Raw genomic sequence first — 72,089 nt, 5'->3', positions numbered from 1 at the left:
CATTCTCCATTTCCATTCTCCATTCTCTATTTCCATTCTCCATTCTCCATTTTCATTCTCCATTCTCCATTTCCATTCTCAATTTTATGCAAAAGGTTTTGAATTTATAGTAAATTAAGCTGCCACCTGATTTATTCCCTGTTTTAGATGGCACCAATCAGAATCTGGGATTGATTATGGTGTTTTTTTATTGTATGAGAAATTTAGAGCTGTTAAGGAAGGACCTTTAATGTTCAGAATATTACATAATATTGAGAACAACAAACACCCTGAATTTTGCTTTGAAACATCTAATTGTCCATGAAATTTAGTAGAGCTAATTAGTATCTGAACAAAGCCTCATTTCTGTCAGACAAATGTCAATGATTTAGTTAGTAGTTGATCTGAATATGAAAGAGACACAAGACTGCAATCTCTAGACAGTAAGATCATAAAGTCAGTCTAGTAACCAGGGCTGGTATGACATTTGTAAGATAAGATATCAATACTTATCTTCCCAACCTCTGAGAAAATAATCTATACTAAGACCACTTTAATAAGCTTAACTTACATATTGCAGGAGTGTTAGGCTTTAGTATATTATTTCTGTATTCTTGAAATATAAGGCTTTTGTTAAGAACTTAAACATTTAGAATTGATAAACTTTCATTTTGCAAGAATTAGTGGCAGATCCAGTATTTTTGAAGGGGTAATGGCCTTAAACTGAAGATATTTTTTTTTTTTTATAATTTTATGCTGAAGATTTATATATTTCTAAATAAAGGGGGTGTATCCTCCCTGAATCCATCACTGGGGCAGTGGTGTTATATATGCAAATTTTGTTCAGTAGGAATAGAAATTTGAGTACGAAAGAATTTTAAAGCTTCTTTTGAACATTTAACTTGTATACTGTATATTATTTCTCGTGTTGTAGGAATATAAAAGCATTTGTTGAGAAAATTAATACTTTTGGAATTTTGATTTCTTCCAAACACTTAATTTTTATTCTGAATGTGTCAATTGCCTTCTAACTTCTAAGGCTATACTAGTACTAATCTCTGACTTTTTGCATACTTATCTATAATACTGATCAAATCTTTTTTCAATATTTGTGTTAAGCTGTAAGAGTTCATAGATTAATCATTACCATGGAAAATAATCTCTTTGTTTTGCGAATCACCAGGTGAAAATTGATCATTTTATTATTTTACCTAAAGACAACATACAATTGGTTATTAATTATCACCTGTAATTTGTACCTATTTTTCACATATTAAGATTAATTGATGTATGACAGGTGTTTCAATAGTTGTTATGACAACAGATTACTTTATGCACCATCCCACCTGTTCAGGTATGAGAGTGTAAACACATTGGTAATTGTTCATTGTTATTCTGACTATCTGATGTTGGTTCTAATTATGTGGCTGATTGATTGAGCTCCCAAGGGAACCCATATATAGAATATATCAAGTGTAGAGAAAATTCTTTTACAAATCAAATGAAGAATATTTGCAATACATAGATGAATGGACCACTGATATTTCAGAGAACTATTTATTAATCAGCGGGAGTTTCTCACTGCATTGCAGACCCATTTATGGCCTTCGGCTGTTGTCGGCTCTATGGTCGGGTTGTTGTCTCTTTGGCAATCCCCATTTCCTATCTCAATTTAATTAATGTTCAGGAAATTGAATGACCGTTTGAACTTTGAATGAAACAATCTCAAAAGCTTGAAAACCAATAATTGTATAATCATGCTTATTCAACAATTCTCTGGTATCAGTCTCTATAAGTAGTTATTTTCAATACACAGATATTTTCCATTGTGTGTGTATTGATTATTTTTGAAATATTTAAATCCTCCCACAACTGACCTAAATAAATATTTATTTTGATTTTTAAATGTAATTACGTACATTGTCATGCTTAAAGTTTTACCCTGTAGCAATTTATATTTTATAGTGCTGTTATCTGAGTTTAGTGTCCGTACTATTGTTACAACAGATCAGTTGTATAGGATAATCCTATGAATTTGAATTGAATTTAAATATTTCAATGGCTAATGTTTATTATTTTCGAAATAAATCTTTGAAAAAATAAAGAAAAGTGAAACAAGATTTAAATGGATTATTGCTTTAAATGTTCCCTTTAATACTATAACTAGTAGAAATTAAGAGCAGATTTAAATTTTCGACCATAAGATCACTGGAAAATTATTTTTCCTCAATATCTTGTTTACCTTTATTGTTAATTCATAGAAAATTTCATTACATGTAAACAGGTATCCATGCTGTGACCACAAAATCATCCCCCAGCATGCCTTAATAAGATTGTATGACAGTGAATTTCATTTACAGCATGCTCAATGTGGAGCATGTTGTACCCCGTGACATTTGTGAAAATAAACAGTCTACATGTACACAAGTTCATACAGTCTTTTTAAAAATAAATATTCCTGAATTTCATTTCACAACAAAATGACACTTTACAGCTTGAAACACTTGTTTGTTGAGAAAAAAGTAGTTAAAAAAGGGTGAAAAAAAACTGATATAGTAAGTTTACAACTTCAATGACGACTAATTAAGAGTCAAAGTTTAAAAGTCAGTCTATAAATAAGACAATAACATATTAACCAGGGATTAGATTAAAATCCTTCCTGCATGTAACCATTGATGTGTTTTCTTTAGTCTTTAAATTTCAAATCACGAAGTCTTACATGAGTTATCTAACAGAAATTCAATACAATATCGTGTTGACGCAAATATTTCTCTTTCCATTTTTAATTAAAGGAAGATTAATGCCAATATCAATTACAGTTGTTTTTCTGATAATATTTTCAATGATTGTATGATCAATAGAAGACAGCAACACAAATTTCTAAGCAATGATTATTAAGAATAGACAAACAGGAAAATTATTTTTTAGGTTCTTAAGCACTCTCAAAATTCCCTTCAAGAACTCACTCCAATGATTGGTCTTTTTATTGTGCAATAGAACAATGTTCCTGGTTATTGACCCCATGATGTCATCAAAACAACGCTTCATGTTATTCAAAGCGTATAAAGTGTGGTGGATAGTGAAATCCTGATGTACTGATTCTTCAGTTTAAACATATTTAATTGTGCTGATTCTTTTCTGCATTATGTTAGAGACTAGTATAAAGTAAAGAAATGTGGTATGATTGCTAATGAGACAACTTTCCACCAAAAATCAAAAGAAGTGGATGTTAGCAAACCACATGGTCTCCATATAGTTGGGTTTAAAAGGCTTTATTGAGACACTAATCTTAAATTTATCATTAACCATTTTATGAATATATACCATACTTATAGTAAAAATCATCTATAAGACTAATAACTTTCGTTTGTAATAGTTGTTATGAAAATACTTATTAGAAAAATATCAAACCCTAAGTTGAAAAAGACAAACCAAAACAACTTCTTTGGTTGCAAGTCTCAAGAATGCATTATTATTCAGTATTTCTATTGGGCTTCAAGATTTATGTTCTGTCTGTTGTTTGTAAAAGTTACATTTTTGCTTTGGCATGATGTAATGATATAATGACAAAAATGAATGGTTTCTATTCATGTGTTGTTGTTTCAAAATCACAAAATTGATATTCCTGAAACTAAAAAGTCGTTATTAAGGGAAATATCCGAAGTAGTTTACACATCTATTGGCTATTTTTGTATTGCCTGTTAAATAAGCTTAGCAATCAATATATTTTGTATAGATGCCTATTGGTTTGAATTCATTCTAGCACATAAAGATTTGAATTATTGCAAATATCTGTCTTGAAGGATGTTGGGATCGTAGACATTTGTTTTATTTATAGATGAATATTTTATTGTAACTATATTTATAGTTGTATAGAAATTGACTGCACAGCCATAACTTGACAAGGTCTATATGTTGATTTCATTTATTTATTGCAGATTGAATAAAAATATAAAAGCTGCTAGTGAAGTAGACTACCCAGCCTATGGGGTTACTGGACCAACAAAAGAGAGATTAGGGTCCGGTCCAGGAGATAGAAAACTAGCACAGAGTGCTCAGATGTATCATTATCAACATCAAAAACAGCAGATGATAGCCATGGAAAAGTAAGATAAAGGGACATTAGCTATGAATTTAACCCAACAATTTATTTTTTAAATTTCATCCAAACATTTATAAAAGGGGATTAAAGACATAATATGTTCCTATTCACATACACACTTATAAACATGTATTTGACACTCGATGCACCCTAACACACGATCATTCAAAAACATCAAAAACAAAATCAACAGATGAGAGCAATGGAAAAGTAAGACATTATTAGAAATTCAAATAAAACAAAAAAGGATCAAGAGATGATAGATTGCAAAAGAAAAGTAAGTCGGGTGTAAAAGTATAAAGTATGTTGAATTAAGGGGGTACACAACACCTAAGGGAGTTAACTTTTAGAAAATCAGCTGAGCATTTTAATCACATATTAGTACTTAGGAGAAATCAGGCCTTTCATTGATCAAAATTAGTTTTTGTCTTACTGCTATATATAGCCATCCAAATAATTCCTGTAAATTGTGCGATTCAAATTTTTTTATTTTTGCAATCAGTTCAAAATAAATATTTTGTCAAAACTTTATGAAAATTAAACGAGCCAAATATATTTTAGTCAAAGTGTGGGGTACCCCTTCAAGAAAAGGGTTTTGAAATGAGGCCCATTGATTCAAGAGTAAAATGGTGATTTATTTTACATGACAATATATTTTGTTTGGCCTAAGTATGCTTGCAAATGTAAAACACTGATGATCAAGCAATCAGCAAATCACATGATAATAAATACATGAAATATAGACAAAGAAACTTGGTAAATTTAAAAAAAAAACTTTTAACTGTATTTAACACGTAAAAATAATTGAGAGTAGCGCCTTTCAGAATCATTGATTTTATTATCTTCAGACAAGATAATTATGTTTTACTTTTCTCACTTCAATCCAAAGTGCCTTAGGGATAATAGTAAAGTGCCAAGGAGTGTCTTCATAATAAAGTTATAAAAATAAACCAATTATTATTCCCAATACATGAAATATTAAACCTAGATTTTCATACAAAAGATGAAATATAAAGCACAGAAGTGGGTAGTAGGTACATAGCAAGCATACATAGCTTATATGTATACTAAGATTTGTTAAACAATGGAAGCATAGTATTGGCAAAGAAATCCCTTGATCAAGAATTCTATTTTATTGTATGTGATAGGTCTATTGGGAAATCAAAGAAACTGCGGATTAATGATATAATAAGATACACATATTACGATCATGTAAAAAATAGTATATCAACTACATGTATATATGTATTTTGCAAAATCGCTGTTCGATAGCACAAACTTAGCTATCTATAATTCTTATGCTTTAATTCTTCAACAAACAAAGAAAGCCTTGGGTAATCAAATTATATGCAGACACATATACTTCACTTTAATACCTTTTATTCATATGTCTGACATGATCAAAACTCAACAAGTAAAAAGGTGCAGGAGTTCAATATGAAGACATGAAAAGTAATACAGTCAGCTTTGAAGATGAAAATCAAAATAGTTTACCTTTCTCATTATAACCCAAGTAATTTATTATATAAATTCTAATTATAACAGAGCCAATGGTGAAATGAAACATGATGCATCTGAAGATGAGTCTGAAGAAGAGAACGAGGAAGGAGATTATACTGTGTATGAATGTCCCGGTCTGGCACCGGTAAGTTACTCATAGATGTACATGTAGGGTGAGAGAGGGCAAACTAGATATGTAAGGAGTGGAACCTGTAAGAAAAAAATGTGTTGACAATATTTGTTGCTGTACAGCAGTGATATTCTAGATACATAATCATAAAAAAAGTAACTTATAAATAAATTAATATTACTGTTTTTGAAACCTGATCTACAAGGATTTACAGAAAAAAATAAGAAGGTTTAAGCTATTATTATTATGATCATAGAGGAACATGATATAAACCCATATTTTCATTATTACAAATGGATAAGTGTAATTACATGAACATGTTCAATAAAATGGAATTAAAGATTAGAGCAGATCACATGAATCCTCATTGGGAGACCTGATGACGTGTATTGTCATGCGATGGGTATCTTCGTGACATTTGATCACAGATATTGTCATGGAATAGGTATCATTGTCAGATCATATGTATTTGCATGTGATTTGCCACAAATCCTGGCAGCCATTTTAAAATATCTATAGACTTCTAAGGATCTTTGTGTGTGGGCCTAAAAAATGAAGAATTCTACAATCAAGTGATTTTAACAAAAATATTAAGAATTTGGACACTCAAAGTAATGAAGATTAATCCTTTGTTGCTTAATAAATGGCAATGACAATATTGAAAGAATGACAAGTACAAGTTGTCTGGTAAAAAAAACTTATGCCAGTTTAGAATATTAAAATTTACATGCCAAGGGAGATAACTTAACTTTTTTATTTTTCAGACTGGAGAAATGGAGGTTAGAAATCCTCTCTTTAATGAAGAAACTCCAGTTTCTAAAGGTCCCACAGAAGACAAAAAAGACACACAGTAATTTGGTATTGGGAACAAAAGCTGCGTTCTTTAGAAGCTTTTCAGAAATTTTGTTTATTTATCTTCTTCTCTGAAGAGTTCTGTTTTTAGTATCTATGTTGTTTCTGTTGATTTTTAAAGTGCTCTGTGATCATATGTATTTATTGTTTTGTTTTTTATATAGAGATAAATAATTTACAAAATGCTTTTTGTTACTAAAACAAATGGTTGGAAATTTAAATTTATGACAATTTTTCTAGCATCATGTAATAAATTTTGAATTATAAAATTAAAAAAGAACCCAGGTTGTGAGATAGTTTACAGACCGGGAGCTGGTCTTCCTTTGAAAAATAATTTGTCAAAGAATTTCAATACATTCCTTCGATATTTATTTTACTATTATTAACATTCCCTTTATGTAATAACATTATTTATTCTTGTTAGTAATACAGAAACAGTTAACTAATGTAACAATTTATGGTGATTTCTGAATATGATTTTATACTGCCAATTGAATTTATGATTTCAAAATTTAATGCATTTATTGATGACAAAAATGAGAAAAGAAATCCTTATTTTATGATCTCTAATTTAGAATCAGAAATCCAAAACATTCTATTTATTTGTCAATTCATAATAGTTAAAAGCTTTAACAAGAAATTTTCTTTTGTTATTTACAATGTGAATACTACATTGTTATCACTATATATTTAGTCTGTAAGATATGAAATATATATTTACATTAAAAGAAATTATCCTGCTAACAAATGTAGAGATCTGTGGAAAAGAATCTATTTCGTAAAATGTCAGTTTACACTTTTTTCGTGCACTGATTTCAAATAGAACAGTTTTACATTTAATTTGTTTATAAATCGAAAATCTCATGTTTTCATTAATATTATTCATTTTTTCAAGTTTAATTAAGTATAATAATAAAAAACTATTGCTGCTCTGGTTGAATGAGCACTGTTATTCAGGGGAGTTTTTAATCTCAAATTTTAAATTTCTACATCTGTTTTTATGTCAATTTTTTAATTATTATGTCATGTTTATAGTCAAAATTATCATGGTTCTCTGTAATTCCAAGATCTGAGAATCTTGAATGTACTGGAAAAAAATGTATAAATCTAATTAACATCTTGAGATCATGTTATAAGTTAAAAATATTAGGTTGGCCATTATTCAGTACTCCTGACAAAATAATTAATTTTATGTAAATTTTTTGATAATTTGTAATAGTATACAATTTTTGTAAACAATAAGATGGTGTAATCAGATATTGGTATGTGCAATATTATTAAAGTTTATTAATAATTTAAAATGTTGAACTACTTTCAATCAATTTTCTACAGTCAAAAAAATATTTAACAAAAAAAATCATGTTAAGCTAATTCAGTTTTGTAAATATACTGACTATTACTGCCAAAAGAATTGTAAAAAATCAGAAGTTTCATGTTTTCTTGAGGAAAAGAACATATTTTTTTGTCGAAAACAGTTGTTTTATAATGCTTTACACAAATTTCTGGATTTCTTTTTGTTACTGGTAAATTCATTTTGTGTTTGTCAATAAAGAAGAAATGGACACATTCATTGTGGTATTATAAAGGATAACAGCTAAAAATTATATTGTAAACTGTTGTCATGTTTGACACAGAAAATATTTATGACATATACATGTAATTTAAGGTTGTGGGAAATAGGTTGTAATGTTAAAGGTCAAAGTGTCATGAGGTCAAGGATTACTGTGGATACTGACATTTAAAATGATCATAAAAGTTGAAAAAAATTCTCTTTTACCTATCAGTTATCAAAATATGATTGTATCTTCAGGAAAATGTCAATATGGTAATATACTGCTTCCATGGTAACATCAGCAAAGGTATGTGACCTTGACCTTGACCTCATGGTTCTGAATAGATTGAACCAATAGATCATTCCATTGTAACAGTAGTACAGTGTTCATTTAGTGCAATAAATTGCAGTTGTTAAGTTTGGATGCCTTTTATCAGCTGTCACATTTATATTCATCTCTGGGAATTTGTTGTGATATCGTTTGAGCAGCTATATTTTTACTTTCTTTTTCATCAGAATTATATGCATATTTAGGATTTTGATTGGTCAGTATGCCAACCTATGCAAATTTTTGAGTGTCTTTTTAAGGGCTATCATCTTTAATGTATACAGTTCTTGTTTTATTTAGAATTTCACCAAATTCTTATGTTTATTCAGGGAAATACAAATCAATGGATAACATGCTATAAAGTTGACAAAAGAATTACAAATCTGTCGATAACTATAATTATTTAAAGATGATAAAGAATAAGATAAAATATAAACTCAAAAAATGATATATTTTCTACTTTAACCTTGTTTCACTTGCAAATTCTCAGAGATGAATAGTTGCATAGTACAGGGGATATATCATGATATATTATGATTAGAGGGGAGATCTCATGATAAAATTTCATATCCATGTTACCTATATACGTAACAACAAGGAGAAATTATCTGTATGGACACATTGGTTATTTAATATAAAATCTCATCAGATAAAATAGTTCTCCTTGTTGTAATGTTTTAACTGTTGTTTAGATCTGCATGTTACACAAAAGTTTTGTTTCATTTGTATTAAACATTTATTAGAGCTTTTAATGTCATGAGATAGCAAAATTATGTAACATTTTTCACTTTACTGTATAAACCAAAAACCATTTCTACTTGTTTATTTTTTGTCTTTCAATCAATTATGGCAATTTGTTTATGTACATGTATTGCTATTCTTGAATAACTTGACTGTAAAAAAGACTTAACAGTTTTAAAGAAAATTAAACTTTTGCAATTGAAAATAGAAAGGTCTACAATATTCTCAGGTAGTGTAAGCATTTATTCTTCTATTTTTACCCAGAAAGTTCCTTAAAATAAATTGAGCCTTATGAGATTTAGATATATAACCAAAGAGCTTGCTTGGAATGGAATTCAACTAAAGCAAAAATAGTAATACATGATATATAGATGATCTGCACAAAAAACATTTTAAGTTTTTCACATCTGGAATGTTAATTTTATATATTTATTAAACATGAAGGATTCTTATATCTTTCTTATAGGTCTTTTTTTTTTTTTGGCATTTTTTCAATTTGATAGAATTTTGTCTCATTGATTTGAACTTTTTCACTTTATATTTCTAAATTTATATATTTATATTAAGTCTTTATCAAGTTTGTAGGAGAAAAAAAATATATAAAATAAACTATGTACACTTGTTCAAATTACAGATATATATGTTAAAACTGTTTTACAGATATAACACAAACACATGAAATAAAACTTTTGTTCATCACAAATCTGTTTTTGTTCTTTGACTTTGGCATAATTCTTGTCAACCTTGAAAAACAGAAATTTGGCAGGTGCTATTGACTCCAATTTTAATTAACTAAGATTGTCATTTTTTTTGCCAGAGTTTGATAGGTCTCTCTTTGTAGTCTCGACTTCCTCCATCAAAAAAGGATATAAAGCGTATTAATTATTTAATACTCAAAAAGAATAAATTTCATTAGAATAATACTGACATCAAATTCACCCACTTGGAACATATGTATACAGGTTACTGTTAATTAACTTTTAATTCAATATACAGAAATATTGTCAATAGACAAAACGGCCATAACACAAGTCCACTGACCTCCAAAGTATGGTATAAATTATGTTTTTTAATGTGCTGCACCCACATTGAAAGTACACAAACAGAAAAATAACTACATTTGTACATCAAAGGAATTATAAAAATCATCAGTATAAATGTATGAAAAAACAAGAATATCTGCAACAAAGCTCATATAATGATGCCTAACATAAAAGTACTGGTAAAGTGATTTTCTCGGAGAAGGCTGAAAAATAATTAAGATTAAAAAAAATATCAGTGTTGTGTGCCGAAATTACCAAGTCCATGTCAAATCCAAAAGTGTGACAGGATATCTAAGAGACAGACGCTCCAACCACTATATAAAGTTAATTTCATGAGCAAGTGGTATAAAAATCACATTTACGAATTTACATTACAAAGATAAAGGGCAAAAAATTATTTCTGAAAGAAACTATGCGGCAGTCTTTAAACATGCACAACTAATGTGGCAAGATAAACCTAGATTTATGCAACACACATTCATATATCATAGAGGTCAAAGATATGGTGGTCTGTGGATCACAAAAAGACCTGGTGGGCTGTGGATCACAAATCCTTCAATCACAAATCAAAATCAAAATCTACTTCTACAATATACTCTGACAGGATATTTCTACAGTAATTTTAGCTGTATTAAATCGTTTAATATGGAAGTTTTTCATCTATTCCAGCTAATATTTGCAATTTCGAACTCATATTTCATATACTGCAGACCTTTGATTTTACCATTGAGTGGTCATAAGTAGTTCCCCTTAAACTGACCTAGTCACAAACTTACACATGTTTAGTTTGCAAAAGTTTCCATATCAATGAACTAATAATTATAATCTCATTTACATTGTGACATGCAAATGCTTTTACAGCAACATCCCAAATACTTGTGGTCAATCTTAAAACTGAACTAAACAAACTTTAACATAAAAAACTATGCAAAAGTTTTAAGGTCAATAGATCACGACTCAGGAGGTGGGGGGGCTTACCAGGAATGGTTATCTGAAACTAACTTAATTACAAGCTAACATGAAGAGTTCAGACTATTATCAGATATGCCTCATATCTGGAAGAATTTTTGCCCTTCTATTTGACATTGACAATTTTTGAATTATTAGTTGTCCATTATTTGCATGACTAGCTGTTTCCTGAAATTTATTTCATATGTATGGCTCCAAAACTGAAGGTCTTCACATAATTACCAGTTTAAGATTTTTTGTCGAGCCTGTGACTTTTGTCGCAGAAAGCTGGACATAGGGATAGTGATCTGGTGGCAGCGTTGGCTAACATCTTAATGCTTAATATTATAGAAGGTGGAAGACCTGGATGTTTCATACTTTGTATATAGATGCCTCATACTGCAAAGTTTCAGTCGGTCACATGTCCTTGACCTCATTTTCATGGTTCAGTGACTACTTTAAAAAGTTAAGATTTTTTATAATGTTAAATTCTCTCTTATTATAAGTTATAGGATAAGTATATTTGATATGTGCGTACCTTGCAAGGTCCTCATGTCCATCAGACAGTTTTCACTTGACCTCGACCTCATTTCATGGATAAGAGAACAAGGTTAAGTTTTGATGGTCAAGTCCATATCTTGGATACTATAAGCAATAGGTCTAGTATATTCAGTGTATGGAAGCACTGTAAGGTTTACATGTCCAACTGGCAGGTGTCATCTGACTTTCATTTTTAGGTGGTTTAGGTGGTTATAGTTAAGATTTTTTGTGTTTTGGTCTGTTTTTCTTATACTGTGTGCAATAAGTCTACTATATTTGGTGTATAGAATGATTGTAAGGTGTACATGTCTAGCTGGCATGTGTGATCTGACCCGGATCTAATTTTCATGGTTCAGTGGTCAAAGTTAAATTTTTGAGTTTTGGTCTTTTTTTCTAATACTGTATGCAATAGGTCAACTATATTTGGTGCATGAAAATGTTTTATGATATGTATGTCAGTCGTGCAGGTTTTATTTGTTGTTGACCTCATTTTCATGGTTTATTGCTCAGTGTTAGGTTTAAGTGTTTTGGTCTGTTTTTCTTAAATTATATATAATAAGCAATAGGCCAACTATTATATTTGTTGTATGTAAGAATTGTTAACTGTACATGTCAGCCTGGCATGGGTCATATGACCTTGACCTCATTTTCATAGTTCATTGGTCAATGTTTAGTTTTCTTGGTTTATGTTTAATAAGTTTATGTGACAGTTTTAATAAAGCTTTATATATAAAGAACTATCAACATAATATCAAAGATTATTAAAGAAGGCATGACATTTTAGCATGTGCACTCTTGATACATTTCATCTTAAATTTTATTATAATTTAATGGATGTACATAAAAGGTAAAGCATATCTGCTTATTAATTTCCTACGGACTAAGACGAGAGGACTTTAGGTTTGCACTCTGTCTGTCTGTCTGTCCTTCAGTTCTGCAAATCAGTTTTGCACACTTTTTTTCTTTGTGCTTGAAGATCTTGATTTGATATTTGGTATAGTGTTTCATCATGACAAGTTGCAGATTCATTTGGAATTTTGTTCTGGTCTGATGATTTTGTGCAGAGTTATGGTCCTTGGAATAAGAAAATTCACTCAAATATCAGTTTTCAACACTTTTTTTGTCATGCTTGAATATTTTGATTTGATATTTGTAATATAGTTTATACCATAACAAATTATAGATCAAGTTAGAATTTTGTTCAAATAGAATGAGTTTTTAATTCGTAGGGGTCTATGTATTGCCATGCAATACTAACAGAATGCTTGTTATAAAAAAAATACAGGAGGATTAAAAGTTTTACCTTTTGTAGATATTACCCTCTACAGTTCTAGAATGTAAATAATCCTTTAGATGTCTTTTAAGTTATTTTGTTATTGTGTGGCTGTCTTATTCCTGTGCACACTTCTTTAGCTTTTCAACAGTTATAAAATACAAAACAAGTACTTGTTCTTGGGTACTCTGCTTTAAACAATGAACATACTGTAAATTCAGAAATTGATGCGTGCATTTATTATTGCGATTTTGTCATTTTAGACTGAAATGCGATTTTAATTTTTATGATTTTGAGAAAAATCCTGTTAAATTCATATAAAATATTTCAAAATGCGAGTTTAAATTATTGCTTCTACAACTCAGTCGCATTTTTCACAATAATAAAAACCTTGTATTAATTTCTGAATTTACAGTATATAATTGTCCTATCTTGTAAACTTTATAAGATTGAAAACAACTAATTTGTTCCTTTTATGTGACTTTAATGTAAGCTTATGATATACATGAAGAATGTAAGATAAATGCAATATTCCTTTGCTGCCTCTTTCAATACTATCATACATTCATCTACTAACACAACACTGTAAAATATTATCATAAAACTCTACTCATACATTTGGAATTTTAAAAAAGTTTTTAAAATTGAAAAAAAAAATGTTTCACTCTTACATTACAGGTGAATGGAAATTAAAATTTTCCTCTCTTAATTTCAAAACAGATTTAAAGGACAGACCACCAAAAATCAAAACATTTGTATTATTTATTTTATGTAACGTATCTATCCAATAATGGTGACATATCGACTAGAACATGATCAGGTGAACTCAAATATTCATAACAAAAAATTATACAAATTACGTTTTAATGTGTTGTTTGTTTCCCCTCAATAAAGATAAATAAATAAATAGAAAATAAATATATTAATCATAAAAAGAACTAATATTAAATTAAGTTAAAATATTATAGATTCATATATAGAGACCAATTTTTTTGATTTGAGAAAAAAAGTTTTCATCATTACAGGACGGATATATATAGTTTTAGACAAGTTACTTTTCTCTTTTCATAGGCTTCGAACAATTATTTTTTTCTGATAAAATAAAATATCAGCTGTATAATCTCTGTTTATTTTAAATGGAATAATTCAGAATTCAGCTTCATAAAAGTTGTGAAGTCTCAGTGTTTTTGTAAATAAATGATGCCTGAACCAATCAAAGAGTTTATAACAGATTACAATAATGCAACTGACCAATCAGTGAATCTGTAACAGATTTACATTATGTAATACCACTTCTGAATTAATATTTATAGAAATAGAAACATTTCACCAGCAGATCTACATATCATGAACACAAATATATAAATTAATTTATGAAACTACTATTCTACCACATACTAATAACAAGATAAAACTCCATGCAAGATATAACCCTTAATGTTTTTCTCTCCATAAAATAAATGTTTTACCACAAAATTTGGGTGAATCTTTTATGAAGTTGTACTTGATAAACAGCACTGATAAACAATGGAATGTTAATTAAGTTGTATACAAATGGAAGCAGATACTGAATAAAAATTACAGCAATACATATCATGCACATGTTTACACAGCATAGTATGAAGAACACAAACTTAGTTGTCTTATTTCCTGAGACAGTATCATTAACATTAAGATACAATGTTTTTGTTCAATGATAATATTATATAATTATTAATTACTTTTTAAAGCTTAGATGGTTTTTAAAATTGTGACTTATATTTCTAATCATCTAATGTTCATGCATGATAAGACATTCAAGTGGTGTCAAGACCGTGAATATACCAAAATACAATTGTTCAAAAATAAACAAGTCAAATTTTTTTTAAAATGAAAAAAAAAACAAAACTTGTAGACTAGACAGTTTGTAAAAACATGTCTATGAGACTACACACAAGAGGGACTGTTTTATTTCAAAAAATAAAAAAATAATCATTAATGTTTAACCAAATTTACAGATAAACAGACAAGAGAATGGATTGAGATACAGACAGATCGATACCATAATTGCAGTATACAACATGAAAAAAAAATTCTGGACACTGAATTAATGATAATAACAAATTTGAACAAATGATGATATAGAATTTGGTTTACATGAACATTGTTGACATAGCCATTATTTTCTTTAAGATAAGGTTAATATTAAAACAGTTAAAAATTACACAAATAACACATAAAATAAATATTCGATGTCGGTGTTAAACTACCAGCATTTTAATAACTAATAAAACTGTCATTAAAAGCATTGTTCACATGGCGTCTTTAAAAGGGTTTCATGTCCTATTTTGTTACAAACCTGGGACTATTATACTAGTTCCAGTTCAAACTGCTTGCTGTTTACATAAATGATGAGCTTGAGTATTAGCATCATTGCAGATAAAGCTGTGAAACTAACTAAAAACAGTTTTCTATAAAATGTTCATAGATAAAATTGTTTAATCTAAATCTTCCTTTGTCTTGTCTAGTCACAGCCAGATATTTCATAGCAATTCTTCCAATCTGTCCATTATTGAGTGGTATTTGATATTCTGTTGAGCCCTGATCTCACCAGAACTAACAGTCTAGGTATATTTTAGCACTTTTGTATCACTGTACAGAACAGACTCCGCTAGATTTCTGGTCTTTCTTTGTTGTCTCCTCAGGTATGAAGCTCCTTCTCTTGGCAGCTGAAATATGCAGTTTTAAAGTCAATATCTTGTAAGACAAATTTGGATTTCTAAGATTAAGAATTATTATAATTATTAATGAATATCTTTGAACATATAAATTGACTTTGGTGTAATCAATATTTTTCAATAAGTATAATTAGCTTTTTTTGTGCCTTTTTCCTTTGATCTTTTTTGTGATAATTTTTCATATCATTCTACTTGAGATGGAAAATTATCGCTAGAAACTAAGGATGCATGTGGTGTTGCTAATGAAATTGACATGATATTGACAAAGTTGTCATAGGTAAAATAGCGATAAACAGATTATAATTGGTCATCTCAACTTGATTGCTTTTCTTGCTTTCACTGTACAGACTCAAGTGAGAAAAGCAATCTCTTTGAGATGATCAACAATAATCTATAATTCCATTGTTCAATTTTTATATGCATATCATGTTTTCAAAATGGTCAACACAATAAATTTGTATATACTGCAGCTGTGCTATTTGAGCATTCAAATTGCATTGACTGTATATTTATATGTCATATACAGTCCATGACCGTATATCACCTTGTTTATGACATTGACAATGGGTTTCCGCAGAGTTTTATTTATGACGTCAATAAAACATACAGGTTCACGGAAATTTTACGTCGTTCGCACCAAATAAAAAAATGATGATTTTTACCCTAAAAACTTCATTTAGAACACTTATAAGAGTTGCAGTATATAAAGTATAACCATACATTGTCACAAAATATCAATCGGTTATTTGTACTCGGCTCGAAACAGGTAGAAATGCTCAGCACAGCCTGGCTTTCTACCTGTTTCTAAGCCTGGTACAAATAACATTGATATTTCGAGACAATGTATGGTTATTCTATATATATGGTTTTAAAATAGACAGGAGAAAAAAATAATTTTCCTTTTTGCCGTTAAAGATCTTGTAAATTATATTTTTCAAAATGTCTAAGTATGATTAAATGCATAAACATTCTTCTCCAATTTATAAGACCTAAAAATCTTAAAACTGAACTTTTATTAATTGTGAAATAGGAATTAAACCATCTTTGCTAGCCACTAGTAAGGATCCACTCCCAAATGAAATAAAGTTTCAGATGACATTAAATACCTTCGACATAAACTTCTCTGTCAAACTGTCCTGCTGCCATTTGTATTCCATCCCTTCCAGCTTTCAGTATGACATCATATAATCCATACACTGGACGGTGGTCAGATTTCTTTACATTCATTACTGCATCATAGTGTGTACATGATATTCCATTCTTTTTCTTAGAATGAAATAAAACTCTGTCCTGAAAATATTAAGAACAATTAATTCATGTCGGTTCTTGATAAAGAAAGAATCAGATTATTATTTACAATCATCAAATGTAAACAGTGAATTTATTTCTTATTAAGTTAAATTAAGTAAAACCAGTGTACTAAGTTTCAAGTTGATTGGACTTCAGCTTCATCAAAAACCACCTTGACCAAAAACTTTAACCTGAAGCGGGACGAACAGACTCACGGATGAACAAATGGATGGACGAAAGGGAGGCACAGACCAGAAAACATAATGCCCCTCTACTATCGTAGGTGGATCATAAAAAACATTCTATATTATTAGCACATAATCGATAAAATATAGAAAACTCAATTTGTATGTAAAAAGTAAAATCCCTAAAATATAGAACTCAAAGAAAAATTTAAAATGGAAAGTCCCTTATTAAATGGCAAAGACAAGAGCTCAAACATATCAAACTAATGGATGACAACTGTCATATTCCTGACTTGGCAATGGCATTTTCTTATAAATTTAGAAAAAGGAAGATTAAACCTGGTTTTATAGCTAAGTAAAGATCTCACTTGCATGACAGTCTCACAAAATTCTATTATATTGAAAACAATGTGTGTACAAAATAAACAGACATAATAAGTTACCATTTTGCATCATACTGTAATTATCTCCCTTGCCTCTGCAAATATTTTCAAATCTTTTTATTGATTCTATTCATATAGAGTTAATTCCCTTGTCATAATATTTTTATCATGATCTAAATAATTTTATTGTTAAAAGCTGATGTATTATTTTAAGGATTAATTCGATTTGAAACTAAAATATATGTTCATTGGACATTATAATCTTAATTTGGGATATATATTAGATAGATCAATTAATAATTAATGTGTGCACTAAGTTTTAAGTTGGTGTGATTACAACTTCAAGGTGCCAAACAGGTTATCATATTCCCATGTTCAATGAACCATGATATTTGTCAAAACCCTGAATTTGGCATATATATTAACATCGTAATGAACAAAAATACTAGGTTTCAAGTTGATGTGGAAACAACTTCCAAGGTAAACCAAAACTTTAACCTGGTATCTCCACCTTCTATAGTACCCAGAGGATTATAATTTCTAATTAATCATACCAGAAGTTAACCTTGGGTTTATACTTACTGTATATGAAGGAATTCTAAGTTTTGCTGAGGTATCATAATTATCTGTCTCTAAATCAAATTTATAGGTAGGTTTAAAATTAATTCTCCCTTCTTGGTATCCTTGAAACACTTTTTCTGAAAGACACAAACAAATAACACCTTTAAAACCATATAAAACACTTTATTCAAAAAATATAATACAGTGACTAATCACACCTCTGCCACTACAATTTTATTAAAACAGCAAAATCTTTAAAAAATATTTTTAATAAACGACAAAAAATATTCTGTAACTAATGACTTGGGTTTTATTTTACAACAGGGCAATATGAAAATTCACATTGAATATTTTTATGTTTTTTGAGGTTCCCATTGATATCATTAAAATCTTTAACATAAAATATTTTTGAAGAATATTCCAAAATATTTGTAGTGCCATTTTATCACATATAAATCATAACATACCATATAATGAGGATGCATTTATTTTCATGAGTACCGAAATCCATGGAATGAGGTAAATTGTATTTCATAAATTTTTGCTGACTTTATCCAGCTTTCACAATGACTTAGTTTCCCCAAATTCTTACCTTGAAGTAAGCAGTTAAGTAATTCATCCGTGTGTAATAAATCTTCAAAGTTAGGATGATCTTGTTCAACAATGGCCTTGACAATGTCTTCTACTGTACGGCGACCTTTATCAATACGGAAATTCAAATCACCTAACCAAAACACACTGTCAAAATTTGCTGAAATATCACCTAAAATAGAAATGAATATCATCTTTGATTACTATTGTATGTTTATTAAATACTTTAGTTCTGAGAAAGTCTGTTTAACCGTGTCCGTTTTAATTTTCCACACACACTTAGGTAGCACTCCACAGTTAGGTGTGTAGTTTCGCATTTTGGCCCCTGTGGATTTTTTAAATATGAGAGCTAGTGTGCAATAGAATTCATTTTTGGATAGCTGAGTATTAAAATAGCCTTTGTATTGGGTTTATATGAACATCAAGGTTATGTAATGTATGTAATATAGGCTGTTTTCTGTATGACAGTCCGTATTTGCATGTCCATACCATACATTGGTCCGGCAATAATGGTAATGTTTTTTTCCAACTTTTTATCGCACGAACTTTGTGATTGGATTTTACGAAAAAATGAGGCGAAAGACACCCATTTTTTATTTGATCATTAGGAAGATTTAAGGAAACAGTTTCTAAAAAGGTATCACTCAAAGGCATTGAAATTCTAGTTTGATCCAAATTTTGGGGGGATATTTGACATGTTCACCCCCCTTTTTGCAATATTTTATGGTAAATAAATGCTGAATGTTGCCATGGATACACATTAAAGGAATTAATTTTCACCCTTTTAACTTTGGAAAATTGAATCTATGGAAGATACTGATTACATACATATGCACATGTACAACACAAACAGTTAGGTTAATGTATTAGAAATCCAGGAATAGGAGATGATAAAACATTTTGGGGCTCATTTTTAATCTTATTTTCTAACTGTGGAGTGCTACCTTATGTCACATGAAATTTTATGCCGTGCATGAATAAATCAACATATGGACCATGTCATTTAACGGTAGGTTTTCATTTGGATGAGGAAGTCAAATAGAACAGTGTGTGTTACTTTTTTTTGTATGGAAATCTGGTTTACTCACAAATTTGTCTTGTAAAAATCTAGGCATGTGCAGAGAAAATTTCACATGATACAATATTATTTTTCATTCAAAAGTCTGAAAGATACTGAGTTATTTTAACCACAACATTAAAATGAAAATACTTAAAAAAGTATTACCCAAAATGCATTCGATTCTAAAAGGTTTTATTTGAAATTGTTAGTTCATAATTTCATGGCCTCTTAGTTAATTTTATCATATGCATGTGTTTATATTTAATTTCAAAAACAGTTATTTTGATACTTTTCATACATGAAGTTTATCAAATTGTGATACAGATTTCTTTAAATCAATTTCTTAATAAAAGACAATACCAGTATACATGTACATTTGACAGTATTTACCTTGTTGAGTGGGATTCTTTGGAAGTTTTAGCGTAGAATTTATTCGTTGAAAGTCACTAACTCTATCTTTCAACTTTCCATCATCGGCTGAAAATATCAATATATATATTTGTATTTGTTAAGTTATAATGAGTATTTTTTTTTTGTGAGAGAATTTTTCACTCAAGTGCGTTTAAGTCACATGAACAGTATCCCAATAGCATTGATCTCATAACAATGTGGGTTTGTTCCTTTTTGCAATGTTTTAAAAGGTTGATATTTTTTGTGTACAAAAATATAAATCTGAACCATGCAAACTTTGTGTATTTATTTAATACTTTTATTGACTTTTTTATCCCAACATTTCTTATGTTTGAATATTGCCAGTAAAGGTTAGAAACCATTGCTATAAGAAACATAGGCATTATATAGGGACCAAAATTTGAAACAATGTTTTGTTCAATTTTTTCAACAAAAAAGAAGTATACTTCCAACCCATTTAACCTTCATAATCCAAGATGGAGGAACTATTTGCATCAACATTGCAAGCTTATTCTTTGTGTTTGATTCCCTAAATAATTTTGATGGTTTCATTCTTTAAGGAAAACCATAAATTTAAAAGTTCAACAATACTAAGACTTTTTTTGTAGCCTTAAAACAAATATCAATGAAAAAATAAGTATTCTACACAGGCCAATAAAATTGGAATCCATGAAAATAAATGAATCCACAGTTATGACTATTATTGCATAGCAACTTAATATTTCCCACAGAAAGTAACCAAAAGTTAGTATGCAATAAATTCCAATATTGCACTAATGCAATAAATCTTCAAAATTTATGATGTCAAAAAAAACAAAATCTTAGTTTAAACCAATTTTTACCTTCAAATATTGTATTGCTATACAATAAAAGGGTTATTGCATGAATATTGGGGAATATTGGGACAATATAATACAATTTTCATATTACAAATTTTGCATTTCTGTTAACAATACTCACAAGTAAAATGACAATTAAGAAAAACAAAGGAAGTTCCAAAAAATGAAAATGCTATAGCAACAGCTCCCTTGGTCTTCACCATGGTAACAGCCCTAGTTGTTACTTGATCTTCGTCCGGCACTGAAAAGACAAAAAAGAAATCCTGACATTGGTACACAAGAGAAACCATGACATTGATACATAAAAGAAACCATGACATTGATACATAGAAGAAACCATGACATTAATACATAAAAGAAACCATGACATTTGTACATAAAAGAAACCATGACACTAACAAAACTACTCATTTTCACCATCGTTAACATTTTTGTTGCAACTCTGCATCTTGCTATATACAAAATAAAAAAAAATATATTAGACTACACAAATGTGGTGGTGACACTTTAGTCAATATATATTTTAAAAGCAACCAACAATGTTTTTTCCGTGGTTTAAACACCAAAGAGACTACCGGTACTAAATTTTGCTAACATAATTGGTGTTAAATATTGTACATATGATAATATCAGACAGTTTAGTAGTGTGTCTTTTTATGTTGTAATATTACGCTACTGTCTCAGGTTAGGGTGAAGGTTTTCGCCTATTAAAATGTTTAAACCTGCTAAATTTCAATGTACCAGTCCTATTAAGTCAGGAACCTATTGTTCAGTGGTTGTCATCATAGGTGTGGTTCATAGGTGTTTCTTGCTTGTTATGAAGATTAACTGCTAAATTTTAATACATTTTTACTTGGTTGGAGAGTTTTCTCATTGGCACTCATGCCACATCTTCTTTTTAATTTGTTTGAGTCAGCAATAATATTTACTTTGTGTTAACAAATGTTTCATCTGACTGTTATAATAAAATGATGTAAGCAATGAGTGACAAATACAAGAGAATGGATGGATACAATTTTTTTCAAGGTTTCTAAATAAGCTTCTATATCCATTTCAATGCTTTGCACCAATAATGGTGTTAACAACTTCATAATCCTGAGAATCTTCGTACTATTCCAATTTTTGAAGTTTTCTTCTTAAAAATTTAAAAAACAGGGTGACAAATTTCAATTTCATGCCCAAATCGACATGTTTATCTACATGTATATAGCTTACCAGAACAAAACCAAATAAGATCTCTGCGTAAAAATATGGCAAGATGAAGGGCACCGTGGGTGGCAGAGTGGAATAAGACATGTGACATTCCTAATGTAGCCTGGATCTGAATCTCCCATTCCTTTCTAAAATAATAATAACAAAATAATTATTTTACCTTTTAGTCTTTTTCTGGTAATATCCATTTGACGTGGCCGGGTAATCATACATGTATCCCGTCATTATGTTATTGTGCATTGTTTTCATATTCTTGGCTTTCCTTTTTGCTTATGTGCTTTATCTATGTGCCTTTTTGTTTTCCTTGTTGACATATTTGTTTGTTTTTTAATTTAAACACAATGTTGATTGCTGTTCCCCTATTTTTGGCATTTTTACCTATGATGTCCGTTTGTTTTGTTCACACATCATTGTAAATATAATGTAATTTTATGCGACTGACATACAAGTGAGAGGTGCAGCAAGCTATAAAACCAGGTTTAATCCATCACTTTCTGCATAAGTAAATGTCTGTAACAAGTCAGGAATATGACAGCTGTTAAATATATGATATTATCACAATTCTATGAAACTTGCCTTTGATAGTTTCCTTTCTCAGCGAAGTTGAGTGATATTAAAAAATATAGCTAAAAAAAGGGGGCATGTGGCCTTGCTAATGAAATTGACGTCGTCATAGGTAATATAGCGATAAACAGATCATCTTTGGTAATCTCAATTTCTATTGCAAGAAAATCAATCTCGTTGAGATAAATCTATAAATGTCTTTTAAGAATTATGTTTCACTCTGAAAATTATGAAATACTTCCAGTTGTATAATGAATAGTTGGCTGGATAATGGAAATCAAAGGGATAAGAGTGTCATAAATGTATGGGTTTGAAACCATACCAATGCCATTAAATAATATATAATGTTAAGCTCATAAAACGTTCCTATTCTTTTAGAATTTAAACCCAATTGCTTTCATATGGATGTTACTTACTTATGCATACTATTTTCCTGAGTACCTATAACATACATGTCTTGTACATATTCACTAGCTTCTGGTAAAACAAAATCTTGTAAAGATGTACTGCATTCCTGTAATGTAAAATATGATATACGTAATCCTGGAACATATTTATGAGTTTCTGATTTGGTATAAACCAATAAACATACAGTGTACATTTATTGATATTGATATTAAATTGCTATACGATGATGACTAATGTACCCATGTTTTGACGGCAGCAGTCCTTTTGCGCCAATTACTGTTTTTCAGGGGTATCATTTGCGCCAAATTTTATTTTACAAATGTATCATTTGCGCCACTAATCGGAACACATTTGCGCCAATTTACCTGTACCCATTTCAATCAAAAGTATCATATGATCGGAGATATTTCACCATGATGATGAGCATCTGGAGAGAAATGACGTGAAATGCAGTAGACAGTCCATGTACAGAGACAGAAGAAAACTTATTGCTTTGCTGAATATTTTATACACGATATGCCAAAAGAGAAGAAAATATACGCGTCTGCTGATAATGTTTTACACACATACATTGATCATGACACAGTGATTTGCTCCCACCATCCGTATGGGCTGAAACTCTATATATACCGCAATATGTACTAGTAATGGAGCAGAAGCATTCCACGGAGAATTATTGTGAACTGTTTTATGCATTTCATCCTTCAATGATTGTCTTTTTGGACAATAAAGTGAAGTTACAAGCTACTACATACATTAAATTAGGAAGTACCCATGCAGCATCAGTAAGAAGAAAGAATGTTTCAGAAAAGGAAACATTTGCCATGTAAAATGCCAGTTCCAAGTCCGAATAAAGGTGGAGGGAAGTCATATTTCTTCTTATTGGCGCAATCATATGTTTTATTTCTGGCGCAAATGATACCATGTAATTTTAAAACTGGTGGCGCAAACGTAGCATTGGTGAAAAAAAGTTGTGGCGCAAAAGGACGCATTTTTGGCGCAAACAGATCTCTCCCGTTTTGACTATTTGTTTATTGTGTCTGTTTGTTTAGCGCATCAATGTAAATAAAAGGAATTTGATGAGACTGTCATTATAAAGTGAGAGGGTTAGCGCTATAGAACCAGGTTTAATCCACCATTTTCTACATTTGAAAATGCATGTACAAGTCAGGAATATGACAGCTCTCGTCCATTCGTTTTTGATGCGTTTTGTTATTTGATTTTGCCATGTGATTATGGACTTTCCAAATTGATTTTCCTCTAAGTTCAGTATTTTTGTGATTTTACTTTTTACATAATGTACAATGTATCTGTTGGGTTCTAAAAGTACTGTAAATTCAGAAATTATAGCGAGGTTTTTATTATTGCGAAAAATGCGACTGAGTTGTAAACGCAATAATTTAAACTCGCATTTTGAAATATTTTATATGAATTTAACAGGATTTTTCTTAAAATCGTAAAAAAAAAAATCGCATTTAAGTCTAAAATGACAAAATCGCAATAATAAATGAACGCAATAATTTCTGAATTTACAGTATAATAAGAATACAATTGCAGGATCTCCTTAGTTTCCTGCATAGCAAATAATGACAATACCTAAAGTTGAAAAATAAATTTCAAACCACAATATCTGAGATACAAATGTAGATGTATAAACACTGTTCATTTCTCTTTCAGATTGTAAAAAATGTTGTTTTTTTTATAAATTATACAGTACACATAATAATGATCATGTACCATAATCTTACCTTCAGTTCCCCCATATTCCAACATCCTACCCAAATCTTTAATCTTTTATCAGGAAAGTATCTTTCTAATTCTTCAGAACTCAGCAATACTGAAGATACTGAAGCATTGCCTCCTGTCCCACTCCTGAAATAAAACAATACTGTAATAAAACCATACTGTACAGAATTTGAAGTACATTGTGTAGTCAGTAATAATAAAGTCAAAGATATCTCCAGCAAGTCCAAAACCAGGCATAAGGGAGGATTCTTGGATTATACTTAATACTGTCAATGTCTGCTCATTTTAAATTGTTTGGGGTTTTTTCTTGTGGTTTTGGGTAGCTGCCACACTGACTCTTCCAATACATTGTACATGTATAACCATTTTTCTATATTGACACTAAAATATACACTCTTAATCAGATATACAAGTGTGCTCATCATCATACATATGTGTTTTTATTGTGTAAAATGAAACATAAAGTCTTACCATCTGGCACTGGAAGTTAGAATGGGATTCATTCTGGTCTGAATTTAAACAAGACACATAATTTCCACAACTAATTATGAATTATTCCTTTCACAGAACACAAGCATTTTCAACATTTAAGAATTACCGTAATCAATTTTCCTTATCCTGCATCTCATGGTGGAATCATATATTGTAACATTCTATGTTGAAGTCATGTCCATATTTTAATTTCATAAGATCAGTCTGGTTTTTAACCTTTGGTGTACATGTCCGGTGTTATGTTACCATGTCAAAGTGAAAAGATATATATTTCGAAAGCTCAACTTGTGTAAATTAAATCTGACACATACATGAAAAGAAAATTTACAAGTTAAAAAAAAATCTTTTCAAAATTGTAAAATTGATAACAAAAACATAAAAGAAGAATAGATATATCCAAATTAGTGATATATTGTGTCATTGATTTTATATTATGTCCACAGCATTTAGGTTTAAACCAACTAATTATAACTTTTTAAAAGCTTATCTTTAAGTCTTATCTTGAACCCATATATATATATTTAAATACAATACCTATATGGCTATATCATGTTTACTGTGAACTTTACCTGCCTTATTTATTGATTTTATGTACACATAACAGTACATGTATACTGCAGTATATATAATAACATAAATAATTTTGGTAGCAGTGCATTCTAAACAACTCTGATTTCAGGTTCTTTTATTCAACTCTCATCGTTACCACAAAAATTTTGACATATTTTTTATATTTGAACGACAAAAAAATAAGGGAAACCAGTCAATTTTATTTTACTCAAATTTTTATTTAAATAAAACTAGAGCCAAATTTTTTAAAAATCTATAAAAAAATCAAACTAAATATCACATTGAGTGAATAAAGGGCTGCACTTTAGCACATGATACGCCCATTGGTCTTTTAACTTGTCTTTTAATGAATATATATGATCAACTAGAAATAGTGTGAGCCCTGTCAAATACCCCCCCCCCAAATAATAAATAAAAATGCACAAAAAAATTGGCACTATATATTATAGTACAAACGTATGACATTCATGGAACCTATTTTTTACAAGAAATTTAACCTATTTTTTACAAGAAATTTAATGTTTTAAATTGAACTACAGATTTTACAATTTTATGTTTTCATCAGATTTTATTAAGTATTATTTGTTACATCAATAGATATAAACAATTCACCAAAGTTTCATGGACATTGGTGAAAGCCTTTTTGAGTTATTGTCCGAAGTGTTGAAAATCCCCCCTTTTTTATGAATAAAGCCCCATAAATCCAAAACTTAAAATCTGAAATTAAAAAAAACTGAAAGGGAGCTTACGTCAATAGATATAAACAGTTTCATGGAAATTGGTGAAAGTGTTTTTGAGTTATTGTCCGAAGTGTGGACGACGGACAGACGGACAACGGTATACCATAATAAGCCCCGTCCCGGGCGTATAAAAATGTACATACATGACATAACAACTCACCACAAATAAATAAAAACAAGAGGCTCTCAAAAGCCTGAATCGCTCACCTTAATTTTTTTGGTTAAATCTCTCATCAATGATTATTTTGGCTTTTCAATTTATTCAAATGTTCTTTGAATCGTCCTATTTTCTCCTATGTTCTATTTTAGCCATAGGAGCTATGTTTCTTGACATACAAGGAGATAAAATATAAAATTTATACTAGATACTCTGAAACTCATTTAGCCTAAGTTTGGCTGAAATTGATACAGCAGTTTCAAAGGAGAAGATTTTTTAAAGAAAGTCAACATGATGAACAAATTGTGAAAAAACAGTTTATCTGTACCTATAATAATATATATTCAAGATAATAACCAAAAACTGCAAAATTTCTTTAAAATCATCAATTCAGGGGCATTATACCTGAAAAAACAGTTACCCAATTAGGCTGAAAATTTCAGGACAGGTAGACCTTGACCTAATAAATACTTTAACTTCTGTCTTATTTGCTCTAAATGATATATATATTGAGATATAAGCCAAAAACTGCATTTTACCCTGTGTTCTATTTTTAGCCATGACGGCCATGTTTTTTGACGAAATAGAAATTAAACACAAACTTTATTTTATACACCCTACTGATCATTCAGTTCAAGTTTGGTTGAATTTGGTTGAGTAGTTTTAGAGGAGAAGATTTTTTAAAGTTAGCAAATATGATGAACAAATTGTGAAAAATTGTCATTAAAGGACAATAACCCCTTAAGAGGTCAATTGACAATTTTGGTCATATTAACTTATTTGTAGATCTTACTTTGCCGATCATTTTTGCTGTTAACAGTTTATCTTTATCTATAATAATATTCAAAATAATGACCAAAAACTGCAAAATTTCCTTAAAATTACCAATTAAGTGGCAGCAACCCAACAATTCATCTGAGAATTTCAGGGCTGATAGATCTTGACGTAATGAAATTTTTTCCCCCATGTCAGATTGCTCTAAATGCTTTCGTTTTGAGATATAAGCCAAAAACTGCATTTGACCCCTATGTTCTATTTTAAGTAACGGTGGCCATGTTTTTTGACGGATCAAAAATCGAAGCACAAACTTTGTGCAGGATAATCTAAGGAACAATCATGCTAAGTTTCATCCAAATCCATTCAGTAGTTTCAGAGGAGAAAATGTTTGAAAAATTGTTAACGACGACAGACGACGACGATGGACTCCAAGTGATGATAAAAGCTCACATTTCCTTTTAGGAAAGGTGAGCTAAAAAAAGGGAGAATGTCATGGCCACTGATGGTACCCCCTTTTGCATATCACATTATAAAGGGACATAACTACAGATTAGTAAAAGTGACGCAACAAAAAATGAAACTTGATCTGTGGTTGGTGCACAAGTTTTGTAACATTTACAAATTTTTGTATCTGGGGCAAACTAAACATAGAGAATTAAAACCAATTTTGCAATTGGGATATATGAATGGACAAGTGAACATGTAGGTTAACACTTAAAACATTCCCCTTCGCCTAGCAATGGGGGCATATAAAATCAACAGATTTCTAAATTTTTAAAAATGTACTTGAAACATGAATTATTTACCATGTTTACTAGCATCTGACTGCTGGCACTGAAGTTTATTAAAATTTGAGGAATGGAAGTAACTATTTGTTAGCAAAATGCCCTGTTTTGAACTGAAATTTTGTTACAAAAATGTCATAAAGATGCATGTATCCAGAGATAGTTCAAATTTACAGAGCACTATCTCAAACAAACAATAACATTATTACGGAATTAAATTAATAATTCATTGTTTTACCCGCAATTCTACAAATGTGAATGGAGTATTTGAGAAGAACACAGCACAGTGTTCTCCCCAGGCCCTTAAAGGACCACGGGCGCGCGATGTATAATTTTTTACCGCGGTGGTATCGTTCTTGCCGCGATGTATAATTTTTCTCCGTGGTGCTAAAGTTTTCGGTAAAAAAATCGTATTAAAATCGGTAAAGTTTCAGATAACTTCAACTTTCAGTGAGGGTTAAAATTTTACATGAAAATTGACCAGTTCTAACCAGTTTAATCCAGTATTGACAGGTAGATTGTTTACACCACGTGATCGATTTACCTGTTGAGGTTAACCTTGTTGATGATTTGATTAAATCGATGTACATGATTCTCTTGTGTTTTAATTAATTAAGAGATCATAATTTTAATATCAGACTTGTAATAGGGAACAAGCAGACATTTGTTAATGAACTCTATTACGCCAGTCTTTAGTCAAAATAATTTGTCTGTTAGAAATTAATTGTAGAGTTACTTCCCCTGATTTTGCTTATTACAAATAAATGCTCCTCACATATAATTTCTTGTTGAAAATTAAAATAAAGTATAAATTGAATGCAAAATTATATTAGAATGTTACATTAAGGATAAAAACTTTCTTAGAAAATACCAACAAAAATGTTTTGCAAATTATTTTAGAGAATCATACCTTTATTGATACACAGACATTTTATATTAAATTGGTAGTTTTTCCAATACAATAATGGTAGACAAACTTTAACCCTGAATGTAATAGAATCACTTTTACATGTGAACAAAGTACTTAAACTATAAAATAAATGTAAGAAATAAATAATAAGCATGAGAAAATAAATAATATTTTTTGATGCTAAAAGAAAGGAAATTAGTTTATAATTTACTGAAGGTTCTGTATAAAAAATTAATCTTGTTCAAAGTTCATTGTTATGGTCAAATTTAACATGGGGAATGTGTAGTGTAACTACAAGTATTGGGACAAAATGGCTTGATCAAAACATAAGAAGTGACTTTAGTTTAAAGACTAATTGTGCTTTCTTTTCTTTTTCAAAGATATTAAAGTATACAAACTGTTTTATTGATTTACTTTTTCTACCAATAATGTTCTGACCCAAAGTCTATATAACACAGTACCACAGTTAACGTTACAAAACAAAGGCAAAAAGGTCATGAAAAAAATAAGCGACGCAACGCGACACAAAATATTGTAAAATTCATTTCGTCACGCGTTACCCTGGTGCTATCCTAAAATCCTGGGGAGAACACTGCAGCATGTGCTTCTTTATGTAACATTAATACTTTAGAATAACCTACCTCGCTCTAGCTTCCTTTATAGATATAGGTGCAATGATAGCTGATGATGTAGATGAACGATTTGATACAGTGTCAAAGCTTGTTTTGTCTATTCTTTTAAAGGAAGCATCGGCTTTATACATTGTCCGTAATGATCTGGAAGATATATCACCAGGGAGCGGAGGTGGATGAGTCTTTGGTGAGACGGGAGGCAGTTTTCCAAATGTTAATGAATCATTATCATTCTGTAACACATGTTTGTAGTTTTCTGTAATTTGAGCAATGTCAACATCTGATCCCATCTTACTATCTCTGCCTGGACTCATTTGAACATCGTTTTGATATTTCAGGTCAGATTTAGAACCTGTTTTTGAGTCTTCTACAAAGACATCATCAGTAGACATTGTTTCAGCCATATCTTCCTGTTTTTTAGACTTAGAACTATTAGCTTCTTCCCCGGAAGAATGTGTCTCTCTGTTACGCTTTTCACCTTTTGATAAAAATTTAGAATGGCTCCTCCCAGATTTAGGTGTCTCTGGAGGTTTTGGCACAAATGGACTATTTTTCAAAGATTCAAGAGATCCTGAACGTTGATTAGCAACTTTTAAAGCTCTAAATCGTCTCACAGTTGCGTCTGATGGAGCCTTATTACTTATAATATCTTCATCATCTACTTTTTTATCTTTTTCATCACTATCTGTGTCTATGTCCATATAATTAGGAGGAGAGATATCTGATGCATCACTTGAAACCTTATAATTTCTTGGTTTAGGTAAAGGTGTTTTATCTAAAGAAGCAGTTTTTACTGACGAAGCATTATTATTAGTCTGATTATCTCCCTTTGGTGTTATAAGTAATGTTGAGTTATCTAGTTTATCTTTAACAGTTTCCTTTGTAGTATCAGTATTTAAATTTTGTAACAAATTGTCTTTTACTTCATCTTTTAATTGTGAAGGTTGATCTCCCTTTTTCAAATTAGAAATTTCAATATCTTTCTTATCTGCCCCTAATTTCAATTTATCTCCCTTTGTATCTAGGTTGATATTTTCAGCTTGAACATTTTTATCTGGCAATATTTTACTAGTGTTTGATCGTAATGATGCTGCTGATCCAAATTCACTCCCAGATTCTGATATTCTTCTTTTTTCAGTAAGTTTTGCAATAGCACTTTTCTTTTTTATTTTCTTTGATTTGCTGGCTGGAGGTTTTGTTTCTGTTTTCTCCTTTTCTATGACATCATGGCTTTCCATGGTACATTCTTTTTGCCATATCAACTTCTGGTAGCATTTGTCACAAACATCATCTAAAATACATTTTTTTTAAAGTTAAAATTTAGAACTGTTTATTCATACATTGTCATATAAATGTACATGTAGCTCATCAAATTTTAATTGTCTTGAATGTGCACGACATATTTGTCACTGGTCATTATCAAGCCAAACCAATATTTTGGCCAGGGTTTTTAATTCGTTGGTTTCAAGATCTGTTGAAACCTATTTTTCGATTTGCAGAATAAAAATAGACCTTTCATGCTTTTTTATGACTGCTGACACTAACAAATTACCTTATTCCTGAAATATAAATTCATTACAATGAGTTTAAATCCCTTTTTTTATAATTCTGTAAAATGTATCATCTCATAGTTGAAATGGACCTGTCCAAACGTGTAAGATGCCATTTATTAAAGTAATAGATATTCACAAACCAATTTAGAATTGTTATGTTCCATTGAGAATTAAAAAAAATCGTCAATTTGGATATATCAAAAACTGGAATGCATGACAAGTTGCAACGCATGAAACCTATATATTTGTCTTATATAAGTGGATGAGTCTATTGTGTTTTTGAAAAGCATATTTTCTTAAATGTTTTTGCAATTTTTTTTATTACTTCTCGTGTGTGAAGATCATTAGACATTATAAATGTTATTCACCAAGTTTCCTGAAATTGATAAAAAGCTACATGTACTTGGATCTGTTTTTTCTTTCTTTTTTAAATGATTTAATTTGTCTTTGTTTGTAAACATACATCAAGTAACCCCCGTTTGCTGAAATTGTTTGATGATAGCATGCATTTTATGTTTATAACAGCTTAGCAATAATATTTCATGGAACTAGAATTTAAGAAATGATGACAAAATAGCATACCAAACATAGTGTTAGTAAGTGGAAATACATTTTTCTGTCTAGAAAGATATTTTTTCACCTCTTTTATTTACACTACAGCTCAGGTGGATTTTGCTTTGTCCACCCGTCCACAGTGGGAGTGGGCACCGGGTGGGCAAAATTTCTAGCGTGTCCACTCTGCCCAACCATAGGAGTGGGCATGCAATTTCTTTTGTTAATAAAAAGACTGGCAAGTATGTATACAGTCAATTGATAAAAGGAGATACATGTAGGCATTTGTAATCACTATTTCTACAAAAAACGAAAATATAGCCAGGGTTGGCTGGTGGAAAAGCAAAATCCACCCGAGCTGTTGTGTACCTACCTGACTTTTTCATGTAAAAATCTGTAAACCAACAAATTAAAAAAAAAAACACTGGCCTCATCAATCAAAATTTAAGGACTTCTGTTCAATGGTCAGAATCTCAATATTAGTTAAAAAAAAGTATGTTTTTTTGGTTGTTTAGCTATAGAAATTGTCTATGGTCATGATGGTGCATTGAAGTTGTCTGTAAGTTTGTTTATTGGTTTATTTAGTTTTTTTACTTTTTGATTGACTGCTTATGATAACATCTGTATAAGACTGTGTTTTAATCAGTGTTCTTATAATTTATCTATGTCAGTTCAAACCATTTAGCATGTACACTGATTCACGTTCCCGGTTGAAAATTTCAGAAACTAAATTTTCAGCTCTCCCTTGACACCATTTGTGAGTATAGTCTTGAGAAAGGATAATAGTTCATAAGAAGGGGACAATAAATGACTGACCCGTGTTAAGAGAGAGCCATGTCTCTTGCACGTAAAAGACACCCTTGTAGATTTCAAAAAAGAGTACGCTAAAGCAATACATGGCAGTACTCGCACCCGCAAAGTGGAAAGCCAAAAAAAACTTGTTTCCCAATCCACTATAACTAAATATGTTTAAACTAAACTCCTGGAGTTATGATATCTGATGCAGCTCTTCTTTGCAGTTGTTCCAGGCTATTTATACAGGTATTTGCAAATGTGGTTGGATCCCAAACTCTGCAACAATATTCTCATTTTTGGTCTAAAATAGTTTGGTAAGCATTTTTTTTTATTAACTGTGTTAACAGTGTTTGCCTGATGAATGATAAAGATCAATTTGCTTTGGATGTTAGTGTTATAAATTATTGTACATATAATTATAGAACTTTCATTGTTCTATTTGCATGATTTGAGATAAGAAGAAAGCGAAATGCCTAGATATTTTAAATAATTTTATACTTTTTTTTTTTAATTGTCTGAGTTTATATGGGGACGAAGTCCCCAATTACGGTAGAAAAATTAATAAAAAAAAAAAAAAAAAAAGATGTGATTTATTTACTGTTCAGTGTTGATATTTTCAATGGGATTATGCTAATGTAAACTACCACTATCACCCATTCTCAGAGTATACGCCTCATATCTACTTACTTGTATTGACAGAAAAACTGTTACAGCAGTGATTATCAGTTTGTGCATATAAAAGTTGTGTGTGACATTTGGTTAACACATCCATGTTTACATTTCTAATTTCTTTACTTACTGCATATCAAATTCATGCATTATTGTAATATAACATAGATAGTGTATCATCTAAACAACTTAAGTTGTTATGCGGATGTATGATTAATGAAGAAACCACAGTTAATCATTTATTCTTGATTATTATTTACCCCGCATAAACCATAGCAACTGTATAAATTCAGAATCAGCATCTGAGATTTGTATATGCCTCTACATATTCTGAGTACTTGACAGAGAAAACGTTTATTGGCAGAGGATATAAGAGAGCTTATAATATCATATACAAGTTGCATTAATGTGATAAACACGGTTATTTACCGGCGTGTGTATTTGTTTATATCAGTAGCCACCATCTTGGAATGCAATTCATAGTGCGCAGCCTCAGTAATATTTGTAAGAAACTTGGAATCTCTGTTGCGTTTGCTGGTCAGGTAAATGTCCATTCTGTCAAGCGTTTTCTAGATGAATGTCGTACAAAATTAATATTAAAAGAAAAGAAATTATATTGCATATAAGATATAATCTTATCGTTAAAAGTGAAAATACTGCAAAATTTGTATATTTCCTAATTAAATACGTAGATTTTTAATGTTGCAAATCATAACAAAACATTTACGATGCTGTTCTATTCACTCCCTCTTATATTTATTTTGAGATAATTACATTTTAATTAATCTTTTGGACTTCTGATAATAAAAAATCTTAAGAAAAGGAAACGATAAAATCATTGCGGAATTAACTTTGTATTTGAAATCTGGAATTGACGAATGATATATCAATTTAGGAAAATAAACAAAATGTAACAGCCAAGTGGGATGGTCATGCCAACAATAATTGTTTGAAAATGGAGGAAAGGGCACATGTGTCAGGAGACTGCAGCAACTTTTTTCTATTGGATGTATGGAAAAACGGAAGTTATTGATAAACTGCTTGTTATTTTATTTCAATTAAGGTTTGCCCTGGTAATGAATGAAAGGAAATGTCATGACAAGATAGAAGTCATATTTTAATTAAACTTTTAAAACTGTGCGTTGAGTAACCATGAACTCAGCAAGAGGAGCAAAATCCCCTTCAAATCATGATCTCAATATATTTTTGGATAGACAGATACAAAATAAATTATTGGAAATTGATGATCAGTTGTGGCTGACTGATTACATGGTTGAATCAAAAGGAAACACTGAATTAAAGGTGCCAAAAACTATTAAAGTGTCTAGGAATGAGGATGTGACAGGATGGTTTAGCAGTTCAAAATGTGTACTACGCAAACTGGAAAAGGAAAAGCCAACTCCACAACCTTTAACTTACTCATGGAGGGAACAAACACGATTAAAAAACTTGATTCAAAACAGTTTTGTGTTCAAACATTATCCTTACCATCAATCATATATTGAACAATATAGGGAAGAAAATTCTCAGTTAAGTGGAATTAAAACAGTAACCCAAAAAGAATCCAATGAACCCCGGAAAATAGCAGTTCAAAATACTGCAACAATAACAAGTGCACAAAACAATATCACTGCATCAGGAAATAACTATTCTCAGAATTCTGGTCAGAATATATGCAGCCATTGCAATCAACCATATACTGTATCAACATCACAGCCTCTCATAACTGCAGCCTTTAGTTACACACGTAGAGAAAATACCTCCCTCTCAAATGGTGCTTGTAAATGTTCTCAATCTAATTTTAACCCCATTCCTCATTCAACAAGTTCTCATACTTGCACTAAACACAACCATCACCAACACAAAGATGTGGCTAGTTTAGCCTATAAGTATAAACTTTCCAAGGAAGCATTGATGCACAATATTGCATGGAAATCAGAATCTGACAATTCAAGTGAGCATGAAAAAGACCCATTTAAAACACCTAGAGTAGCATCTGGGAAAAGATCAGCTGGAAAAGCACCTACCAAAGTCACAGTGCCATCTCTACCAAATGGTCACAATAAAAACATTCAAACAGTTACTGTGTAAGTATAAATACATCAAATACATTGAATCTTGCTAGTAAAAATAGACAGATTGTACACATGAAAGACCATCATGGGTAGTAAAAGTTGTTAAAAACCACCCTCATTCATCAGAAAACTGTTTCATCTTTGGTAGGACAGAAAAACATTGTATTCATGTACATGTATATCATGTACATGCATATTGTCAAGTCTTTACAAAACTGTTATTTTTGCCATGCAAGATATATTATAGCAATTGGCCCCAAAATAAGTTATACATGTACAATGCATTTGTATTTTTACAGGTTGTTACATTGTACCCTTAAATAAACATGTATTAAAAAACTTGTTCCTGGCCCGTCTACATTTGAACTCCCCTGTCAAATTCAAAATGACAATAGAGCTTGATATATTAATTGTGAAACAGACATGAGCTATAATTATACGTTTTTGTACATGTGTATATGCACATGTAACACCACACACGCTTTCTTTAAACATGTTTTTAAAAGTAAAATTTGTTCACAAAGTTACAATTCACAATTATTGTGTAATATGAATAAATGCAGCATATATCATGATATATATTGATTCCATGAATTCTATCAATAATTAACCTCAAATTTTCAGTTACAAATTAATGTATATATATATTTGAGCATGTTGAGAAAAAAGAAAAGAAAAAGATAACATTGCCTTTTTAGAAACAAATTGCATCATGCTATATATAATTAAGATGTACATGCACATATATTTTGTACATTGAAAATGATGTTTTTGTCACTTTTACTTAACATGAATTTTTAAATTCTGAATTTATGTTTGAAGAACTTGCCAAGGTACACAAGTACATTGTAATATTGCATTACAAAATGTATGTATGTGACTATGAGAAAATATAAATTAGTTTTTGAACAACTATTGATTTCAAAAATGATTATTTGGTTTTTGCATTTCATGTTTTTATTATATCATTGTGCAATTTAACATATATATAATATTCTTAAGGAAGAATTCAGATAATACTTTTTCATATAGATTTCGATCAGAACTATTTAACAATTGGTAAAAGAAGTGTATTGGAAAAATTTTAGATTGTCATTCAATTCTTAAATCTACAATTTTGAATTTTGAAAGCCTTTACAATTTTATTTTCACCTTTAAAGATTCTCAAATTTCTAAAATAGCATGCATTCAATAAAAGAAAGGTAAACATGTTAAAGAAAATTGACAAGTTTATCCATTTAAAAAGTAAAATTTGATGTGGATATCTGATAAAAAGCAAGAATGACCCTCTGTCAGATGTCATTGTTAAAAATTACAGAATAGATTTATTTGCTTTTTTAAATATGGTTAATTTGATGCCCCTGAAAATCTTACAAAGCATATACATAGATTAAAAGTTCTTTATCTAAAATATTCTTGTACACAATTATATAAAGTTTAGAAACATTAAGCATGTTAAGACTTAAAGTTTCAGATCCCTATACTATAAATAACATGTACAATTTACATGTATATATATATTTGCCTGTTATCCTGATTCATAGAACAATATAACGAATAACTACATTTTGTACATTGTATTCTATTTTTTTTTAAATATAGATACAGGTGCTTTATTACTATTTGTTTTAAAACTAGTTTGTTAAAAGATCATGAAGATTAGAAAATTTGTTGTTATTTTCTTGCAAAGATGAAATGAAAATTTTCCCGCTCTCAAAATTATCCAAAAGCTTCATACATCATTGTTGTACATTTTTCATACAAAATGAAGAAAATAAATGAAAAATATGATTATTTGGAATAAAGGCATGGTTGTTTTTAATCCAGATTATATATGATTCACTGTACATGTATATATGCGCTATAAATCGTACATTGTAAATTAATAAAGCATTATGTTCAGTAAATGACAAGCGTTTAAATAATTTTCACCTTGATCTATTTTTGATTTGACAGTAAGAGTCTATTTTTCATCTATTTAATCAAATTCTCACACAAAAGAATCAATAAGCAAATAAGAGGATTAAAAGCTTACTTCAGAATGCTTACAGTTTTGTGAGAATAAGAGTAGTTGAAAACTTTTTGTGACATTCTAAGTGCACTTATAAAAACCCTTACGTTTACATGTAACACCAGGGCGAAACCTTTCAATTGATAAATATATATATTTTAAATTTATTCAAAGAGACTCTTCAGGTGCAAATAATATTTTGATTAATTTATTACATTTAAAAAGCTAGAGATATAAACATGATAAAATATAAATCACATACATATAATTACATACATGACATACATTGATGTATGTAGAACTAAAAATTATCATGATTATAGAGCAAACATAAATGTCTTAACTCTGTATAATTTTCAACATTAACACATAAATGAACATTTGTAAGTCATGACAACGTGTATCCAAAGTTTTAGCATTTACTAGAATTCCATGCATGCATTTGTACTTATTCACACAGAATATTTACATGTACATGTACATGTTGTCTGGTAAATTGAAAATAGATGTAGACAAATGGTAGTCAGTAGATCTACAATTGTACATGTATATATATATTTAAGTTATTAAAATTGAGAATGGAAATGGGGAATGTGTCAAAGAGACAACAACCCGACCATAAAAAAACAACAGCAGAAGGTCACCAACAGGTCTTCAATGTAGCAAGAAATTTCCGAACCCGGAGGCGTCCTTCAGCTGGCCCCTAAAGTTAATATTTGGAATAGGACAAAGATTAATGATGCCCTTATATGTTCGTTGCAAAAATTAGATTTGCAAAGGAGAAGGTCCTGTAATTACAGATTTTGGACACTTTTTAAAAACTTACATGTAAGTCACTAAGTGTCTATTTCATTTGATTCAATTAGTTAATGTGAAAGAATTTGACTGATTTAGTCATAAACACTCTGTTTCAAGCTCAAATATGAAAAATCTATCAAATAAGCCCCAAAATCATGAAAATGTTACTTTTCAGATGTTTTTGTCAAAAATGAAAGTGGTTGCGACCCTGTTCATCCTCAAGTCAAACTTTATATATATTTGATATGTATTATCAAATACAAATTATATTTCAATATTAAGAATGAACACCAATGCGGCCACTTTCATTTTAGACATCCACTGTATAAAATTTAACTAAAATGCTAAAATTGTGAAGATTTCAGTAATTTAGCATGACTTATTGCTGCTACTTACCGATATATGTGCATTGTATTTTCAAAAACAGCCCATATTAATGGAGCAGAAGCATTCTACTTTCCAATAAATAACTAAAAGTTTACATTTTAACAATTTTGTAAAACTGCTATATGTCATTGTATGTTAGGGGCAAAAATGGGTCTTACTTGACCTACATGTACTCCTTTAATGTCTAAGAAATTGTTGTGAAAATGCATCAGACAATTTCTTCCTTAATTGTAAGAATAGGATATTTATTTTTTGGGAACCCAGACATTGAAATGAAAAATTGACAAGAATAAGTCTTTTAAAATGTTAAAAATTGGTATAAATTCAATTATTTAAAGAGTTTTCTCTATTCTTCGTCAATTTATCCCTTTCTGCACCCATTGTATAAAAAAAATTTAATCAACGTGTGGTTTGTTTGATCTCAGTTCTTCATTGGTTAAAATCGGATTGTGACGGCATGAAAAAATGCGACCATGCCTGACGACGTCACATAGAAAGAACACATCTTTTTGCAGATCATTCGAAGAGAAGGAAAAAGTTTGCCTGCATAATGTTAGAAAATCATTAGAGAAACAGATTCCACCACCAAAATCTCGTTTAATACGATATTTATCCACTCTGGACAGTTAAATTATCAATTTTAAAGTCCTTGCCGAGGCGGCTTGGACTTTGAATTTGAAAATTTAACTGTCTCGAGTGGATTAATATCGTATTACACTCGATGCAGTGGTAGAATCTATATATCTCCCATTCATACAGTTAAAGGTGTCTTCATCAGAAACCAATATATTTATAATATCTTGGTAGTTTTTTTCAGTATGTAAGGGATACAGAAATCTTTGTGTGACATGGTAAACAAATTGGGTTGTTTTTACAGCAGATTGCATTGAGTGTGTAGGCAAAGGTTATATCTTTGGTTAGCTTGCTTATACAAGCTGAACCGTGCAGTCATTATTAGGTATGGTATATACCCTCCTTTCGATGACATTGGAAACCTTTGAAAATCAACCTTGAAAAAGAACATAGATTTCAGTCTCATGATTTCACAGGACACATATTTCAGACTTTTCGCTATAGACTTATAATCCTAATTGTTTTACTGTGTGTGAGGCCTTAAATAAAATATTGTTTGTTTCCCCAATCCCAACCGACCCTGCAAAATTGGTGCTACCCATAAAGATTTATTGTCAAAACTAAGGGACGACATCAACAGTTTAATGTAGGATAAAAAACTTAATTCACATAGTTTTTTCACTGGACCCCCCCTAAATGCAGTGCTTAAAATTGGTGTTGAAACACCAAAAAATCAAACCAATTGTTCTTTATTTTATTCATGAACTCATGTATGTAGAGCATAGGTGGTCAAGTGGTCTAACACATTGGATACAGTGCAAGGCGATTTGGTGCCAGCGCCCGCCATGATATCCCAGAAGTGTGAGTTTTGAAATCTAGGCAAGCGAAGACCAATGTTTCACAAATTTACAGATCTAACAATGTTGGGCTGATGTTTAGACGAATTATATATATACATGTATGTATATATGCATATGTTACATGTATTAAGGTTTTCAAATGATTCTCACTTCATATATAGAACAATTTCATTTCACCTTATTAAATGATGCGACTAACAGAATGAGATAGAAATATTAAATGTTTGTTAGCATTCGCTGCAATTGAATTTTTGTGAAATAAACTAAATCAATTAAATGGCAGACTAGAATACCATTTAAATTCTTCTGTTTAACATTGTTTGAGCGCAAACATAATATTAAACTCTATTAACTTTGATCTTAAAAAGATACCAGCGACTGGTATAAATGTATAACATTTAAGGCCTCCTGAAACTCGACCAATGGTGTTGATTCATGTATGCTTATCTCAGATCAAAAACGGCATTTAATTTACCAAAGAGATTTCAGTTTATTTGAATTGTCACTGAGATAACCTGATTTCAAATGTTCTCGGAAGGTCATACATGTCAAGCACTTTACATTTAATCTGTTGTGTAAAAAGGTTGTTTTTGCTGATAATTGATACAAGTCCGTGATCGATCATGTCAGTACCAGTCTGAAGTGACAAGGTGTTCCAATTTCGATAGTTTGTGGACTTTTCTATTTACTTGTGAATTGAATTATTAAGACTATATTCAGTCCATTAAATAAATGTATATGGAATTGATAAGAAATTTAGTGTAAATATTATTTAAAAATTTCATTTTAATCCTCTTCAAGAATTAATTACAGTGCATATGAAATATAAATTTTCATTATGACAAATCAATAGTTATATTGAAATTGAATGAATTAAAAGTGATATGTACATAAAATATTATTCTATACATTTGGTAACAGTCCTATTGAATAGGTTAATGTTATGTTTCTTTTCTCTGAATATATTTTATTTTGAAATGACATTGCATTGTGTTCTGTTTATTTGACAAATGTTATTGAAATATTTATTGAATAATAATAGTTAAAAATTTATAGAATTTCATAACACTAAATGGACAAAACATTAAAACCCCTTATATCACAATTTAGCCCAATCCAGAAAAAAGGCTAGTTACTTAGAACAACTACATGAACTAAGAAAAAGTTTAAGTATTATAAAGACAAATGAAAGAGATAACATTGAGAATGGAAGTGGGGAATGTGTCAAAGAGACAACAACCTGACCAAAGAGCAAAACAAAAGAGCATTTATATCATTCTAGGGGCAGATAACTAAAAAATCTGATCAACATGCATTTATTTTTTGGTCTATTATTGTGTAACCTGTAGATTGCAGCTTTAAACATGTTAAAAGTACCCGATATATGTGCATTGTATTGTCAAAAACAGCCCATAATTTATGTAGCAGAAGCATTCTACTGTCCAATGAATAACTTAACAATTTTGTAAAACTGTTATATTTTGGGGCCAAAAAGGGGTCTTACTTGACCTACTCATTTAAAGATGGCTTAATTCATGTACAAATGTTTACCACTAAATCAAACTTAAATGTATTAAAGATATATGTGGCCTTCGGCTGTTGTCTGCTCTTTGATCAGGTTGTCGTCTCTTTGACGCATTTCCCATTTCCATTTTCAATTTTATATCAGTTTTTAAAGCAATTGCTTTTATGCCATCTTGTATGGGCAATTTTACCTAAGTGAATTAACTACACTATTTTTGGGAATTACATTTGTACTATAAAAACATGTACATTTTTGGCTGTTTTTTTATCTTTGGTGGAGTTGTCTCTCTTCTCAAGTTTAGTTAATTCAAATAAAGATCTTATTCACTACAACTAAAAATCTTTAGCTTGTTAATTTCAAAAACTGATTTAATTTTTTAAAGAAAATATGTAAATATTGTTTAATGGTAAAACAAGACTACATGTATATGCAAACCACTATTTTTAATCTGATGGGCATTTTTACCTGCAGCTCTTGGCGACTTCCACGGTAAGTTGTAATTGGCGAAGGAAGAAACTCTTTAACTTATTCTTACATTTAATGTTCTACTATGTATAGCTTGTAGTATATAAACCACAGCATGTTTCATAGCTTTTCTCTCACCAATGTGTAAACAAGAGTCCTGACATTTATTTAGCTGGTGGTAGTATCACATGATTGTCACATGACTGTCAGGTGTTTGTGTATTGAGTAATGGGTATTTAATTCATACAGTTTGATGAGTAGAGGTCAATGTTCATATGTTATAATCAAGTATATCATCAATTAAGAATCAATTAAGTTGGCATACATATGTTTATTTTATTTTAAATCTGGGCCATAATGAATTGAATTTTGAACCCAAATTTATGCAAGCTGTCACCTGTAGGTCTTTTTCTGTAATCTCTTTCTGCTTGGTTGTAATTAATCCCCCTTCTTGTTCTTCGATTTATGACTACTTTTCTGTCCTTTCTCTACTTTTGCTGTTGTTGTGGCATAAAGGAATGCAAACATGCAAATCATTCATATTATTTTTAAAATGTCCAATATGTCTTGGTTCCACTTAATACATTAAACCTATCTACTTGCATAACACAAACTTGTGCTTGCTGATTTGGGTGAGTACTGCATAGAATTTGAAACAGATAAATTTTAAGTATTGAAGCATCAGAATGCCTCATGTTTTTCTGAGTTCTCTTGTTTGTCAGGCACGTCATTCAGCAATGAAAAACTAACTCTTTCTGCGAAAATTTTTGGATTTTTTATAAGTTGTTATCTAATAGTTTTAGATTTTTTTATGTCTAATTTATGTTTAGAATGAATCTTCAAAAGAGGTATAGTTTGTTTAAATTATGTTTTTTCTGTAGTTTGTGACTGTTTTGTAATGAACTTTGTTTTTCAGTAGGACTAACACTGAGTTAATACTATCAAAATAATAACTTAATCAGATCAGACTAATAACCATAAGAATTAGATATAATTATTTGCAATACAACTCCGTTTCTTTGTCTGAAAGTCTTTTAAATGATTCGTAATCTAGCACTAAAACTTTTTACAATAATATATAGCATAAATACTACTAAAATGTTTTAAGAAATTCACAAAATTTGTTATGGTGTATCTAAAAAAAAGCTTATGATTTGACTTTTAATCTGTTTTATAATGTTCAAGAAATTAATGTAACTTGTTAAATCTTTCATGGTGTAGTTCACAAAATTATTCATAGTGTAGTTCATAAAATCTTTCATTGTATAAACTTTCAATCAGTTTCATAGTAATGCAGGCATGTAGCTCCCAAAATGCTTTATTGTGAAACTTACTAAATCTATTGTGTAAATCACAAAAATCTTTTATATTGTAATTCATAAAATCTGTCATATTGTAAAAGTGTTCTAGTGAAACTTATAAACAAAAGGAGTTATGGTGTAGCTATTTAATTTTTCTTGGTGTAACTCATATAATGTTTCAAGGTGTAATTCACAACATGTTTGAATGTGTACTGGGTAATTCATTAAATGTCTCATTAAATATTTCATGCTATAACTCATTAAATGTTTCATGGTGTAACTCATTAAACATGTTTTAAAGGTTTCATGGTGTAACTCATTAAACATGTTAAATGTTTCATGATGTAACTAATTTCATCGTGTAACTTAATAAATATTTCATGGTGTAAGTCACATATTTCATGGTACAAGTCATTTATTGTTTCATGGTGTAATTATATAACTCATTAAATGTTTATCCAACACTCAGAGGGTCTAGAAAAGAGGTATTCTAGAAGAGATAGCAACCATTTTAGCTCCACATGTAGCAACTGTCTTCAGTTCTTTCAATATTTTAAAGATTTAAAGCGACATAACAAAACAATGATAATACTCACAATTAACTGATTTGTAATTCAATGCATGATGCAGAATTTCAGTTTTGGATTTGGGTTCACTTCGTTTGTCATAATTGCATAAAAAAGTTAATCTTTGCTAATAACTTTAATTTGCTTTTAAAATACTAAAAATTGATAACAACCAGACCAAAGTTAGGGATATTGACCTTTTTGTATTGGTCACTGGTTAAATGTCATTTATACAAGATATCAGTGAATCAATGAATATTATAAGTTACAACCATGGATAGTTGAGGGAATATATTTGCTGAGTCCTCAGGATGAAAATATTTGTTCTTGCATAAATTGTATCATTCATGTGCTTAATTAAAAGACATAAATTATCTTATCATTAGATTTTTTTTGTTTTCATGCTGAAAATAAACTTTTGTGATGTTTCCTTTGATAAAATTGGTTGCTATGCGTTGGACAGAAATATTCATTGCTTGTTAAAATTGATAGAACATAAGAGAAAGTCTGAACTTGAATGCACAGTCATTTGAGTGCCTATCCATAAATGACTGCAACACTTATCGTTTGAATTGGTATAGTATTAGGGCCCAATACTATACCCTATTCAATATTTTTATAGCAGTGACTGCTTGTGGAAAATGTTTCTATATGATATGTTCAGGGGCAGATCCAGCCATTTTAAAAAGGGGGGGTCCCAACCTAGGACAAAAGGGGGGGGGGGGGGGGGTTCCAACTATATGTCCCCAAAATGGGGGGTTCCAACCCCAGGAATACCCCCTCCCCCCATTGGACTCACCAATGCTAGAGTCATCCAATAAATGTAGGATCATCAAATATTCACCTTCAACCATGAAAAAAATACATCCGAACAAAGTATTTCTTGCCCATAATATTATTTCGATCTCCAACTTAATTTTTTCTACCAAAGTTGATTAATTTTAAAAATTCAAATTTCAAATACCCAAGTACTGAAATTATATTAATTAAGTAATTTAAAATTAAATGGGAAGCAAGCCACTTTAAAAAAGGACCAAATCAATACCATGTTATCAGTACAAGTTGCAAATACAGATTACCTGGTGTTTTCTACATTAATGTGGAACTGGAATATAAATTGTTGATGTTTAATATGAAGTAATTATATATTTTTGATGAAAATATAATTTCATTTAATGATAATGTCAATGCATTACAATATAACTCATTATTTTCAGGCCTGAAAGTACAATAATTTTACCAATTAAACATGGATGACTTCCTTTGTAAAACAACAATACAATCTTAAAACAATTTTCTCCATATTTAATTAAACATAGATTTTACAAGATCTGTATTCACCACCTTCCACAATCAATTATTAACGTAAATGTTCATGAATAAAATATTTCTCACTGATAAAATCACCAATTACATTGATTCTAAATAGCGATAAAAAAAATTCTTCCGATTTTGTATAAAGTATCCCTTAACCCTTGATTTCTATTTTTCATGACCAAATATCTCGGTCAGGTTGATGATATAAAATCAATTTCTCATTAAATAAAATTATATTTTCATCAAAAATATATAATTACTTCATATTAAACATCATCAATTTATATTCCAGTTCCACATTAATGTAGAAAGCACCAGGAAATCTGTATTTGCAACTTGTACCGATAAAATGCACTTATAATCCTTCAAAATAGTGCAATTTTAATTTTAATTGTAAAAATTAAAAGTAATGAAAGTAATTTTATCCTAACAGTATAAGTTTGACGTCATTCATATTTGATTCAATTAATTAGAATTAATCGGCCTAGATTGGAGGCTATTACATGCCATAAGAGCATCTATAGAATTTCCTATTTATGGAAGTTAAAAAATCTGAGAGAAACTGAAAAAATAACCTAAAAGGATGATTAATGTTTAAATCAAATATTTCTTTTTGATACCGTGTTTGAATTTTGAAATATTGTATAGGACGAACCTAACAGTAATCTCATTGTTAACTCTACATTTGAAATTTAATAGCTAAAAGTGATAACTTGAGAAACTGAAGGTGATTTTTAAACACATATTTTCAAAGATTGAAGCTAAATTTATTTTAAATGATTTCAAACTTTACAAACTAGATCCTTACTCATTTGAAAATAACTCCTCAGGTTACCAAGCTGTTGAAGAAAAGCATTGCTTTCTATTTCAATTTTACAGTAATTTACTTGCAGCAAAAACTTAAGTAAGCTTTACCAAATGTCCTACTTTCAATGAATTATTTTCTTGAATGATGCATGGTGACATTTGAAAATGTCTTGATGCCAAAAGATTAAGGTATATGCTGTTTAAATTTACACCAAAATATTTTCAGATACCTTTTTGTGTTAAAGCAATTTTCAGTTATCTTTTTGTAGAGATAAGTTATTCTAGATTACTCACATTAATTTTTTAGTCACGAAAATAAATTGCTGGTTGCAGATATCAGTTGGTTTACAGTATATCAGGCTTATAAAGCTTACAGCAGAAGATATATATATTTGTACAAGATTAATTGCAATGAACTCTGCTTGAATGTATATAAATGCATTTTATTCTAAAGAAACTTGAATGCAATTAATTATTAAGAAACTATCCTCAATATTTTTCAGCCAACAGATTTCTCAGGGAAAGCCTAGTGGTGACGGTCTTTCTGTAGCTACAACCCAACAGAACTTACGTGCTTTAGATGCTCTCAGTTGTGTTGCAGCTGAAAAACAGGTCTGTAAAATACTGGTTTCCTGTTGATTATTAAGTATGAAGACAGGGTGTTCAGATGATCTGTTATGTTGTGTTTGAACAGTGATCAGCTTTGTTTGTAAGGACTGGCAATGTTGATATTATTTTTTTGTGTTATATACCTAAGCTATAATTTTTAGCTTTATTTGCTAGAAGTTTGCAAGTGATATGCTTTTCTGGTTGTTTTTATATATTTTATATCCAATGGGGTGGTTTGAGCTTTTGCTATTATTTGATGTCCATCCGTTATCCATTGTAGCTGTTTTACATCATCTCCTTTAAAACCATCCTGCCATACCAATTGAAACTGAACAGGTGTTTGGTCCGTACGGTTACTTTTACTTGTAATATAATTATGACTATGGAAACTATGGCAAATTATATGAAATAGGTTGTTTTCTGATAAAAATTTCAGTAAATCTTTGGTATTTAGGTTTTAAGTTGACATTGTAAATTTATATTGTTCAACTTTAAAGTTTCAAATGTTATGCTACTTAATTATGTAATTAAAAGATTGTGAGGATCATTTGAGAATATGATAAACGATCTTCTTGCCGCAGTCATATATACCTTTACTTCAAGGGGGATACAAACAAAGCAGAATTAACAAAAAGCTTGTGGAATGATAATCACAAAGATTGTGTATTGTTAAATAGTTGTAAGACTATACTATCATTTACTACACAAGATTGTAAACATGAATGCAGAAATATTTAATGTTTATATTTCTTAACCAGAAATATACAGCAGAATTGACTAAATTTTTCCACTCCATGTTATAAGGTAAAATATTTGTATAGAATTTTAAGGGGTCTTTCACGCTATTTTGTTAATAGTCAAATTTAGAAATGGTGAAGTATGTTATAATTATAGTGGTGGATGTTAGACAAGTTAGCTCAGCTTAGGAATCAGGGTTCTAAAGTCTGTAGAATTTACAGTAACACAATGATTTAGGTAAAATTGAAACTGGAGAAAGTTTATAAATCTTCAAAAGTAGACACAACCTTTATGGAAATGCATAAAGTTGAGATTTATCCTCTGACCTGTTAGATGTTAACCATGTCTCTGTAACGTATGATATGGGAACATCCCAATCTTCTTGTATCAAGTTAGTTTATGTTTTAATAGTAGTGTATCATAAAGTTGTGTTCACCTAAACTTAGTATAAACATTTTTATGTGAACCGTTTTTAAAATATATATGCAAAATAAAGGGTTTGACAAAGATTTCACTGCTCACTAAACTTTAGATATATATGTGTGTCATTTGCAAATATGGGTGTTAGCCTCCAACATTGTGCTGTAAAATTGACAAAATTATTGTCAGAACCTTGTTTTTTAGCTCACCTGGCCTAAAAGGCCATGTGAGCTTTTCTCATCACTTGGCGTCCGTCATCTGTCTTCGTTAACAATTTTTCAAACATCTTCTCCTCTGAAACTACTGAATGGATTTGAATGAAACTTAGCATGATTGTTTCTTAGGTTATCCTGCACAAAGTGTGTGCTTCGATTTTTGATCCTTCAAAAAACATGGCCGCCGTTACTTAAAATAGAACATAGGGGTCAAATGCAGTTTTTGGCTTATATCTCAAAAACGAAAGCATTTAGAGCAAATCTGACATGGGGTAAAAATGTTCATTAGGTCAATATCTATCAGCCCTGAAATTTTCAGATGAATCAAACAAACCATTGTTGGGTTGCTGCCACTTAATTGGTAATTTTAAGGAAATTTTGCAGTTTTTGGTCATTATCTTGAATATCTATAATACTAAAATGACGAGGTCCAATTTGTCAGCCGTCATCGGGTAAACACGACAAATCAAAGAATTCAATTTTATATATAGCCAATATAGAATAATGGTGTTGATTAAAAATTACACCACTCCAGACCCTTTTGTTTTCCACATAATTAATAGTGGCAATAATTAACGAGTTCCGGGTCGAATCTGATACCGATACCAATAGTATATTCACCTGTTACCTATTCATTATCTGTTTGTTCCGCATCTGACAGGCGCACCACCAAACGGTGTATTTCGGATTTTGCTATATACAAGGGTCATAATTACAGGGTTGCAGTACTATTCAATCATTGAGAAATTGTTCCCTATTGTAGTATCTAATCATTAAGACTTTCTAAGATGACAATACGAATACTAAAATTCTGGACTTAAAATAAGGCGTATAAGCAGTTTTCAATTTGTTAGCGGGCATGCCGTAAAACAGCTAATCCAAGCATTCAACTTCATTTATAACTAATATAGGACAATGCTGTTGATAAAAAAAATACTCCCTTCCAGGATCTTTTGTTTAAAAAAAAATTATATTACCAATAATTGAGAAGTTCGAGGTCGACGGGTTCAACTCATAGTTATATTCTTTAATTCAGTCACGGACTCGCGATAGCATGGGTGTGTTCTAGTTATTATAGATAAAGATAAACTGTTAACAGCAAAAATGATCAGCAAAGTAAGATCTACAAATAAGTTAATATGACCAAAATTGTCAATTGACCCCTTAAGGGGTTATTGTCCTTTTATAATGACAATTTTTCACAATTTGTTCATCATATTTGCTAACTTTAAAAAATCTTCTCCTCTAAAACTACTCAACCAAATTCAAGCAAACTTCAACTGAATGATCAGTAGGGTGTATAAAATAAAGTTTGTGCTCTATTTTTTATTTCGTCAAAAAACATGGCCGTCATGGCTAAAAATAGAACACAGGGTAAAATGCAGTTTTTGGCTAATATCTCAAAAACTCCAGTATTTAGAGCAAATAAGACAAGAAGTGAAGGTATTTATTAGGTCAAGGTCTACCTGTCCTGCAATTTTCAGCCGAATAGGGTAACTGGTTTTTCAGGTATAATTCCCCTGAATTGATGATTTTAAAGAAATTTTGCAGTTTTTGGTTATTTTCTTGAATATTATTATAGATACAGATAAACTGTTAATAGCAAAAATGTTAAGCAAAGTAAGATCTACAAATAAGTCAATTTGACCAAAATTGTCAATTGACCCCTTAAGGAGTTATTGCCCTTCAAAGACTTTTTTCACAATTTGTTCATCATTTTGACTTACTTTAAAAAATCTTCTCCTTTGAAACTTCTGTATCAATTTCAGCCAAACTTAGGCTTAATGAGTTTCAGAGTATCTAGTATAAATTTTATATTTCATTTCCTTGTATGTCAAGAAACATAGCTCCTATGGCTAAAATAGAACATAGGAGAAGATGATTTTTTTTTTGCTTTTGAAGAAAATAGGACGATTCAAAGAACATTTTAATAAATTGAAAAGCCAAAATAATCATTGATGAGAGATTTTACCAAAAAAATTAAGGTGAGCGATTCAGGCTCTTGAGAGCCTCTTGTATAGAATTCAATCTACAAAATACATGTATATGTTGCGCATATCTCATAAGTCAAAAGGTTGAAAAGCTAACATCCAAGTAAATTTATTTTTTTCATTTGTCAAAATTGTAAGAGTAAATGGAAATTATAAAAATATAATTTCCAAGCACTACAAATTTTAGCTTTAAAAGGTTACATTTTATGTTAAATGCACATGATGAAGCATTCACAGTACATCATTGCACATCGTAACTGTTTGTAAATGAAATCTACCTTTTCACATTATCACTATTGATGAGCATGCTCACTGTTACTTTACCAGCGTAAGACACGTCCATACAGCACAGTACAAGTACGAGCACTCGGTCACATTCTGATGGACACAATCAAGGGAGTGGGTATAAAACGACCAGACTCTAGACTCATGTACACCGCTATGGATTTTTCACGATCCAAAAGTGAAGTATGTTTTGAGGATTTTTTATCTCACCTCTAGTACTAGTCTTCCCATAGTGCACTTTGTTTTTGGATGGAGCTTATACTAGTCTTCTCACACATAGTATAATATTTTTTTAATGTAGACATTTTTAATAGTATAATATTTAAAATTTAGACATTTTGTTATCTTATTTTATAACATATTTTCTGCATGATATAAATGCACACTATTTTTTTAATGAATAATCGAAAGTGTGACGGGAGCTTGAGAAATGTTTTGTATAATATAAAACAGTTGTTCATTGCTCTAACAAAGCTCACCAACCAACTGTCTCCTTTAACCCACCCTCATGGAGAGTCATTATGCCATTTAACACCCCCTTAAGTACTTTCCTATTTCTACAAACCATCCAATTTTTTATTTACACATGTACATAGTTTTATATCAATATTTCTTGGAAAACATGTGTACATGTATCTGTTTATTTAAATAAATTGTTTGTCCAACTTTCAGTCAATAGCAAAATTATAAGCAATAGCACACACAACTTTTGATATTTTTATATATGAGGATGTGGATAGGGATTTACTGAATTATAGATATTAAAGGACAAAACATAAAGAATAGATAAAAAGTGACCAAAAAAATAAAGAATAGAAAAAAAAGAATGTTAAAATACAGAAAATAGAAAATAATGGGCAAAAAGGATGAAAAAAGAAGAAGAAATTTTGTAAAATGGAATGAAAAAAAATAAAGATTACAGAAATGTAGACCCCCGGAATTCAGACCCTCATATATATTATATAGATTTTTTTTTTATCAGTACCATCATTTAGTCAAGGTATAAACCAGAAGAAGAAAAAACAGTGACTAAAATCTTTCAAGAGAAATATCCATTCCGTAATTTTGTAATTTAAAACTAAACAGCTAACGTGTGCATATTTTAAAATTTATTTTGAAGAAATATAAAACTTGCATGTGTACACATTTAATAATTTAATATACATCTCCTAACCAATATATTTTCCTTTTCATATATAGTATACAGCCAACTTTTCTATCAAATTATGCCACTTCACCCCACATTCATCTTGACTGAAACATAGTGTTATGTCTCTGTAAATCACATGTAAGACATCTAAACACACAAGTGTATATCTATATCAGATATATATGATCAAATAAATATATATATAAATTCTTACATTGATACCAGTGGATTATCGGATTTATCCAATCGAGATAGTTAAATTATCAATTTTAAAGTCCGAGCCGCCTCGGCGAGGACTTTAAAATTTATAATTTAACTATCGAGATTGGATAAATCCGATAATCCACTAACTATGTAAGAATCTGTTTCTCTAATGATTAAAAAGACATTTTCTTTTTTTGTTAACCGAAAATCCCCTTCGAGTGCCTTTCACATTGCACGAAGTTGTCAATTTCATTAACACCAGTTATCAAATTTTGATTCATCCAGTTAGCTAAAAAGGTCATGACCCTCAACATCATCCAATGTTCTTTTGAGATCACCAGCAACCACACGTTGATTAAGTTTTTTTATACAATGGGTTCGGAAAGGGATAAATTTCCATAGAGTTAGAGAAAATTGTTTATCACATCCATATATAGGAAAAGTCTTGAGCCTATATCTCAGACTCCAAATTCATATGGGATTAAATTCACATTAACTATTATTTATGAACAGTTATGCAGTTTATGTCGGACTTTGAATAGAATCAAAAGTGTCCTTTTTCACCCTATGATGTGAATGTAGATTATTAATATAATGAACTTTCAGAAATATTATAAACATATCAGAAAACACGTTTAGATAAAGGTCCGTTTCAGAATCTAATGCATTATTGGTAATATTTTTTTAAAGCGTCATAAACGATCAGCATTCAACCAATGACATGTCATAATTTTTATTTTGAAATGAGCAGTGAAATTATTTACAATCATTTTGATCCTAAAACAAGGAATTTAAACTTCTGTGGAACAAGTATCGTAAAAGCAATCATTTTAATGATGTTTTGATGGTAAAGCCTTCATACATGTTTGTTACCTAAGTTTCTCCTACATTATCATGCAACATGGAAGTAGAATTAGTAGTGCAACAGGTTGAACTGATATGATGTGGGATAATTCTGTATATGTTAGTTTATTATGTTTTGTATGTCAAAGACAGAAGAGTTTTTCAGGTTTATGTATCTTCATGCTTAATTTAGGACTTGATAGATGTATCATAAATAATTTGCAAAGATTTGTTGTAAAAATGTGAGTACTTTCAGGACAGACCTTTGCCACCAGTATTGCAGGTACTGTGTTAAATCTCCGTCACACAAACTAATGTTTTATTGAAGAAAATAAAAAAAACAACACTTTACACAATAACATGTTCAATATTCAGTATATTTACTGAATTAACAAATTGTGAAAAGATTTCTCATGATGTTGTACATAATAATCACTTATTTTCACTTGTCTCAGATATTTCTGTTTCCCCTAACATTTGGGTGATTCCTCTTTGCATACAATTTTGAATAGTTTTCCCAGAAGATCATTGAACAACTGAAAAAGAAATCAAACACTATATAGATTACAAAACTGTGAGTGATTTCAAAATGGCTGACCCTTGTGGATAAGATTTAAGTTCAAGCATCTCTAGAGATTGGAAATCTGCATTCACTTATGGAAGACGAAGGAAATGTGGTATGACTACCAGTGAGACACCTATCTACCAGAGAGACCAAAGGAAGAGTTGACGATAACAGAATTAAACAGCAGATAGTTCTACAGATTGCTTGCTATATTAGCCTTGAAAATGAGGGTGAAACATACTTTATAACAGATTCTAACATGTTCATTATCAATAAAAAAAAAATCTTTTATAAAATTTTATTTTAAATTATCCTTTTGCGTATATTTTAAATCAAGCATTGTTATTTTTTTAGTAAGACAATAATTAACAACCACACAGAGTGAAAGTTTTATGCAGATTAGTCCACAATTTTTCACATTTACAAATTTATTACATATAATGGGAGTTTCAGATCACCACAATAACAATAATTGTTTTAAACCCAATACAATTTTCTGTGCACAGTATGCCAATTTTTTAATGATATAGTTAATAATGAATTCAGGGAAAAGGTTATTTTTATAGATATTTGCATTTGATAGAAAACTAAAAGTTTTGAAAAGGCAAGTTGTGCTTTTATATTATCTTTTGAGCATATGATATTAAACAAAACTATGGGGGAAAAAACACAAGAAGATAGTTCAAGATACCAAGGGGGTAATATTAAACAAAGACGGACAATAAATTCATAGCTTAAAGAGATCGAAAAAGATGATATCACCATGTACTAAGGTTACATTGTAAATACATGTACATGCAAATTTCATAGTAAATATAAGCAAACTAGATTGTAAATACAAGCAAATAACATTGTGTTAATACAAAAAAATAACATTGTAAATACAAGCAAAGTATATGTAAATACATGCATATTTTGTTGATAATACAAGGAAATCATATTGTAAATACAAGAACATTGCATTGTAAATACAAGCAAAGTACATTGTAAAAACAAACAAATTACATTGTAAATACAAATAAAGTACATTGTAAATACAAGCAAAGTACATAGTAAAAACAAATAAATTACATTGTAAAAATAAACAAAGAAGATTGTAAATACAAGCAAAGTACATTTTTAATACAAGCATAGTACATTGCAGTTCCATGCAAATGTTTTGTAGATACATGCAATTTACTTTGAGGATACTATGTACATGCAGATAATTTCATTATAGATACATGTTCACATTTATTGTGTGTGATGTCTTAGAGCATTTCTGCTGGATACTTGTTAATTGTTCAGATTTAATTAGTGTTATTTATCATTGTAAGATTGATGTACATACTTTTTATTTAACATTCCATAGAATTATAAACTTACATCCCAAAAATTATGGATGTCATAGTTTATAGATATTTCTGATAGCTGTTTTCTTTCATGCTTTATTCAGCTGCCAGAAAAGCCAGAGAGCAAAAACGGAAGCTTGGACGGCTCACAAGAACATCTGCCTACTCTAGAAGACAGCGGCTTGATCCTCCCAGAGGACATAGCTGTGATTTCTGACGAGGCAAGTGATGTCATCAGCATCTCAAAGTTATCTACCATTTGTTTAGGAGCTGATATGAAAACAAGAGAAAATGATGGACTTGAGCATTCCTGTGCAATTCAACTTTTCCCTAACAATGACATTATGATGCAAAATGCAATGAGAGTTCTGAACTCAGGAACTGTGGTTTGGCACCCATCTGCTTCAGTAACTCCAAGTCAAAAAGAGAAATTTAAAAAAGAATTTACTTTACATAACCCTTCTCCTACAATAACCCATAAGACACCAGATTTAAAAGATTCCCAGAAAGTCTCTACCAACCTTCATCGATCTCAGTCAGAAGCCAGGATTGATTTTCCAATCATTCGTACAGAATCCAGATCTGGAATGTTAGTGTCCGATATCAATATGTCTAAACAGGCAAAACTTGGAAAAAATGGACGAACTTCCTCTAGTATGGAAACAAGAGCCCCATTGATACCCAAAGGAAATGTAATGAAGAATTTAAGGCATAAATATGCTGGATATGTACGCAGTAAAAATTTAAGAAAGACAAAAAGTGAAACAACATTATTTTCCTTACCAAAACCATCCCCACCACAGACTGATGGGAGAAGTAGTTCTGTAAAACCATATCCTTCAGAATATTCCAACTTCCCAGACAACATGAAAGTTTCTCAAGTTTATACACTTTGGAGCACAGATGGAAATCGATCCACTTTTACATCAAGTGATATTCAGTCTGCTTCTGGATCTCGGTACCAGGATGAGGATGAAAGAAGACTTCAAAAAGTGGCTCAATATATATTAAATGAGCATCTTGACTCGTCTATAGAAACCAGAATGAAACAGGAAGTAGCAGTTGCTGATGGGGTAGAGTTTGATGTTCCACACACTTACTTTTCCATAGCATATCATGTTCACCAGAAAAATGATTTTTACACAAATACCTTTAACATGTACTTTGTTTTTAATAAAAGCACCTCAAAAGTTTAACTGTCTGTTCACTTAACTTTTCTTTATTTAGTTTTGTTTGAGCTTGATTGTTATTTGTAAATGTTGAAAAATGTTTTTTGGAAAAATAAACAATTATTAAACATTCATTTCAGTCCTGCAGTAGTTGATGCTGCTCTTTGGTTGTTTAAGTTATGTTGTAAAAATTTAAACCATTTAATAATGGATTCCTTGCAAACTTTCTGTTTGTTAAAACTATTTTAGGTAGACAAAGAGGAAAATTACAATGCCTCACTACTTTCAATTCTGCAAGTGCTAATATGGAAACCAAAAAAAATACATCAAAGAACGAAACTTTTTTGTGCAATATTCTTACATTTCAAGATACTAGTATGAAGATTTAAACATTAGACGAGTGAACTGTTTTGTATACTTGTCTTAATTCCTATGAAATAAAAACAAATGGATAAATGTGAGGTCATTATATATGTATTAGAATATGTTACATTTAATTGCATATGTACAAGTGCTAATATATATTTATTTTTGTTATGAGGTTTTTTTTCACCTAGATTCTCTGTGTGATATTCACTGCCCTACCTGCTTATTGTGTAGTTTCTTTTCTATCACTTTTATTTTATTAGAATAATTTTGACATTTAAGAACTTCTCGCCGGTCACAAATTTAGACATATTAGCAACCATACAGTAGAACAGTTAGTTCATTAACAATTCCACAATTATACTAGATTGTAAAACAAGCCCTCTATCCATATGAATAAAAAAAAAATCAGATTTAATTTATGCATGGTTATAATGGTTGAAATAAAGGGAGACATGTTCATGATGACAAGATTGTTTATTATAACGTTTGCGCTATACAAGTTTAAATCATAAGTTGTGATTGAGTTTTATGAATTGTGTGTTTAGCTCCATGAGGAATTACTGTAATCTTTTTAAACACACCTAATTGAATAGTTTGTAAAGCAGATAAACTGAATTAAAATGACTTTAGGATTTATATATTATAAAATTACTGCCAAATGAAAGGAAATATTTGTTCTGTCACAAGATATTATAAAATATTACATTTTTTTTCTAGACAAAATTCTTGTATGGTGTAATCAAATATAAAGTCTTAGGTTTCAGATATGTAATTAATTAAACACTGAACTGGAAAGGGGATTTTAAATGTACTAATAATAAATTAAGGAGATAAGGTAATTATGTACCCTATGATTGTGAATAAGACAAATGTCCACCTGACCTGACCTGAAACCAAAACACATTGATATAAACTAAGTTTACATATATAAATGGTTAATACTAAGATCAATTGATGATCTGGTATGATTATCCTAATATGCATTTCATTTTAGGTTACTGTCACCTTACATTAATATAAATATTAAAGTAATCCCAAAGAAAATGGTAGAAACGTATTGCATAACTTGTTAAACACTCCTTATATCCTTCTTGTGTTTTAATTATAGTCCAGAAATATCAAAGATATGAAAACACACATATAACATTTTTTTTAAACTTACTTATAGTTTTAAGATTCATTTTTGCATGTAGTAATAATTATACCTTTTTCACACTAAAGTTTTATTTAGTTCAGATATTCTTGTTCTTTTCTTATAATCTAATGAAGTGTTAAAATTTTAATTTTAGTCATAATATTTGTTCAGGTTAAAAGTTGATGAAAAATATCGGTTATTAATTGCATTTTTTTACTTATCAATTGTATTAAAGCTTATACATGTAATACTTATTTTATGCATACTACAGCAAGCACATCCCATTAGCTTTTATTTGTATTTATATTGAGTTAATACATATAACCATTCTATAGATGTAGTGTTATATTTTTACAGATGTGGTTTGATACAGCGGGCAGGGCATATGTCAGTTTAGCTGCTAGATATGACCCTCTCAAAAAATGACCAGCTGGTTTCTCCAAGGTATATCTTTAAATAAAATGGGAGATAACTCAACAACACAAGGGGAGATAATTTTACCTGAATGAAATATGCATCCAAGGAATTAAAACCCTAAGTTTACTATTGATTCAGCAACTTAGTTTATAATCTTAGTTAATAGAGGCAGATTTAGGCGGGGAGGGGGCCTAGGCCCTCCCTTTTTGGGGAAAAATTTGGTTGCTTATATAGGGAATCACTGAAGCATGACTGGAACAGGCCCCCTCTCAGGTAGTCAGTAGGCCCCCACTGATGAAAATTTCTTGATCTGCCACTGGTTAATAAATCTGATCTAAGTCAGACAGTTAGACTTTTTACAGGTTTAATTTCAATACTGAGGAATTACCTGTGATGAAATGTTAATTATATTTTGCAATGCATAAATCTCCATTGAAGACTATATCTATATATACAGTTAGCTATTCACGTTTTCTATATCCATTCGCAATTCACAAACTTTGCTTCAGTCTATTTGTTTGTTTTATTTACTTTGAGAGCTTCTTTTGATTGATGATATCACTTTTGTACTTATAAACAACCTTAAATTATTTGTGTATAATACTTTCAGATATGCTTAATTCCTGGAATAATTTGGTGCAAACTTTTATACGTAAATAAACAAACATTTCCAATCATCATTCAGAGATTCAGCAGATATTTTTTTAATTGATAAGCTAGTTAAAAGTCGTTTATTTGTTATGCTAGTATATAAACTTTAATGAGTGTATTTTTCATTTCAGAGTAAATTATACTGGTATGTTAATTTCTAGGATTTAAAACTAACAATTATCTAATTTAGTAGATATAGTTTCTATTACTAATTCACTTAATTCTCATTGTATGCTTATCCATGGTAAATGTGTATTGCATGAATTAATGGGAGATATTGTTGTGTCATATTATAGATGGATTTTATAATATTGTAAGTAGTCATTTAGCTGTAACAAAAAACCAACAGTTTATGATGCCTTGCTTTATTTTCTAACCATTTATCATTCTTTACTAGATAGACTTATATGATTTTTATCTCCCCAGCTACAAATTCTTGGATGTGGGATCCTAGACTTTCTGTTTCCAGTGGTGTAAGACAAATCAATAATAGTTATAATTTGTGTAAAAGAACCACTAACTTTAGGTCAATATAGTTGGTATGCAGTTGTATTACAATTGCAACATCTCATAGTACCTTCTTAACTTAGTAACACCCAGACAAGACACATCTGTGTCAACATTTTATTTGTGGGTTTTTGTTGTTGTCATATTGATATATACAAATTCAAATTAAATTCAAATTATTTTATTCAAGAAAACTCACAAAGAGCATAAAATGAACAATATAAATGCATATGTGCATAAATATTGAGAAAGAGTTATAGCTGACAAACTGTCAAAGAGATCTAATACACACATAAAAAGGAAATATTATATTATATGGTATGATAAATATCAAGGGATATATCAATATATATATCCTCACATCCTTTAATTAATCATGTGAATATTACTATAGTTTCATTGTACCTATGTTGTAATCATATGAGTGTTTTTTGATTCACATAAGTAAACTGGGGCACATCCAGGATTTTAAAAAGGGGGGTGACTCCTAATAAGACAAAGTTAGGAGTGGAACTTGTAAAACAGAGTATGCATAAGCAATGCATTTGCACCTGTCCTTAGTCAGAAATCTGATGTACAGTAGTTGTCTTTTGTTTATTTAATTTATACATGTTTCTCATTTCTCTTTTGTTATATAGATTAGACTGTTGGTTATCCCGGTTTGACACTAGTAATTTTGGGGCCCTTTATAGCTTTTTGTTCGGTGTGAGCCAAGGCTTTGTGTTGAAGGTCTTACATTGACCTATAATGGTTTACTTAAATTATAAATTGTTATTTGGATGGAGAGTTGTCTCATTGGCACTCGCACCACATCTTCCTATATCTATATATAGCTCTTTTAGGGCCCATCCAAATCTGGCTCTTGTTAACAGGAAATTTTATGTTAACAAATATTTGAAAAATATATCTATATTCTACCAGTTTAATTTGTTATCAAGGTTTTCATTTGTTTATTAATGAGTTATCTCAAACCCATGTAAGATAGATTTCAATTAAACAGTGATGTGTTTTTTTGGTATTTAAGTTGGTGTAAATTGTAAGTTCCTGGAGATGTCTTGTTGGATTTTAATGTTTCAATTTTCTATTAGAAATATCAGAATGCATTTTGTTTTATTTTGGTTAAGTAATTTGAGATATTATAAGTATGACTAAAACTGAAATTCAGAACAAGAAATGAGATATGTCCAAGTCTTTCTTTTACTTGTTCATATCTTTATTCTTCTGTCTGGGTAGAATGGTTGATGTTCTGACACAAAACTTTGCACTTTAGATATTAGAATATTTCATATGCACTGTTAAACTTTTTATTATGCAATATAGTATAAGTTGTCATATTAAAAACTCTCATTTGCCTACTACTTCTATCCTTTGAGCAAAAGATACTGGTTATAAAGATGCCTATAGAATATATAGAATATGATCTACTAGTATGTTAAATCATGCTTTGGACTGATTCTTCATATCTTAATTTTCTATGAGTGTTCTTTTAACTCTTTTAACAGAATGTTTTCTGATTGTCAAATTCGTATTGCTTTAAATTGTAAGACCATCATTGTCAAAATTTTTATTTCTTTCATATAAATAATCAGTAACTTATAAAGCATCATACAATATTAATGAAAATTGGTGTGAAGTTTGATTTTATTTATATAAAGTTTTCAGATTAGAATTAAACATTCACTGAAATGGGATGAAATTTAAATTTAATTTAAGAATATATACAAGAAATCAAATTATGCTTTTTTCCGTACATTGAAAACCTTTTGACCTTTGCATGCCAGCTACTATGATTTGTATGAATATTCTGAATCAGACACAGTTATAGTTATCAAATGTTCGTTACATTACATTTTAATTAAATTCTTGAATGGTTTTCAGAGTGCACAAATAATAGTACTAACAAGTCATTTCATTTCTTCATTGTTGTGTTCAAAATTTGTCGTATTTTTAAACTTTTTTTCCAGAGGAGTGCAAACCATTTTAAATCAGAATGTTTTTTTCGGTACATGAATTTACACAAATATTTGGTTTGAGATATTGAGACAGACCTCGAACAGATATGTTGTCTGTACTATGATAACTTTTCTTGATTTATAAATTTCAGCCAATAATGTCAAAGGTGGACTAGATGCAAGTTTAATCAAATAGAAAAGGAATCAATCAAAGTTCAGCAATAATTCAGTTTCTTTTTAAATAACATTAAGAATTATTTCATTTGAATTATGTAGCATTCATATTCAGCTATGTTCAGTCTACTTTGGTTAAACACAGCTTATTCACATAAAGATTTTACATATTTTACAAAAAAAGATATCACCTTGATTTTTCACTGTCAAAATTGACAATCAAGGGTAAATCATGATGTACCGGTATATTGACCAGTCTTTAAACGTTGATAAATAATTAATAATTATGTTTTTTTTTAGATCCTGAATTCTGATCATCCAAACATGGATGGATTAACTTGGCTGGAGAAGATGGAGTTATTACGATCAATCAAAGGAAAGAAAGAGAAGTCTAAACAACAAAAACAACCAAAGTTTACCTTTGTTAAGGACATACCTCCCGAGGACAAGCATCAGAGGTTGATAGGTAACAAAGGTTCTCCTTCACCTGATAATATGACCTCTCTGGCTGCACAAGGACAAACAAACTCACAACTATTTGAACAGAGACGAATTAAACATCTTCTCCAACAGGCAAGGCTTAAGAGAAATGTAAATTTTGATTGGTTAACAGAAAGCCCACGGTTTCGTCATTCACAGAACAGCTCTAAAGATGATTCTGATGATTCATCGGTGTCTGATATTGAGGAAGAGCATTTACGGACAAAGTCACCAAAATGTTTTAGTCCAGGGATGGATGTAGGTCATGCAGAAAGCACGTTGTTGAGTAGATATAACATCAAACCCTTTGTGAAAGGAGGGGGAGGAGGGTGGAAGGTTACACCTATGACCATGCAAAGGGCAAGGACAATCGTCTATGATGATTGACTTATGATATGAAGATGGGAAAGAATCATGAAAGTTTATTCTAAATAAAAATCAGTCTGCCAAATATTTGTCAAGTTGCTCTGCACATTTCTCATTCATGTTTTAGTTTTGTCAGGTTAAGCATAATAAAAATTAACTGTAAAACAAATCTGAATAGTAAAAATTATTTTCAAATTGAAAATGGATTTTCAAGTTTTATTTTTTTTAAATAAAAATCTGTTTTAAGATATGTTATAGAATCAAAGAAACATTTTTCTTTATATATTTATACACAGTGCTTATTTTAAGATACAAAGAGCCAAAGTTATATACAATCTATTAGTATAATTATTATATATATATCTAGGTTATAAATATTGATAAATTATTTATATCATTTAGTAAATAACTTTGGCGAAAATCCTCTTAACAGTCATTAATTAGCATATAAGGGAAAGTAAATCCATTTTAGTTGTAATCATTTAAGGGGAAATAACCTCATTCTTTTGATCATGTAAGGGGAAGTAATTTATTTTTGATTCTGTTCTCTGTACTAACAGTACTACAGCACTATTGTTCAAGGTATTACATTTCAATTTTATAAGATATTATTAAAAGTGAATTTATTGTTGGTACCCAAAATTAGCTTACAATGCAAAAGTATTATCATTTTAAACAGTATAAGTGGATCTTTTGTGCTTCATTATGCTACATCCAAAGTTTTTAAATGTTTAGTAAAGTGAGGATGGCTTCAGGTCAGTTACACATTTAGGAAAAAATTATTAAACTCTTACGGCACCGATATTTACAGCAGCAGAAACTGTACCAAAACTTGTTAATCAGTATTATTGAGATTTTAAATATGCTTGAATTTTTATAGTACTTAATATTTATTTATTTACTATGAGTTTAAAATATATGTGTTAGTATTGAAAGTTTGTTTAAGTTCTGTAACAATCCTTTCTTATCCTTTCTGAAAAAAATAGGCAATTTATTATTTTTACAACTTGAGCCAATTTTTTTTTGTAGCCAAAAGGATAACTAAGGATTTTGCAAATAAAAAAAAGGCAAACACATTTTAAAATAATTGGTCTTCATAATAAATGTTTGTGTTTGTAATTCATATTAATCTTGGAATTTGCCAAATTTTACCAGCATTAGTGGTGCTGCTCTGTCACACAGTAGAACACTCCCAATACAATCATATTTGATCTAGTCATTTTTTTGCATTTCAGTATATTTATATAGATAGACCTATACAAAGTATGTCTAGCCAGATTTGTATTTCTGTGGGTTTTTGTTGTTGTTGGTTGTTGGTTGTATCTATATTTTGTATTAAGTATACATCAATTTTTATGCCACTGCAAAATATTTTTTTAAGTTGTATAGTGCTGTATCATGTTGTCGTCTGCATCGTCATGAGAAGACACATTCAGTTTCCAGACAATAACTTTAGTTTTAGTGAATGGATCTATATAAATTTTTACCAGAATGTTCAATACCACTAAAGGAAGGTTGGGATTTTTTTTAGGATTATGGTCTCAAATCATATTACCAATTCTAAGTTCTTCATCTACAATTATTTTGTATCAGGAACCTAATGTGTGTCAAATATTTTGTACCAATCCAAATTAAGACCTGTATCAAGCACGAATATTGTGTCTATTTTTGCCCTAACAGTTCAGTGTTGGACCGCTGCGGTCGTATCCAGCTGCGCTCAGCAAAGCAATTTATTTGTTGTAGCTAGGCACTTATGAAAATAAAAACATTTAATTATTGTTACCTGAAACAAGGTTTATTATTAAAATTGTCACCAAGGATTTACAAAAAAGTTTTAAAGACATGTATACTGCCTATACCTACATATAAAATAGTGCTATAAAAGAAATAGTAAATTATCTTTAAGATTGTTCTGGAATGTTTTTAATAAAATTGAGAATGGAATATAAGACATAGAATGTATGTTCCCCAGTGCATGTGCGCTAAATTATGATATTTGTCAATTATTGAACAGGGTAGTATTTATTAATGTCATACATTTCATTTAGGTGCTAGATCAATTATTAAAAAAAAGCACATTTTAAAGTCCTCATTTTGAAACAGTATTAAATTCATTTTGTATGTAAATGTTCATGTTTTGTCATTTATTTTATTTATAAAATTGTTTTTGCCAAAAATTGAGCAGATAACTCTCAAAGTTAATACTTCAATTATCTGAAGGCTTATATGTTTTGGATACATGTTGTACATGTATAAATTTATGTCAAGAATAAGTGTGGATTCTTACACAACAAAAGTATTGCATTTTTCTAATGAAATTCAGTGCATTTTATAAGAATTGTAAAGAAAGGGTTGTTTTTATGGATTTTATTCAATTTTAAACCCCATCTTTTGGACTATTCAGTAGTTGAGTATCGCTTTTAGGTTTTCAAATAAACTCTTCAAAATAATTCTTATTAATATTTTATGGTCTAAGAAGGTAAAATTGTTGTATGTGCTCTTGTTAAAGGCTTTTTTAGAACACTTGCTAGAACATTACATTTTCATTAAGAATGACAGGTTAAAACCAGTTAATTACTTTGATTGGTTAGAACTAGTTAATTACTATTATTAAAATATTGTAATACATAAAATACTGGTAGACTTGGCATCTAAGTTTACTGTTGTAATTTTGGAATTATGGACTAATTTTTTTGTCTTCAAAACATTTTGTAAAGAAATTGCTGATAGGAATGCACATTATGTAGTACTATGTTAACTTGTGTTCTAGTTTGAATTTAAAATTGCTCAATAAAAGATAATGTATATAAGTTTTGATTTATTAAGGAACATTAGTTTGAACCTTATTAAGTTGTAGGACAGAGGAATGTAAGTCAGTCATTGAAAAACAACTGTTTTTCACTTGTCTCATATTCAATCAAGTAGTAGTAGAAAATTTTGCTGGTTGTTGAGGGAAATTGGTTAACCAAGCTTCTAGTTCCATCAAGTTAAGTAGTTGTAAAGTTTATAGGTCTTTAAGGAGGCTCGAGGGTATAAAAATTTCAGAAAAAAATTAAACATTTGTTTTTCATTACAAATTTTATTTGTTACCTTTTGTAGTTGTTACTTTATCGTATGGTACAAAAATCATTCAACACAATCAATTCGTGTTGGCCACAGATGACTTTTAAAATGTATACATCATTGAAAAAGTTCCAAATTATCTCCCTTTGGTGGAAAAATGCCATTTTTTGGCTTTAAAATTTAATTATCTTTTTCAACTCATCGGTGACCAAATTTGTTAATACAATTTCCATATAAGCTGTACTTAAACTAAATTATTGTAAAATTTGAGCGATTTTTGTAATAAACTTCTTTTTTTATTTCGATATTAACTTTATTTTTCCTATTACTTCAACAGAGAAAAAAAACTTTTACAAAAATGTATACTTCTTTCGAAGGCAGATTGTGAGCGCAAATGAACGGTGACCCAACTTTTAAAAAAAAAATTTCCTTCAACTATAAGATAAAGTTTATTTGTAGAAAAATATAGAGAAATCCTATATAAATGATTTAGACCCGCGAACCCCCTTAAAGAAATATTTTTATGCCCCATATATCATATCCAGAAATCAACGCCACTTTGCTTATTTGAATATTATACTAAAGAAATCGGATACAGGTCACGGAAATTACTAAAAATGATAGGGGATTTTGAAAAAAATGCCTTTTTTAATTTTAATTTAAGTGATAGACAGGTTGCCGGGGCAGAAAATGAATATACACAACAATATACACCATTTAAACGAAACATTATGACTGTTGTTTCAAAAATACAGGTTCCTGAGCTATTTGATTGCAGTGTAAAATACAGGCTAAAATGGCTGAAACGTCAAATTTGCCAACTTCGTGTTGAAAATTGGCTTACAAAATCATTACAAAATTATGTTGCCGGGGTGGATTTTGAAACTTTAATTTCCAAAGAATAAGCAAGTCCAAACCTTGTATGTGTAGTCGTTGAACTCTAGGTTCTCACGTAAAATTAAAATGTCAATATTTCAAGAAGAATCAACTCACGAAAACACGAAAAAATCACTAAATTCACATTCATTGTTTTGATTTTGACCGCCTGACAACTTTACGGAATATCAAAGTGATTGTAAATAAGGACTCTGTGACGGGCAACTTATAATATCCGTGTTTTAAAGATTTTAATGATATCAAGCCTATCAAGCCAGTCCAGTTCAAACTACTATCACGTGGTACAATTCTCATATACATATTATGAATATTAATTAGCAAAACCACTACTCATTTCTGGCTATGTAAGCATTTTGTTGACTGGTCTGTGCATCTGTTGGATTGTTCGTTTATTCTTCGTCTGTCTGTCTGTACTGCTTAATGTTAAAGTTTTTGGTCAAGTTCGTTTTTGGTGAGTTGAGTCCAATCAACTTGAAACTTAGTACTCATGATCCCTATGATATGATCTTTCTAATTTCAATGCCAAATCAGAGTTTTGACCCCAATTTCACGGTCGACTGAACATAAAAAATGGTAGTACAAGTTGGCATCTGTGTGCTATGGACACATTCGTGTTTAATCCTAGCTTTGGTTTCAATCATAATGTGCTAGAGTTTTTAAGTCGTTGAAAGAAGAAACACAGGCCTTGGTTCCAATCAAAATATATTAGTTTCTAAATTGTCAAAGAAAAGTGGTTATCTGAGGCTTCAGTTGTAATAGGAAAGTTGGCTAACTAAGGCTTCATGTTCAACCAATATGTTGAAAGAAATGGTTAACTGAGGCTTCATGTTCAACCAATATGTTGAAGGAAAGTGGTTATCTGGGGCTTCATGTTCAACAAAATATGTTGAAGGAAAGTCGTTATCTTGGGCTTCATATTCAACAAATATGTTGAAGGAAAGTGGTTATCTGGCGCTCAACCAATATGTTGAAGGACAGTGGTTATCTGGGGCTTCCTGTTCAACCAATATGTTGAAGGAAAGTGGTTATCTGGCGCTTCATGTTCAACAAATATGTTGAAGGAAAGTGGTTCACCTGAGGCTTCATGTTCAACCAATATGTTGAAGGAAAGTGGTTATCTGGGGCTTCATGTTCAACAATATATGTTGAAGAAAAGTCGTTATCTAGGGCTCCATGTTCAACCAATATGTTGAAGGAAAGTGGTTATCTGGGGCTTCATGTTCAACAAATATGTTGAAGGAAAGTGGTTATCTTGGGCTTCCTGTTCAACCAATATGTTGGGGGAACTGGTTATCTGGGGCTTTATGTTCAACAAAATATGTTGAAGGAAAGTGTTTCACTGAGGCTTCATGTTCAACCAATATGTTGAAGGAAAGTGGTTATCTGGGGCTTCATGTTCAACTAATATGTTGAAGGAAAGTGGTTATCTGGCGCTTCATGTTCAACCAATATGTTGAAGGAAAGTGGTTATCTGGGGATTCATGTTCAACAAAATATGTTAAAAGAAAGTGGTTCACTGAGGCTTCATGTTCATCCAATATGTTGAAGGAAAGTGGTAAACTGAGGCTTCATGTTCAACCAATATGTTGAAGGAAAGTGGTTATCCGGGGCTTTATGTTCAACCAATATGTTGAAGGAAATTGGTTATCTGGCGCGTCATGTTCAACAAAATATGTTGAAGGAAAGTCGTTATCTGGCGCTTCATGTTCAACAAAATATGTTGCAGGAAAGTCGTTATCTGAGGCTTCATGTTCAACAAAATATGTTAAAAGAAAGTGGTTCACTGAGGCTTCATGTTCATCCAATATGTTGAAGGAAAGTGGTCAGCTGAGGGTTCATGTTCAACCAATATGTTGAAGGAAAGTGGTTAACTGAGGCTTCATGTTCAACAAAATATGTTGAAGGAAAGTGGTTCACTGCGGCTTTATGTTCAACCAATATGTTGAAGGAAAGTGGTTAACTGAGGCTTCATGTTCAACCAATATGTTGAAGGAAAGTGGTTATCTGGGGCTTCATGTTCAACAAAATATGTTGAAGGAAAGTGTTTCACTGAGGCTTCGTGTTCATCCAATATGTTGAAGGGAAGTGGTTAACTGAGGCTTCATGTTCAACCAATATGTTGAAGGAAATTGGTTATCTGGGGCTTCATGTTCATCCAATATGTTGAAGGAAAGTGGTTATCTGGCGCGTCATGTTCAACAAAATATGTTGAAGGAAAGTCGTTATCTGGCGCTTCATGTTCAACAAAATATGTTGAAGGAAAGTCGTTATCTGGGGCTTCATGTTCAACAAAATATGTTAAAAGAAAGTGGTTCACTGAGGCTTCATGTTCATCCAATATGTTGAAGGAAAGTGGTTATCTGGGGCTTCATGTTCATCCAATATGTTGAAGGAAAGTGGTTATCTGGCGCGTCATGTTCAACAAAATATGTTGAAGGAAAGTCGTTATCTGGCGCTTCATGTTCAACAAAATATGTTGAAGGAAAGTCGTTATCTGGGGCTTCATGTTCAACAAAATATGTTAAAAGAAAGTGGTTCACTGAGGCTTCATGTTCATCCAATATGTTGAAGGAAAGTGGTTATCTGGGGCTTCATGTTCATCCAATATGTTGAAGGAAAGTGGTTATCTGGCGCGTCATGTTCAACAAAATATGTTGAAGGAAAGTCGTTATCTGGCGCTTCATGTTCAACAAAATATGTTGAAGGAAAGTCGTTATCTGGGGCTTCATGTTCAACAAAATATGTTAAAAGAAAGTGGTTCACTGAGGCTTCATGTTCATCCAATATGTTGAAGGAAAGTGGTTATCTGGGGCTTCATGTTCAACAAAATATGTTGAAGGAAAGTGTTTCACTGAGGCTTCGTGTTCATCCAATATGTTGAAGGGAAGTGGTTAACTGAGGCTTCATGTTCAACTAATATGTTGAAGGAAAGTGGTTATCCGGGGCTTCATGTTCAACCAATATGTTGAAGGAAATTGGTTATCTGGGGCTTCATGTTCATCCAATATGTTGGGGGAACTGGTTATCTGGGGCTTTATGTTCAACAAAATATGTTGAAGGAAAGTCGTTATCTGGCGCTTCATGTTCAACAAAATATGTTGAAGGAAAGTCGTTATCTGGGGCTTCATGTTCAACAAAATATGTTAAAACAAAGTGGTTCACTGAGGCTTCATGTTCATCCAATATGTTGAAGGAAAGTGGTTCACTCACCAATATGTTGAAGGAAAGTGGTTAGCTGGGGGTTCATGTTCAACCAATATGTTGAAGGAAAGTGGTTTACTGAGGCTTCCGGTTTAACCAAGTTGTAGTAGGAAAATTGGTTAACTATAGGGCTTCCGGTTTAACCCAGATGTTGAAGGAAAAGCTGTTAACGAATGCTTCGGCTTCGAACAAGTTGTTGAAGGAAAGTGCTTAACTGAGGCTTTGGTTTAATCAAGATAATGAGGAAAAAGTGGTAAACGGAGGCTTCCGGTTCGACCAAGTTGTTGAAGGAAATTATGACTGATTAAGAGATAAATTAAAGTACACAACGCTATTCTAAGATGTCTTATATCTGTTTCTACAGACGCATTTGCTCTTTTTCCTGATCGAAGATATGCTCCTCCTCGTCATACATCGTTATATCGAATTCGTATTATATATCGAATTCGTATTGATTTTCAAATGGCAGTTTTATAATTAATTTCATATTTTTTTTTCGTTTACTGGAACTATTAATTTATTTGACCTGACAATTTGAATTACCAAACCGGTACAGATACTAAATTCAAAAAGTGTGATCTATATACAATATACTGCAAGTATATTGCATGGGGCAATTCTTTATTATAACTTTGGAGTTTTTGAAAATTTCACCGAACATCGCATTAATCATGTACTTATTAACAATATGATTAATATATATATAGTATTTGTCGAGCCTGCAACTTTTGTTGCAGAAAGCTCGACATAGGGAAAGTGATCCGGCTACGGCGGCGGCGGCGTTAGCTCACTTCTTAAAAGCTTTATATTTTAGAAGGTAGAAGACCTGGATGCTTCATACTTTGTATATAGATGCCTCATGTTACGAACTTTCCGTCAGTCACATGTCCAATGTCCTTTACCTCATTTTCATGGTTCAGTGACTACTTGAAAAAAAAGTTATATTTTATGTAATGTTAAATTCTTTCTTATTATTAGTAATTGGATAACTATTTTTTGTTATGTTGCAAGGTCCTTATGCCCTTCAGACAGTTTTCACAAGGTTAAGTTTTGGTGGTCAAGTCCATATCTCAGATACTATAAGCAGTAATCCTAGTATATTCGGTGTATGGAAGGACTGTAAGGTGTACATGTCCAACTGGCAGGTGTCATCTGACCATGACCTCATTTTCATGGTCGAGTGGTTATAGTTAAGTTTTTGTGTTTTGGTCTGTTTTTCTTATACTATATGCAATAGGTGTACCATATTTGGTGTATGGAATGATTTTTAGGTGTACATGTCTAGCTGACAGGTGTCATCTGACCGTGACCTCATCTTTATGGTTCAGTGGTCAAAGTTAAGTTTTTGAGTTTTGGTTTATTTTTCAAATACTTTATGCATTACGTCAACTATATTTGGTGTATGGAAATATTTTGTGACCTATATGTCTGTTACGCAGGTTTTATTTGACCTTGACCTCATTTTCACGTTCCATTGCTAAGTGTTAAGTGTTTGTGTTTTGGTCTGTTTTTTCTAAATTTATTAGCAATAAGTCAACTTTATTTGTGAATTGAAGAATTGTTAGCTGTACATGTCTGGTTGGCATGGTTCATCTGACCTTGACATCATTTTCATGGTTCATTGATTAATGTTTCGTTTTCTTGGTTAATGTTGAGTTTATGTGACAGTTGTAACAAAGCTTTATATTAAGGTCTATCAACATAATAACAATGATTAGTAAAGAAGGCGAGACATTTCAGGGTGTGCACTCTTGTTCTAAAGAAGTTGGCGAGTTGGTGATACGTGTACTTTACGAACACGTGTCAACTGGAACATGTCACTCACAATATCATGACAGGTATATCTTTTAGTAATGCCATCAAGTGTGTACTCACTTGAATGCTATTCGGGTATAAAACTCTATAAAATTCTTATACCAGCATCGTTTTATTCATTTAGGGGACGACCGTTTGATATCCAGGGGGGGGGGGGGGGGGGCGGGGCAGGAGGATTTTGAAAATAAATAACTCAGCAGGTCTAATCGAAAGTATGAGATGGCACCAGTTTCTTCATAAGTTCATCTTTTTTCCCCAAAAAAAATCGTGAAACACTTCCAAATTTTTTTAAAAATAAAAGTATAAATATTATTTAAATATACTTGACATGTCTGAAAATTGGTTTCATTTAACTTGAGGTATATTGTCTCAGGAAACCTTACCTCACTTTTATTTTAACAGGGCCGTAACTACAATAAGGCAAATGCCTTTTGTAGGAAATTTCAAAACCAAACGCTTGTCTCCATATCGATCAAATTATGTTCGGCTATTGGTACTTTACGGAACGGAACGGAACGGAACGGAATTTCATTTAAGGTATCCCGAAAGGGGGCATTTATCAAAATTTCGAAAAATCTTAAAAACAAAACAAGCTTTAAAATTTCTGTGTTTTACGGTTTTCCATATACAAATAACACAAATGTATACTTAATCTCATCTTCACAGATGAAATGTGTAATAATGTATAACATCGGGAAATATTCTGTAGATGAATATGTCGGATTGTCCTGATAAATTATCATGAAATTAACGCATTTGCAAGTCATGCATTATGATATCTAGACTGACCCCACGTCGTCCTTTCCGACGATGATTAGAAACATTGGTTCTGATTTTAACTTTTAAAATTTATTATTCCGTTCCGTTCCGCAAAGTACCAATTGCTCTGAGGAATTGGTATTTAACGGAATCAACGGAAACAGACATCTTTAATGTAATTAAAGCAGTATGATAAAAAAAATTGTCTGACACCTCTTTTTGCATGAGTGGTATGTGTTTTAGATAGCATTTTCGACTTGATCAATAATAAAAAAATTAACACAAAGGCAGATTACACAAAAAGTCTTTCTCCTTCCATCGGTAATTATATTTTAAAAAAGAGGCCTTCAACAGCCCGTTCCGACGATGATTAGAGACAGTGATCAAGTTGAATCTGATGTAAACTTTTTAATTTATTATTCCGTTCCGTTCCGTTCCGCAAAGTACCAATTGCTCTGAGGAATTGATATTTAACGGAATCGAACAGAAACAGACATCTATAATGTAATAA

The 72,089-nt window shown here is 30.5% G+C and overlaps 3 protein-coding genes across 12 annotated transcripts in view; 2 read left to right on the top strand and 1 right to left on the bottom strand.

Moving 5' to 3' along the window:
• LOC134708269 (neural proliferation differentiation and control protein 1-like) overlaps positions 1 to 7,202 on the top strand; it is a 21,699-nt gene extending 14,497 nt beyond the window's left edge. The window contains exons 5-7 of the mRNA XM_063568687.1: positions 3,918 to 4,085; positions 5,627 to 5,726; positions 6,476 to 7,202. Coding sequence (XP_063424757.1) covers positions 3,918 to 4,085; positions 5,627 to 5,726; positions 6,476 to 6,565 — 358 coding nt within the window. The 3' untranslated portion in view covers positions 6,566 to 7,202. The remainder of the gene's footprint in view (positions 1 to 3,917; positions 4,086 to 5,626; positions 5,727 to 6,475) is intronic.
• Positions 7,203 to 13,732: 6,530 nt separating this feature from the next.
• On the bottom strand, positions 13,733 to 34,122 carry LOC134708267 (phosphatidylinositol polyphosphate 5-phosphatase type IV-like). 3 transcript variants are annotated; one of them, XM_063568685.1, is made up of 11 exons: positions 34,017 to 34,122; positions 30,028 to 31,309; positions 24,958 to 25,081; positions 23,218 to 23,315; positions 22,241 to 22,365; positions 21,147 to 21,266; positions 20,166 to 20,252; positions 18,717 to 18,887; positions 18,146 to 18,261; positions 16,812 to 16,995; positions 13,733 to 15,696 (listed from the first exon to the last, which is right to left on the bottom strand). In XM_063568685.1, the coding sequence occupies exons 2-11, from the start codon at positions 31,254 to 31,256 to the stop codon at positions 15,617 to 15,619; spliced, it is 2,334 nt and encodes a 777-aa protein (XP_063424755.1). In that variant the 5' UTR covers positions 31,257 to 31,309; positions 34,017 to 34,122; the 3' UTR covers positions 13,733 to 15,616. The 3 variants fall into 3 exon arrangements, with proteins under 3 accessions (XP_063424755.1, XP_063424754.1, XP_063424753.1); XM_063568684.1 differs by lacking the exon at positions 34,017 to 34,122 and adding an exon at positions 33,848 to 33,992; XM_063568683.1 differs by lacking the exon at positions 34,017 to 34,122 and adding an exon at positions 33,606 to 33,774.
• Positions 34,123 to 34,609: 487 nt separating this feature from the next.
• Positions 34,610 to 61,533, top strand: LOC134708265 (uncharacterized). 8 transcript variants are annotated; one of them, XM_063568677.1, is made up of 9 exons: positions 34,611 to 35,674; positions 42,288 to 42,305; positions 46,776 to 46,884; positions 50,573 to 50,713; positions 52,984 to 53,010; positions 54,728 to 55,696; positions 57,654 to 57,740; positions 58,496 to 58,509; positions 61,298 to 61,533. In XM_063568677.1, the coding sequence occupies exons 1-7, from the start codon at positions 34,740 to 34,742 to the stop codon at positions 57,720 to 57,722; spliced, it is 2,268 nt and encodes a 755-aa protein (XP_063424747.1). In that variant the 5' UTR covers positions 34,611 to 34,739; the 3' UTR covers positions 57,723 to 57,740; positions 58,496 to 58,509; positions 61,298 to 61,533. The 8 variants fall into 8 exon arrangements, with proteins under 8 accessions (XP_063424744.1, XP_063424746.1, XP_063424747.1 ...); XM_063568674.1 differs by lacking the exons at positions 57,654 to 57,740; positions 58,496 to 58,509; positions 61,298 to 61,533 and having other exon boundaries at positions 34,610 to 35,674; positions 54,728 to 57,645; XM_063568676.1 differs by lacking the exons at positions 52,984 to 53,010; positions 57,654 to 57,740; positions 58,496 to 58,509; positions 61,298 to 61,533 and having other exon boundaries at positions 34,610 to 35,674; positions 54,728 to 57,645.
• Positions 61,534 to 72,089: the final 10,556 nt, after the last annotated feature.

Source organism: Mytilus trossulus, chromosome 2, assembly GCF_036588685.1.
Source record: "Mytilus trossulus isolate FHL-02 chromosome 2, PNRI_Mtr1.1.1.hap1, whole genome shotgun sequence".
NCBI classification, from domain to species: Eukaryota; Metazoa; Mollusca; class Bivalvia; order Mytilida; family Mytilidae; genus Mytilus; species Mytilus trossulus.
The sequence above is the reverse complement of the archived record's forward strand: the minus strand, read 5'-3'. Positions and strand labels throughout refer to the sequence as shown.

Excerpts from the sequence above, each read along its gene's own strand:
- LOC134708267 (XM_063568683.1), bottom strand. The coding sequence starts at position 33,690 with ATGGATGTGTTAACCAAATGTCACACACAACTTTTATATGCACAAACT. Across the intron at positions 23,316-24,957 it reads GGAATATGGGGGAACTGAAG|GAATGCAGTACATCTTTACA; the intron begins GTAAGATTATGG and ends TTTACATTACAG. Across the intron at positions 15,697-16,811 it reads CAGAGAAGTTTATGTCGAAG|CTGCCAAGAGAAGGAGCTTC; the intron begins GTATTTAATGTC and ends TGCATATTTCAG.
- LOC134708265 (XM_063568674.1), top strand. The coding sequence starts at position 34,740 with ATGAACTCAGCAAGAGGAGCAAAATCCCCTTCAAATCATGATCTCAAT. Across the intron at positions 46,885-50,572 it reads GTGTTGCAGCTGAAAAACAG|CGTAAGACACGTCCATACAG; the intron begins GTCTGTAAAATA and ends TTACTTTACCAG. Across the intron at positions 53,011-54,727 it reads CTTTGCCACCAGTATTGCAG|CTGCCAGAAAAGCCAGAGAG; the intron begins GTACTGTGTTAA and ends TGCTTTATTCAG.